Source organism: Microcaecilia unicolor, chromosome 8 (genome assembly GCF_901765095.1).
Source record: "Microcaecilia unicolor chromosome 8, aMicUni1.1, whole genome shotgun sequence".
NCBI classification, from domain to species: Eukaryota; Metazoa; Chordata; class Amphibia; order Gymnophiona; family Siphonopidae; genus Microcaecilia; species Microcaecilia unicolor.
The window spans coordinates 240,907,391-240,961,967 of NC_044038.1; the positions used below are offsets into that span (position 1 = coordinate 240,907,391).

At 44.2% G+C, this 54,577-nt stretch overlaps 1 protein-coding gene across 1 annotated transcript; it reads right to left on the minus strand.

Moving 5' to 3' along the window:
• Nucleotides 1–27,709: 27,709 nt before the first annotated feature.
• On the minus strand, nt 27,710–32,107 carry LOC115476903 (trace amine-associated receptor 13c-like). Its single transcript, XM_030213479.1, has 2 exons — nt 32,034–32,107; nt 27,710–28,769 (listed from the first exon to the last, which is right to left on the minus strand). Exons 1-2 carry the CDS (start codon nt 32,105–32,107, stop codon nt 27,710–27,712), a joined length of 1,134 nt encoding a protein of 377 aa, XP_030069339.1.
• Nucleotides 32,108–54,577: the final 22,470 nt, after the last annotated feature.

Here is a 54,577-nt window from a genome sequence, read left to right on the forward strand (position 1 = left end):
TTCCTGCCTGCAAGCTAGTCATTATCGGGAGACTGACACCCCCTGTAGGAGGACAGAGCTCCCTCGTCTAATCGCTCACCTACAATAGTGTTCAATAGCGTCATTCTTTTAAGTACTGAAAACTGGCCCAATGAAGGCACTTAAATCACCCAGTGACTCAGCAGCTTAAAGACAAACATTGGTGATTTTTTTTCTCACTGTGCTGTATTTGTTCATGGAAAAAATATTTACATGACCTGCTTCTCCGTTGACCCAGGTACAAGTTGAGGGAGCTTGGATTAAAGAGCACTAAAACCTGGGCTTAATGCATTGTAACATAGGATTGTTTATTGTATCGCACACCAAGCCCAAATTTAATACAGCACCTATGGGGGAGTTCCCCCTACTTTTTATTGCAAGTTACAGAATTTTTCTGTTTTGAAAATGGCTCTAGTCTCCACTTGAATTTTGAACGTTCTTTAGTCATCTAAAGTTGAACTTGGATATCATATCGAAAACGCCCCACATTGAATATCAGGTGGAAATAATTCATAGAAGGGGTTATTTTATACAGGTTTTTTTTTTTTTTTGCATCATGTAAAAGTCTATTTTACACACAGAAAAAGGCTTTTTAAAGAATTCTGTGGAAGTCTATGCACTTTATGCCAATTGCACACTGCATTCTGTTTAAGATTCATATTGTCCCCTTAGTGTACCATACAAAACCAGATATGTAGGTTGCAAGCAGTCCACAATGCTGCAGCAAAGAGAAGATCTGACCATGTGACCCCTTCTTTGATTCAGTTGCATTGGCTACCTGTAAGACATAGAATTGAATTTAAAATTTTGACTTTTGTTTTTAAAATCCTCTATGGACTTGGAGTAGCCTAGTGGTCAGTGTGTGCCCATATCCCACTCTGCCTGACTGTCACTCTTGCGGTACAAAGTGTGAGCCCTTCAAAACCCACCGAAAACCTACTGCACTGTAGATTAGATTTGATTACGTTAGATTAGATGATGGCAATTAAAGACCAGAATGGCCCATCCAGTCTGCCCAACAGTCACAAGTTATCAATTCATGATTAAACCAACAATGACTGTATATAAAATACTTGATGCCTTCCGACAGACTTTCATCTAGCGAGGTAATTAAATTTGCTGATGACACAAAGTTATTCAAAGTCGTTAACTCGCGACAGGATTGTGAAAAATTACAAGAAGACCTTACGAGACTGGGAGACTGGGCGGCTAAATGGCAGATGACGTTTAATGTGAGCAAGTGCAAGGTGATGCATGTGGGAAAAAAGAACCCGAATTATAGCTACGTCATGCAAGGTTCCACGTTAGGAGTTACGGACCAAGAAAGGGATCTGGGTGTCGTCATCGATAACACGCTGAAACCTTCTGCTCAGTGTGCTGCTGCGGCTAGGAAAGCGAATAGAATGTTGGGTATTATTAGGAAAGGTATGGAAAACAGGTGTGAGGATGTTATAATGCCGTTGTATCGCTCCATGGTGCGACCGCACCTTGAGTATTGTGTTCAATTCTGCTCGCTGCATCTCAAGAAAGATATAGTAGAATTGGAAAAGGTGCAGCGAAGGGCGACTAAAATGATAGCGGGGATGGGACGACTTACCTATGAAGAAAGACTAAGGAGGCTAGGACTATTCAGCTTGGAGAAGAGACGGCTGAGGGGAGACATGATAGAGGTATATAAAATAATGAGTGGAGTGGAACAGGTGGATGTGAAGCGTCTGTTCACGCTTTCCAAAAATACTAGGACTAGGGGGCATGCGATGAAACTACAGTGTAGTAAATTTAAAATAAATCTGAGAAAATTTTTCTTCACCCAACGTGTAATTAAACTCTGGAATTCATTGCCGGAAAATGTGGTGAAGGCGGTTAGCTTAGCAGAGTTTAAAAGGGGTTGGACGGTTTCCTAAAGGATAAGTCCATAAACCGCTACTAAACGGACTTGGAAAAATCCAAAATTCCAGGAATAACATGTATAGAATGTTTGTACGTTTGGGAAGCTTGCCAGGTGCCCTTGGCCTGGATTGGCCGCTGTCGTGGACAAGATGCTGGGCTCGATGGACCCTTGGTCTTTTCCCAGTATGGCATTACTTATGTACTTATAATAAAAATGGATGGAAACCCCTACTGTTAGAGTGCAAAGTTGCTGCTCCATTACATGAAATGAAACATCAGGAAACTCATTCTACAATCTTTGAACTGTTCAGTATAATTTCTACCCAATTATACCTTACCTCCTTCAAGTCCACTGCTTGTTTAAAAAATATGTGCATCCTTGATTGAGTTTGGATTTTTTTTTTTTTCAGATCTCCCTGCCACTTAGAAGCCAGTGAAGCAGAAACTTTTGTCTTTGTATGAAAGCACAGAAAATTACCTACAGTTTAAGTCAACTTAATCATGCTTAAAGAGGCCCTTTTCAGTTGTGTCATTTTTATACCTTTTTAACAAGTACTCTGCTTTAAATTGTCTTTCAGGAAAGGCCAGATCTAGCTGAGCTTAGGTGTACCAATAAAATACGTATTTTTCTCAGAAATTTGGTACATGGGGGCGTCGCAGCTCTTGAAGATAAATCAGTGTCATCGTCAAAGGGGTCAGCCCGGCAGGATTTAAGAGCTCGGATTGCAGAGTTCTGGAGGAGCCCTGACACACTACATAAAAGTCAGTTGGGAAGGGAAATACATCACTCACAGTGCCAGCTCCAAACCTTGAAGCCGACAGGAGAAAGAGCATGTCCCTCATGCCAGGGGCAGCAGAATGCCTTTTTGGTTGGGATGCCCGTGCAAAACAACCAAAGCTCTTCTTCCATAGTTCCCACTGTCACTCTCATATAGTAGAAACAATTATGAGTGGTGCAATTACTCTAATTAGAGTAATTAGTTCAACGGCTACTCCTAGAGAATGACGTGCTCCCAATATTAGTCTTAGAAGTTCTGATAATTGTCTGACCCAAAGAAAGAAATCGCCCTGGTGGAAATGTATTATAATTTATTGGAGATAAAAAAATAACCCAAAAAAATGGCTGGCAAGCAAGTGTATACAATAAGATGTTTTGGTAGGGGAGCTATGATAGAGGTCTATAAAATAATGAGTGGAGTGGAATGGGTAGATGTGAATCACCTGTTTACTCTTTCCAAAAATACTAGGACTAGGGGGCATACAAGGAAGCTACAAAGTAGTAAATTTCATGCGAATTGGAGAAAATGTTTCTTCACTCAATGTGTAATTAATCTCTGGAATTTGTTGCCAGCGAATGTAGTAAAAGCAGTTAGCTTAGCAGGGCTTAAAAAGGGTTTGGATGGCTTCCTAAAGGAAAAGTCCATAGACCATTATTAAAATGGACTTTGGGAAAATCCACTGCTTATTTCTAGAATAAAAAACAAAAAAACTTAATGGCTTGACTCACTCCTAATGAAATATAGGCTACTAAAATATATATGTGCAGGAGAGAATCATTCAAAATATTCGCAATTGGCAACCAGGTGGAGTCTCATATCTTTTGCACGAATATTCACATCACTCCCTTGGTGACTCTATTACAGTGCATAGGTTTAATCATCGACTGAAACCACCTCCACCCTAATGTTGTAATTTCTTAAACCTAACGTACCAAAAAATACAAACATATGTGAATATATATAAAAATATACAAAAGACACTTAGCTTGCGGAGCAATTAAGCTCCCTTATTCAGACTGGGTGTGTAGAGGCCCCGACAGTGCCTGTTTCGCTATGCTTCTTCTGGGGGAACCCACACTATTTAGCCTGATGAAATAAATCGTAAAATACACAGTGTCAATCTCTTGTTCCCATTGCAAATCTTAACAATATTCAAATTAATATCGTGGACTTACTGAATCGTGTCTTGACACAGTCCCTTGACTATTCACACAAAATGGCGCCTCTGCTCTCTTACAAATCTGTCTGTTACCGGAAATAATTATACGTCAATTCCGTAAGGAAAAACCTTAAGTGTTCACATAAAGCTGCCCCATTGCAGCATAGTGTTGAGACCCTCGGGTTCCACCGTATTTAACCGATGTATCCAGAAGGTCTCACGTTGCAACAATTTCCTATTGAAATCCCCGCCTCTAACAGCTGGATCAACACGTTCAATCACCTTACATTTAAGGTCTTCAAAACTATGATTTGTGGCCACACAATGTTGAACTAAAGGAGCACCAAAATTGCGTGCATTGATCCTAGATTTGTGTTCTATCAGTCGTTAGGTTTAAGAAATTACAACATTAGGATCGAGGTGGTTTCAGTCGATGATTAAACCTATGCACGGTAATAGAGTCACCAAGGGAGTGATGTGAATATTCGTGCAAAAGATATGAGACTCCACCTGGTTGCCAATTGCGAATATTTTGAATGATTCTCTCCTGCACATATATATTTCTAGAATAAGCAGCATAAAATGTATTGTACTGTTTTGGGATCTTGCCGGGTATTTGTGACCTGGATTGGCCACTGTTCGAAACAGGATGCTGGGCTTGATGGACCTTCGGTCTGTCCCAGTATGACAATACTTATGTAACACAGTGCAACCAAAATAATTCCTAAGCGAGTCGGTTCTTACTTTAATTTGCTCTTAGGGGTAAAACTCATTTTTATTCATCTTATAAAATATCTCTCATCTCTCCCTTCACCCCTCTTCAGGGAACTCTGCTTATTAATTAAGGCTCTCTTATCTGTGCCCTTCTCCTCCACTGAAAACTCCAGACTCCGTTCCTTCCATGTGCCTGAACTAGACTTATTGAGTCAATTCGTAATGTTCATCTCTAGCTCTATTCAAATCCAGCCCAGCTTTTTGAGGCTACTTTTAAATCTTAACCCCTTATTTACCTGTTTAATCCCCATGGTGGTTTAATCATTCCCATAATAAATGAAGCTCCCTAATCTCTTATTTGTCTTGAATAAATTGTAAGCTGCGTCTAGCAGGGATTATTTTTTTTAATGTGTTTTTATACAGTGCCGTAGAAATGATTAGTAGTAGTAAAAATCATGAAAGATGGTCTATTAACTTTCTTCTGCTAATGACAGTACATGAATTTTGCATTATGCTGATCTTCAAGTACCATCATACACAGTTTAAAAAGAATCCTTGCTTCAACTGGTAACCAGTGCAGCTGAATTAAAAGAAGGGGAGACTCTCTCCAATTGAGGGGCGGCAAATATTGATTGAGGCGCAACATTCTGTATAGTTTAGCCCAGGCACTCCTAAGACGGAAAGGAAGGTCACAGGTCCCTCCTTGACAAGGGGGTTTTCTACTAATATTTCTAGACACCACCTCATTGGACAGAGTTATAGAATAGTCTGTTCCCAATGCCTCTGAAGCCACAGCTAGTAAGGGGAATTTACTGCCCCTTTGCATGGATACATAGGACACTAGAGCCCTAGGTTCAAGTTATTATTATTATTTGTTGCATTTGTATCCCACATTTTCCCACCTATTTGCAGGCTCAATGTGGCTTACAGTATGCCGTAATGGCGATCGCCATTTCCGGAATGAGAAATACAACGTATTATTAAATTAAAGTTCATAAATGTTGAAATAAATGATAAAGTAAGTTGGATAAACAGTTCATTTCAGGCATGAGAGATAAGGGGTAGAACGTTAATGTTCATTGGTGACAAATTGATTGAAGCAATCAGGTGTAAAGAATTCGGTATTATCTGGTTCTTGTAGAGTTTTGATGTTAGGTCATTTATGATGGCTCAGTATGATATGTCTTCTCGAAGAGGTTGGTCTTTAGTAACTTCCGGAAGGCTGTTAAGTCGTGCATTGTTTTTAAGGCCTTTGGTAGTGCATTCCATAGTTGTGTGCTGATGTAGGAGAAGATAGATGCATATATTGATTTATATTTGAGTCCTTTGCAACTGGGGTAGTGGAGGTTCAAGAATGTGCATGCCGATCTTTTTGTGTTCCTGGTTGGTAAATCTATGAGGTCTGACATGTATGCCGGGGCCTCACCATGAATGATTTTATGAACCAGGGTACAGATTTTGAATGTAATTCGTTCTTTCAGTGGGAGCCAGTGTGGTTTTTCTCTTAGGGGTTTGGTGCTTTCGTATTTCGCTTTTCCAAATATGAGTCTGGCTGCAGTGTTTTGTTGATTTACTAACTCGCTAGTCGGAGGTACCATGTAAGCGGCTTACAATTTCATTAATAATACTGATTGTGAATATAAGACAAATATTGACATTGAGGGGAAAGAGGAAGACCTCCAATATTCAAGAAAAGGAGGGGGTGGGGGATAAACACTAGGAATGCTCTTGAGTAAGTCAGAAAGGATAAAGAGCAGTTATTTGTAGCTATCCAAACACCTAAGTAAATGCACCTTGGAATAAGAATGTTTTACGTTCTTTTTAAAAACAGGTAGAGAGTCTTAATAGCTCAAAGAATTGGGTAAGGAGTTTCAAAGGCGCGAACCTTAAAAGGAAAATATTGAAGCATGAGTATGTTCATGGGATACTTGTTTGTAGGTTGGTATGATGAGTAAATGTTGGTATTGTGAGTGGAGGGAACGGGAGGGCAGATAAGATAGCAGTAGACGATCAAGGTAGAGAGGTTCGTTAGATGCTAAAGTTTTAAAAACCAGTAAGGGTCATTTATATATAATTTGATGGTTAAAAGGAAGCCAGTGGGAGACCTGTAAGAGTGGTGTTATGTGATCAAATGTTTTAGCTTTATGGATTATGCGAATGGCCATGTTCTGTACCATCTGTAATCGACGTAGATCTTTAATTTTAAGACCTTTGTATAATGAATTACAATAATCAATTTGTGATATGATGAGCCCTAGGTATCCGTGGGAATTTATTGATGTTCTGGGTTTACCTACTCACTGAGTTCATCTGCCAATCTGCTGAAATTATATCTGGGAGAGAAAATGTTCCTATCAGGTTTTCTAACCTATTCATCTTGATGGTAATGAAATGTTCCCACAGTAAGAAGTTCCATTACAGTGAGTGTCAAAGGCTGAGGAAAACAAGGTATTGAACACAGCTGAGGTGCATGAGTCGAATAATGATTTCGTATTCTCTTGAGGTTCAGATTTGATGGAAAATGGAATTTTTTAAAGAACTACTTAGCCATGTGTGTTTTGTGATATATTAATGCCAGAAATAAGTAATGGACAGCAATGTGTGCTATCATATAAAAATATGTGTTCACCAAAACTTCAATAAAAAAAAACCATCTACATAAATTACTCCCTAATGTACTTCTGAGTGGTGTTGTAGAGTGAGTACAAATGAGAGGAACCTTCGTAATCCCTTTGGCAATTTTCAAGTATATGATTCAGGAAAGAATATAAATGTCTACTTTTCTAAAAGCAGCCAGACGTTACCCTGTATTTATTTCCTTTAAAAATGAACAAATGCATGTGTTTGAAAGAGCTGGGGTGGGGGGGGGGTTTGTTCTGGATTTTTAACTCTGATGCTTTATTGTTTGGCCCTGAATCACAGTTTTGTACCTCAATCTAGGGCTCTGCAAGGCAAAATGAAATCTCTGTCCTGTCATGTTGTATAGTACTTTTGAATCAAGACCACAACAGCGGAAAATTCACAGTACATCAATCAAATCAAAATTCGACTCCATTTCTAAGTAGAAACAATTTTGCAAAATAAAAAAGTAATACGTTCCAAAAGAATAGTTACAAAAGTTCAAGGAATTATCTGGTAAATTTTCAAAGCCTTAATTGGTAATTATGGGAGGGGTGGAAGCTGAGGGGTCTCATCAGCTCGTAACCTTGGGGTCATCTTCGACTCCTCCCTCTCCTTCTCTGCTCACATTCAGCAGATTGCCAAAACCTGTCGTTTCTTTCTCTATAACATCAGCAAAACCCGTCCCTTCATCTCTGAGCACTCTACCAGAACCCTTATCCACACTCCTATCACCTCTCATCTTGATTATTGTAACCTGCTTCTCACCTGCCTCCCACTTAGCCATCTCTCTCCTCTTCAATCAGTCCAAAACTCTGCTGCGCCGACTCATTTTCTGCAAAAGTCGCTATGCTCACATTAGCCCTCTCCTCAAGTCACTTCACTGGCTCCCTATCCGTTTCCGCATTCAATTCAAACTTCTCTTACTGACCTATAAGTGCATTCACTCTACCGCTCCCCAGTACCTCTCCATTCTTGTCTCTCCCTACGCCCCCCCCCTCGGGTACTCCGTTCTGCAGATAGATCTCTCTTGTCTGTCCCCTTTTCCTCTACTGCTAATTCCAGACTCTGTTCCTTTTATCTCGCTGCACCTCACGCCTGGCTTCCCGAGCTTGTATATCCCCGTCTTTGGCCGTTTTCAAATCCAGGCTAAAAGCCCACCTCTATAACGCTGCTTTTGACTCCTAACCACTACTCACTTGCCCTGTACCCTTTTATCCCCACCTCCTTAATTCCCTTACCTCTTAGTTGTTCTGTCTGTTTGTCTGTCCTATTTAGATTGTGAGCTCTTTGAGCGGGGACTGTCTTTTCATGTATGGTGTATAGCGCTGTGAATGCCTTGTAGCACTATAGAAGTGATAATTAATAGTAGTAGTAATGTAGAAGCCTGCCCTTGCAGATCAGCAATGCGGCCGCGCAGGCTTCTGTTTCTGTGAGTCTGACGTCCTGCGCGGCTGCGTTGCTGATCTGCAAGGGCAGGCTTCTAGATGGAATGTTGCTAGTGGAGGAGTAGCCTAGTGGTTAGTGCAGTGGAACATGGGATATTGTTACTATTTGAGATTCTGGAATGTTGCTATTACTTGAAATTCTACATGGAATGTTGCTACTATTGGAGATTCTGTTGCCACTATTTGAGATTCTACATGGAATGTTACTATTCCACTAGCAACATTCCATATTTAGATTGTGAGCTCTTTGAGCAGGGACTGTCTTTTCATATATGGTGTACAGCGCTGCATATGCCTTGTAGCGCTATAGAAGTGATAAGTAGTAGTAGTAGTAGTAATGTAGAAGCCTGCCCTTGCAGATCAGCAACGCGGCCGCGCAGGACGTCAGACTCACAGAAACAGAAGCCTGCTTGGCTGCGTTGCTGATCTGCAAGGGCAGGCTTCTAGATGGAATGCTGCTAGTGGAGGAGTAGCCTAGTGGTTAGTGCAGTGGAACATGGGATGTTGTTACTATTTGAGATTCTGGAATGTTGCTATTACTTGAGATTCTACATGGAATGTTGCTACTATTGGAGATTCTGTTGCTACTATTTGAGATTCTACATGGAATGTTACTATTCCACTAGCAACATTCTATATTTAGATTGTGAGCTCTTTGAGCAGGGACTGTCTTTTCATGTATGGTGTACAGCGCTGCGTATGCCTTGTAGCGCTATAGAAGTGATAAGTAGTAGTAGTAGGGTTACATGGGTAGAATTGCTGAATACATGTGAGTGGATTTTCATCCAGACAACAGTACACAAGTAGTTTCATATTGCACACACTTTTAGCCACAGCAAGACTCAATCCCACCCCACCCCCCACCCCCGGTACCTTTAAATTCTTTATTTCTTCACCAGTAGTGAGTATCAACTCATTTCCTTTGCTTGAGCTGGCTCTGAGCCTTCCCTCTGATGCAGCTTCAGGGGCCACAGACCAGGATCCTGGTATCAGTGGCATTCCAAGGGGGGGGCAGTCCGCCCCGGGTGCACGCCGCTGGGGGGGTGCCGCGCGCCTGTCAGCTTTTCGTTTTCATGCTCCCTTTGCCCCGGAACAGGTTACTTCCTGTTCCGGGGCAGAGGAAGCATGAAAACAAAGAGCCAGTAGGCGCGCGGCACCCCCCCAACGGCGTGCACCCGAGGGGGGGGTTCTTTGGCCGGGGGGGCATCATGCTGTTCCGGGGGGGGCGTTGCACCCGGGGGGTGGGGCGCATCGGCGATCCGCCCCGGGTGTCAGCCCCCCTAGGAACGCCTCTGCCTGGTATGCATACATCCTAAATCCAAGCAGTAGTATCACTAATCTGCAAATGGCTGAGAGTCCCTCCCAAGGCCTGTAAGAGCTGCCTCTGCAGCCTCAGCCAACCTGAGCAGCATAGGAACATAGCAAATGATGGCAGATAGAGACCTGCATGGTCCATCCAGTCTGCCCAAGAGTCACCTTATTGTCAAACAATCCAATAGTTATTATTAACAACATTTTAGTTGCTATGTTCTACTTTTAAGATGTTTTCCCATCCCTCGCTGAGATAAACAGCACCCACACTCATAGCATATAATATAAATGTGATATAAAATACGCATACTTGATACTGATCTGTCCCTGGCATTTTCAGGGCAGTTGGCCTAGCAACTGGCCTTTCTTTCCCACTGCTGGGTTTCTCGTTGAAGCTCACTCCAGTCCATTCTGATCTGCCATTGCTACACAGTACATTTTTTTTCTAGCAAAAAGGTGCCGGTACTCAAATGCTAGGCCACCCTTTCGGGGTGGGGTGATCACCCACCCCACAATAGCCAGGACCCCTGCAACCAGTCACGACAAGGCAGAATTGTTGTGTAGAGCCTGAGCTCTTTCATTAAAACTTGGGGTCAATGGAAAAGGTGCCGGTACTCAGTACCCCCCAAGTACCCCCTCAAAAAAAAGCCCTGCTGGGACACAGATCATAGAAGTCTGCCCGGCATTGGCCTCACTTCCCCGCTGCTTCAGCTGCCCATGTAAGCACCATTCCTGCCCATCAGAAATGAACTCATAGCTTAAGTTTTGTTTTGATACTTTCCGCTTTCTATTTAGGGATCCTTTGTGTATATCCCATGCACTTTTGAATTCCGTCACTGCATCCGCCACACCCTCTCCCTGAAATAGTATTTCCGGAGCAGAAGTCAGGTCTGGGAACTTAACCCAAACTTTGTGCATCTTAGTACACAGTGCTGCCCCTGAGATGACAGGTCAACACTACAGGGAATTTCTGCCATGCCATCCCACTGCCTCTGCCGTCCTTTCTCCTTTCCAACTGTTTCTTACCAGCTTCCGATCAATCCCTCTCCTTTCTATTTCACTCAACTCTCATTTGGCCCTTTTATCCTCTTTCTCTTCACAGTCTCATTTTCTTCTGCCTCTCTTCTGTCACTTCCCTTCTAAATCTTAATTCTGGGGTCCTTTTACCAAACTGCAAGAAAAGGGCCCTGCGCTACTGACGGGGGCCGTTTTTCCCGCATGTCAGGGCTGTATTTTTTCCACAGCTGGTAAAAGCGATAACTCTTACCGCATGGCCATGCGGCATGGAGCCCACACTGCCACCCACTGAGGTGGTGGTAACCGGGCAGTGCACGGCAATGCCCAATTACCACCGGGGAGGGGTTCTTTTTTTTTCTCTCATAGCACATTTGTCTCCGTACCACCTCTCACTTTTTTTTGTTCCATCTCTCTGTAACCCTTTTTGTTGGTTGGTCCTTCCTTAGATAAAAGAGCCAGACAAACTCACTGCAACCCTAGTGATCTTTCAGATAGGAGGCGAGGAGGTGGGTAGGCTCAAAAGGATCAGATGGCCGTCACTGTACACAGACATCTTGCAAAGCTACAAAATTCTTTGCTGAAGATGTTAAAGTAATTCACTGACATAAATTGCTTCTCTGGAATTACAGTGAAAACAACCTTGAACAAAATAAGTCTACATAGAGGAACAAATAAGGATTCTGAAGGCACCTCTGGCCTCTCTTGTCTCCAAGGCTCAATAAAGACTAGAATGGAGTTTTTGGTTGCTAACAGATTTTCTGTTACCATGGAAACCTGTGCAACATGTGGGATGCGGCAGGGCTCATCAGCATGTGAGGACTTGGCCTTGCAGGCCCTGTTGTGGGTCCAGCACCCCTCTAGAGGACAAGGACAAGCCCCGATGGAGGTATAGTAGTTGGGGTAACGCTCCTGTGCCAATGAAAATTTGGCACTAGAGGCAGCTGCCTGCATTGCCTATACCCAAAATCTGTACCTGGCCCTGTGATGAAAAGGGGAAATGCCCCCATTCTAAGAATCAGCAGAAAACCAAAGGGTTAGATCCACTACATCACTGTGAACAGATGAGTGGCCTCCCCATGGGGGGAACAGGGTATCTTCTTCTGTTTTTAAAAAAATCTCTTCCTTTTTACAACCTAGACCAGTTTCCAACTTCTTCCTCAAGTGCTGTCCCTTTCTAGAATGACATCTACTCAGCCAAAACCTTCCCCCCCACTCCATCCCTCCACATTCCCACAATTCCATTCCACTGCTATCAGTTATTCACCTGATTGAGAATATCTGTTTCAATCAAGGAGGTTTTAGGAAGTCAGCATGAGCTTATCTGACCCATTATCTGGGCTGAAGGCAGTGGGAAGAGCTTGCCACCATATTGAGGGATCCCAAACATTCACAATTGAAAACAATAGCAAACTTGTGAGGTTTCTGTTTTAGTAAAACTCCTTTGTTTTGCATTCTTTCTGTTAGAAGGGGATCAGGAGGGGGGAGGTGTAAGGAGAATTGAGGGGGAGGGTTGGAGAATTTTTGAGGCGTTTGTGAAGGGGGGAGGGTTATATTCAAAATGTATTTGACAGTGCTCCAGAACTTGCTTTGGTATTTGCAATGCTGTATTTTGCTTAAGAACAGTATCACGAATGTGGAAAACGGGCTGACATTATGAAGTACGTTTACTAGTTGGGCAACCAACCTTGAGCAGCCTGCGGCCCGCAGGTTACCGTGAATTTGTGGCGAGAGCGGTGATTATGGCCAAGAAGGTGATACTGTTGAATTGGTTGTCAAAGGGAGCTCCAACTTTGCAACAGTGGAGAATCCATATGATACAGCTAATGCGGATGGAGCAGATGGCAGTGAAATCGGCACCAGCAGCACTGGAGAAAGCGTTTGAGAATAGATGGTCCCCCTTCTGGGCAACCCTGACGCCAACACCAAGAAGCAGACTGTTCAATGTATAGTTCCCTCTGTTGAGTAGGACAACAGACTTGAATACAGATAGGATTCCTTGGACGGTATTCCAAAGAGACAAAGGAGGGGGAGGGGGACAGGAGGGACTGGAGAATGAGGGGGGGGGAGGGAGGGAGAGGGGGAATTTATTAAGGAAAGAATAGGAAGTAGAGTTAATGTTAAAAAAAGAAAAGAAAACATGTTACTTGTTGTGTTGAATTCAAATAACATGCTGAGAATGAACAGATGATGACACATTGTAATGTATAACTTTCTCTCTCACCAATAAAAAAGATTTGATCATAAAAACAATAGTAAATGCTTATGACTGCCTATTTATTTGAAAGCTTCCCGTACATATATATCATGAAATAAAATTTAAAATCACTAAAACAGCATAAAAATTTATTGTCGGTGTTTCAGCTATAAACCGAGCGCCCGGGAGATACCAGCTTCGAATCGGACGAGGTGCCACGCACCAAAATAGAGGTGAGAAGAAGCTGGTAGGGAAGTGCTTAGGTCACAGTAAATGAAGGCAGTGTCTCATCCAAGAAGTTAAAGATGTTTTCTCCTTTTTTTGTACCTATTCTTCACGTGTTGTGGAGTCGGGTATTTGGATTTTTCTTCTCGGTAACTGTTAGCTGATAAATTTGTTTAAAGTAAACCAATATGGCGGCAGCCCTAGGGAGACGGCTTCAGCTATTTGGCGTCATGCTGTCTCTTGTCATCAAACCTCCTTGGTTTCAATAGCCAAGTTTTTAACTCTAATTACACCCCACAGAGCTTCAGATACTTTTACAATTGATTCTACCAGGTGAGGTCTATCATGAAAAACGCTCTCCTCTACATTCTCTCTAGCCTGGGATTATCCAGAACATAAGAACATGAGAGGTTTTTTTTGTTACACTTGTACCCTGTGCTTTCCCACTCATGGCAGGCTCAATGCAGCTTACATGGGGCAACGGAGGCTTAAGCGACTTGCCCAGAGTCACAAGGAGCTGCCTGTGCCTGAAGTGGGAATCCAACTCAGTTCCTCAGGACCAAAGTCCACCACCCTAACCACTAGGCCACTCCTCCAATGTTGCTACTATTTGAGATTCTACATGGAATGTTGCTAGTGGAATAGCAACATTCCATGTAGAATCTCCAATAGTAGCAACAGAATCTCCAATAGTAGCAACATTCCATGTAGAATCTCCAATAGTATCTATTTTATATTTGTTACATTTGTACCCTGTGCTTTCCCACTCATGGCAGGCTCAATGCGGCTTACATGGGGCAATGGAGGGTTAAGTGACTTGCCCTGAGTCACAAGGAGCTGCCTGTGCCTCAAGTGGGAATCGAACTCAGTTCTTCAGGACCAAAGTCCACCACCCTAACCACTAGGCCACTCCTCCACTTGCCATATTGGATCAGATCACGGGTCCATTTAGCCCAGTATCTCGTTTCCAGCTGCAGTCAGTTTATATCACAAGCACCTGGTAGAGTCCCAAAAAGTAGCAAGATTCCATGCTACTTAACTTCGAGGATAAGCGCCTTTTTTAACTCCATCTACATTAACTGCTTTTACCACTGGCTCTGCCAGGGCTTTTGTTGAGTGAAAAAAATTATTTTCTCCTATTTGTTTTAAATGTGCTACTATGTAGCTTCATGGAGGGGTTTCCTAGTCTTTGTGATTTTTGATAGAATAGACAATCAATTACTTCATTATTATTATTATTACATTTGTACTCCGCGCTTTCCCACACAATGCAGGCTCAATGCGGCTTACATAGTAATTTGAAATACAAAGTTAATAGAGTTTTAATAAAACAGTAGTAAAACAATGTAAAGTTGGGCTTAGTAGTGTATGATAAGTTGAGCTAGATAACATATTACTAGGATAAAAGAGGGTAGACAGGATAGGATAGTGTAATTTGGGAGAAAAGGGGTAAGGAGGGATAAAATTAAGGAGAGATGGAAAGAGAAGGATGGGAAGTTGGTATTTAAGTCAGAACAGAATTGGGGGTGGAAATTGACGAGATTAGGTTGGGGCATTCCACTCCATTTAGGATTGTACAGAGTCTCCATGTCCTCTCCATATAACCTCTGTCTTAATGGCATTTAGCTTCAGCCTTCACCGCCAGAGCTTGAGAATCTGAAGGTCCCCCATGTGACCGTCATCTTTTGTGCACATAATACAAATATGAGCCAATAGGCAATATTTACACCCTTCTCAAAACGTCCGAAGTGGTATTTTCAAAACCTGTTTTGCAGACGCTTATCTATGCAATTTATCTGCACTGCATCCAAATCATAAGGGGGCATGTCGGGGGCATTACAGGGGTGGGATTAGGGCAGGCTTAGGGCGTTCCTAACACTTAGACGTTTTATAGCCACAATGGAACAAAACAAAACCATCTAGGACTACAACGTTTTGATCGAGACCTGTTTTTAGAATGATTAATGCACAAAGAGATGCCTTAAATGCTCAGATGACCACTGGTGGGAATTAGAGATGACCCCCTTACTCCCTCAGCGGTCACTGACCTCATCCCACCCCCCAAATATGTGAATAAAAATAGTACTTACCAGCCTCTATGACAGCTTCAGATGTTATGTCCAGTTCTATTACAGCAGCAAGCAGGTCCTTGGAATAGTCTAGTGGTCAGTGCAGTAGACTCTAAGAAGGAGACCCAGGCCCATATCTCATTCCACTTGTTACACTTATGGTGGAAAGTGTGAGCTCTCCAGAACTGACTAAAAACCTACTGTACCCACATATAGGTGCCTCCCTCACCCATAGGGGCTATTGTACAGATGTTGGGGGCGATGGGTTTTGAAGGGCTCAGCTGACAATATAAGGTGGTAAAGGTGAGATGTGTACCTGGGACTTTTTATATGAAGTCCACTGCAGTGCCCCCTAGGGTGTCCCATTGCTCTCCTGGGATGTCTGTGTGGCCAGTTTGCTCCTCTTACATCCAAATGGCTTGATTTTGTGCGTTTTCTTGTGCGTTTTTTTTTTTTCGAAAACAGACCAAAAAGATAAACAGAGTATAAAACCATCTAGAATCAGTGGAGTTCCGTGGTTGGCTGACATCCGGGGCGGATCGCTGCTGCGTACCCCCCCCCCCCTGGGTGCAGGGCAACACGGCACCCCCCCTGGAGTCGGCGCACCCCCCACGGCACCCCCCCAACACAGTCCCCACCTGCCTACCAGCTCCGTCCACCCGGCACTGTGCAGTGTGGCACCTCGCATCTGCAGCGCTGCTGTAAAAGAAGAAAATCGCCTCGTCGTCGGCCCTTCCCGCACTGTGTCCCGCCCTCTGATGTAGCTTCCTATTTCCTTGAGGGCGGGACACAGTGCAGGAAGGGCCGACGACGAGGTAATTTTCTTCTTTTACAGCAGCGCTGCAGATGCGAGGTGCCACACTGCATAGTGCTGGGTGGACGGAGCTGGTAGGCAGGTGGGGACTGTGTCGGGGGGGGGGGTGTGGATGGAGCTGGTAGAGACTCGCCAGCGGACCACCCCCCCCCCACCCGTTGACACCCGGGGTGGACCACCCCCACCGCCCCGCCCTTGCTACGCCACTGTCTAGAATGTGACCGTTTTCGAAAAAAAGAAGGTAGTCATTTTGCTGTTTTGAAATGGCTATATTTCCTATTTGGATTTGGGACGTTTAGCACAAAACGTCCAGTCAGATTTAGATGTCATATCAAAAATGCCCCTCCACATCAACTGGCTCACCATTATCCACTTGTTTGTTTACACTTTCAAAGAAAATCTAATTGGGAAGGCAGGACTCATTCTTACTAATCCATATCTGTCCATATGGTCAGTACTAATTAGTTCTGCAAAACAACCACTAGAGGTTGCTGCGACCATTTTACAACCAGATCCAGCGTGGGAGGAGCAATTGGGTTTCGCTTGTGGCTGGCCTAACCCCAGACCACCAGTGATACTGAGGTAGGTTTGAGGAGGTGGATGATCCTAGAAAGGATTGGGGAAGTGAGTAGAGGGATCGAGGAGATCAGAAAGGAGAGATCTGGACAGGAAAGGAGCAGGTGTTATGTGGAGATCCCCTATGCACGTCCCAGCCAATATTCATCCATGACCTGCACAAAGTGTCCCATGTGGGTCCCTGCTGAATATTGGCCTGGACCTGCACAGGTTCCTGCAGACAGAACATGTCCTTTCATACCTAGACATTCAAAGCCAGTGCCCAGACATGGCCTGGCATTGAATATCCAGGACTAACATAGCTGCCGATGGACTGTGCTTAAAACCGCTGGCTGCCACCAGTATCAGGTCAGTTGGCCTTATGTTGTCTGTTTAGTGGCTGAAAATGTATGGATAGTCAAGGTACGCATTCACCAACTGCTGTTGAACATACAGAGATAGAAATAGTATTTTACAAGAGGCTTTGCCAGATGTAGAGTCTCTTGTAAAATAGGATGTCGGTCCCTCCATGTACAGAGAAAGCAGCGATTTCAGAAAGCTGCACGTGGGGAAAAAACAGCATACAACCCCCCCCCCCCCCCCCCCCCCACTTCACACACACACATAGACATGGGAATAGCTTTTTAAAGTCACTGCTCCCTATGTAAAGGGCCCCAATCCTAGCATCAGTGACCGAATTTTTAGTGCCCCCCTTAATGCCAGCTCTGCTCCCTGATCAAGTCCCCATCACAATGCCAACTGCACCCCCCCCCCCCCATGGGGAAGGCACTCACATGTGGCCAACAGTCCAACATGTGGCAGCTTCACCCTAGTTCTAACCCCCAAGGTGCCACTCAAGCACACCCACCAACATCCCCCAACCCATTCCCTAGGCTTACTGGGAGTCCCTGGTGTCTAGTGGAGTAACAGTGATGCGCAGTCACTCCTGCCTAGTGTCTTGACCCATCAAAACCTCTAGTGGTAATATCGTGATAATACTACTAGAGGTCTTGGTGAGATTTTGGATGAGCTGAAACACAAGGCAGTAGCAAGTGGGCATTGCTCCTGCCTTACTAGACACCAGTGACCCCTAGTGATCCTGAGAGAGTGGATTAGCAGAACGGGGGCTGCTTGAGGGTGGCATGTTTGCTAAGGTAGCACCGGGGGGAGGGGGTGAAACAGGGAGGCCTCCACATATCAGGCTGTTGCCCACACATGGGGGTCTTTGCTGTGTGGAAGGCTTGATGTAGGAAGGTATGCGTGTCTTGAGTCCCCCACTCAAGGCACACATACCTTCCTACATCAAGGTCTATGCCTTGTGGGGATCTGAAAGGGAGGTGGTGTGTTTGCCTTGGTGGGGATGGGGGGAGAGCTGGCATTGAGGGGGGGGCCCAGATTTTGGTATTTATATCTGCCCCTACAGTTAGATATGCCTCAGGGCAGCTGTAAATACCAATGTCTGGGTTTGTCAATATAGACATGGATTCTCAAGGTGAAATCGAGAATCCATGTCTATACTACTCCCTCTCCCCACCCTACCCATGTCCCCTTCCCAACTTACATGTACTGAGCATCCCCACCCATGAGTGGTAGCTGTTTTGAAATGGCATTTAAACATCTGGGCCTCTCCAGTCATTTAAATGCTGCCCTTTACATGTGGGAATGCTTCTTAAATAAGGGCCATAATTTCATTTGAATATTGACACAATAGCTTCTTGTCTTCTCAACTCTGTATATCTTTTACATTCTTTTTATTTCCATTTTCAATACATTTACAAATGTAAATTCTTTAAAAATGCAAAGAAAATAGAAAATACAAAGTTTAATGAGAACAATCTCCCTGTATATAGCTCCATAAAATGTGCTACATACCAGGGGCGTAGCCAGACAGCAGATTTTGGGTGGGCCTAGTCAAGAAGTGGGTGGGCACCAAGTGTTCTCCTCCCCCCCCCCCCCCCAATGCAATGAGGCCAGTATCAGCAGCTTAGGAAGCTTAGACTGCTGAAGTGGAGAGCAGTGTTTTCAGCCCCATCAGGGGGAGGTCTTCAGCTGGTAAACTTGGGATCCCCACTAGCTAGCACTAAATATGTGCTGCTGTTGGGTGGGCCTGAGCCCTAAGTGGATGGGCCCCGGCCCACCCAGGCCCACCTGTGGCTACACCACTGCTACATACAGGGAGATTGTTCTCATTAAACTTTGTATTTTCTATTTTCTTTCCATAGAGAGATGACATGAGTAATAAAAAAAAGAGACAGAGAGAGAAAATTAACAAGCAATATGAGCTCATATATATAGTTAATGCTCAATAATCCCTCCCACTCAACTTCTCAAAAGTTTCAGCCCACCCGTATCCATCCCAATCCATCATCTTTCCCATTCTGCTGTCTAAAAAATACAATTCAAAATGCACAAACGTGGGAGTTTGTTTCACTGATCATACGCGATACTTCCAACGTAAAAGAACAATTATAGACATATTCAAAAAGTAATTCAGAATAAGAAATCAGAAAGTCCTGACTGCGTAAGTCTTGACGCACATTGACTCAGCACTTCTTAGACACCCCTTTTGCAGCACTAATGGCCACGAATCTACCAGCTTTGTACAGAGGGAAGGTGCAGTTTCTGATCAATCCTCTTGGTAGATTGACTCAAGATCTTTCAGGTTGGCCGTGGATCATCTGCAAACTGCAGTCTTTAAGTCTTGCCATGGGTTTTCTTTTGGATTTTATTGCCTGGACCACTTGAGAATATTCACTCCATTGTTGCTTTTGCTTTGTTCTTAATATCATTGTCCTGCGGAAAGGTGAATCTTCTACTCAGTCACAATCTATGGCAGGCTAGAACAGACTTTCTTTGAGGATCTGTTTTTATTTTCCACATTACATTCTTCCCTTGATCTTCACAAGGTTCACTACTGCTGTCACTACAAGGCATCCCTAGAATACAGTGGTGTCAGTACTTCATTGAGGACATGTCTTCATTGAGGAAATGTCATTATGAGAATGATATTCTGTGTTTGTTTTATGCCACACATATTACTTTCATACATGTGGGAGGTGATCTTGTGGTTTGATGTAACTTTTTGGTCTTAATACAGTGTCCCCTAGGTGTTTCTTGACAGACCGTGTTTATGGAATAATCTTGAGACCGTAGAGCAATCAGTGTTCTGCCCCCATATTCATGGAAGCAGATTATATTGTTACATATATTTAATATGAGTATTATTTGTATTCATTTGCATTGTCTGTGTATAGATAACGTGGAGGGGCATAATCGAAAGGGACGCCCAAGTTTTGTTGAGAACATCCTCGCAAAACGTCCCGATAGAGGGGCGGGGAAACCCGTATTATTGAAACAAGATGGACGTCCATCTTTCGTTTTGATAATACGGTCGGGGACGCCCAAATCTTGAAATTTGGTCATTTCTGGTTTTCAGTGATAATGGAAACCAAGGACTCCCATCTCAGAAATGACCAAGTACAAGACCTTTGGTCATGGGAGGAGCCAGCATTTGCAGTGCACTGGTTCCCCTGACATGCCAGGACACCAACCGGGCACCCTAGGGGGCACTGTAGTGGACTTCATAAAATGCTCCCAGGAACATAGCTCCCTTACCTTGTCTGCTGAGCCCCCCCAACCCCCCCTAAAACCCACTACCCACAACTGTACACCACTACCATAGCCCTTATGGGTGAAGGGGGCACCTAGATGTGGGTACAGTGGGTTTCTGGTGGGTTTTGGAGGGCTCGCTATTTTCTCCACAAACATAACAGGTAGGGAGGGGGATGGGCCTGGGTCCGCCTGCCTGAAGTGCACTGCACCCACTAAAACCGCTCCAGGTACTTGCATACTGCTGTGATGGACCTGAGTGTGACATCTGAGGCTGGCAAAAAATATTTTTAAAGATATTTTTCAAGGGTGGGAGGGGGTTAGTGACCACTGGGGGAGTAAGAGGAGGTTATCCCCCATTCTCTCTGGTGGTCATCTGGTCAGTTCGGGCACCTTTTTGTGGCTTGGTTGTAAGAAAAACAGGACCAGGTAAAGTCGTCCAAGTGCTCGTCAGGGACGCCCTTTTTATTCCATTATGGGTCAAGGACGTCCATGTGTTAGGCACGCCCAAGTCCCGCCTTCACTATGCCTCCGATATACCCCTTGAACTTTGGCCGTCCCTGCGACGGAAAGCAGTTGGAGACGCTCAAAATCGGCTTTCGATTATACCGATTTGGATAAATCTGTGAGAAGGATGCCCATCTTCCGATTTGTGTTGAAAGATGGGCGTCCTTCTCTTTCGAAAATGAGCCTGACAGTGTACTAGGGCTGCTATCCCTGTAGTGTCCTGGATTGACTCATTGTGAGCTCTCCCTATTTGCTCTTAGTTTTGCGCTAGGGCCAGCCCTCCCTCTCTGCACCTGGAGGATATGTGAGAGAGTCTCACTTTTCCTTCCATGCCTTTGTAATCAACAGCTGTTCTAGGGGCTGAACCCTCCTTAATATACTGTGATTACATCAAAATTCATCACAATTTTTCCCAAGGCATTTCCCAGGTCATTTTCCCAATATTCCTACACTTTCCCCTTTGAGTATTACAGCTTTTCCTCTCAGCTGGGCTGAGGTTCTGGCTATCTCCTTGCCTCTAAGGTGGCTAGATATAGACCCTATGTGCAGAAGGCAACAATTCTTTTCAAGCAACTGAACTGTAAGTTGATTTTCTTTGTTTGCTATGATTGCTACATTAAAGAAGTGTTGGATTAAGAATTGAGATTCTACTGGTAAAGTTTTTACTTAGGAATGGTTTAGCTGGCTGTTGAAGCTTTGTGACCATCACCTTGCCTAGAGCAGAACAATCAACATTTTCCCTAGTTTCAGCCAGAGACCTCTGTAATTCTTTCAAATTTAACTAGGCCTCACTGTGACTGTCAGCATGGAGACTTCCTAATGATGTACATTAATATTAGGAGAGCTGATGTACAGCATTAGGAAGTCTCCATGCTGATATAATCTCCCTGTTGTTCGGACCCAAACAACAGCTATGCAAAACAGTGGCCGAAATTGGTCCAAAGAAGAAGGAGATCAGCACAAGAAGTTGTGAGCAGTTGCAGACTTACAGATGAGATAGGTACAGCATTTAATGACACTGTTTGTGTATTGAGCAAAATTAAAATTGAACATTGATCTTTAGTAAGACATGTGAAAAGACTAGGAATATTTTGCAGATTTAGAACTATGGGAAGGTTTTTCTGCCGATGATGAAGAGTAGATCCATGTGATCAAATTTAGCTTTATAGACCTTTTGGTCTGAAGCTCTTTGAGGCTTTTTCTTCCTATAGTCTGATATGGTTATTTGAGTTAAGAGTCTCTTTTTTCGTAAGTGGACCACTTTGTTGGGAATATTTTCTTTTTAGAAAGTGTGGTTCCATACTCATGGTTTTGTTGATCTAGAGGATTCTAAACATTAGCGCTTGGCCATTAATGAAACCCCCCCCCCAGAAAATTGGCCATTTTACGGCTGTGGTAAAAATGGCCTTAGCATGTAGAGAATACCCATGAAAGGGTTCGGTAAGGTCAAATTTACCACAGCTAGTAAAAGGACCTCAAGTTAAGAGCAAAATCATTTGAATATCAGACCTGCTACATCAAGGGACTATGCTGAGCCGGTCCACTCCACCACATACAGGATGTAGACCTATTTTTTAATCAGGAAAAAAAATCTGAACTTCTTCTCCCTGCAGAACCAGGCTTGGGTCAGCTTATCTCCCCTTTATCTTACACCAGCAGTTTTGTGCAATTGTTTGCCCTTGCAGAATTAAGCAAAGTTGCATTCTTAGCATTTTGGAAAAAAAAAAGTAAAAACAAGGCTTTTCCCTATAGCTGTGGAGGAGTGGCCTAGTGGCTAGGGTGGTGGACTTTGGTCCTGGGGAACTGAGGAACTGAGTTTGATTCCCACATCAGGCACAGGCAGCTCCTTGTGACTCTGGGCAAGTCACTTAACCCTCCATTGCCCCATGTAAGCCGCATTGAGCCTGCCATGAGTGGGAAAGCGCGGGGTACAAATGTAACAAAAATAAAATAGATACTATTGGAGATTCTACATGGAATGTTGCTATTCCACTAGCAATATTCCATGTAGAAGGCTGCGCAGGCTTCTGTTTCTGTGAGTCTGACGTCCTGCACATACGTGCAGGACGTCAGACTCACAGAAGCAGAAGCCTGCGCGGCCACATTGGTGATCTGCAAGGGCCGACTTCTACATGGAATGTTGCTAGTGGAATAGCAACATTACATGTAGAATCTCAAATAGTAGCAACAGTGGAGGAGTGGCCTAGTGGTTAGGGTGGTGGACTTTGGTCCTGAGGAACTGAGTTCAATTCCCACTTCAGGCACAGACAGCTCCTTGTGACTCTGGGCAAGTCACTTAACCCTCCATTGCCCCATCTAAGCTGCATTGAGCCTGCCATGAGTGGGGAAAGCGCAGGGTACAAATGTAACAAAAAAATAGCTGGTCAGTTTCAGTGGTAACATTTTATAGCTAAAGTTACTGATTCTTTTCTTGGTTAGTATATCCACTCATTTGGATTTTATTTTCTATGATATTATAATATAGTTGATTATTCTACTACCCCAATGTCCACCTTTTTGGATTGAACTCTGGTTCAATGAAGGTGGTATATAAATATGACAGAAGAACCTGTTCACTCCCTTTGTCTCTGCCATGACCCCATGACCCCAATCCAAACACAAATGCAGCACTCTCTCACCTTCTCAAAAGTCACCCCCTCTGAATCCCTCCCTTTCCTGACCTCAGAAGTCACTTTCTTTCTCGATCCCTTCCCTTGTCCCCAAAAAGAAAGTCTCTCTCCCCATGAGGTCCACATGGATGAATGCAGGCTTCCTTCCCGCATTGCTCCTCTGGACTAACAGAAGACAGGGTCTCCTTCCCATTCTGCTCCTAAAGCATGGCCCATGCAACTTCCCACCTTGATGAAACATTCCCTTGGGATCCAATGCCCAGGTTGCTGTGGGCATGCACGCTGAAAGGTCCATGTGCTCACTGACTTGTGGTGATAGCCCACAGGTTCCCTACTGCTATCATGTACTTTACATAAAAGATAATTCTGTGAAGTACTGTCTCTGCCTAAGTACATAAGTATTGCCATACTGGGCAGACCAAAGGTCCATCAAGCCCAGCATTCTGTTTCCAACAGTGGCCAATCCAGGTCACAAATACTGGGCAAGATCCCCAAAAAAGTACAAAACATTTTATGCTGCTTATCCCAGAAATATTTTCCCCAAGTCCAATTTAATAATGGTCTATGGACTTTTCCTTTAGGAAGCCATCCAAACCTTTTTAAAACTCTGCTAAGCTAACCACCTTTACCACATTTTCTGGCAACGAATTCCAGAGTTGAATTACACGTTAAGTAAAGAAAAATTTTCTCCAATTCATTTTAAATGTACTACTTTGTAGCTTCATCGCATGCCCCCTAGTCCTAGTATTTTTGGAAAGCGTAAACAGATGCTTCACATCTACCTGTTCCACTCCACTCATTATTTTATAGACCTCTATCATAGCTCCCCTTACATCTCCTTACAAACTAAAGTGGGCTGCAGTCCCTACAGAACACAAAGGAGTCGGGAAATTATGTTTGCATGAAAAGTAGTTGTCTATTCCATTGATGCCTCAGACTACACAAATCATTTTTGAGGTGACTAAAAATGCACACAATATTCGAGATGTGGTTGCACCATGGACCAGTGCTTCTCAGCCCACTCCTGGAGGCATATCTAGTCTGTCAGGTTTTCAGGATTACCACAATGAGTATGCTTGAGATTGATTTGCTTATAATGGGTCTCCGCAATATGCAATTTTACTTATACATCAACTCTACAAGAAAAAAAGAATAATACAAACCCAAAGGGATGCAACCATGAGGAACATGGAGGAATTACATCCACACCTTGTGAACCAACTTAAAGAGGACCTACATAACATCCAAGGAGAAAAAACAATACATTGCTATCCGCAAAAAGGAAATAAAGCTATATTCTCTTCTTCAAAATCAAAGAGAGAGAAACTGCTTATCCTTGAATAGCTATAACTCTGCAGAACCAACATCCCCAGACACCTTGGAGACACTTGGATACACATCTGAGGCATGTGAAAATCAGAGCCCAAACAAACCAGGGAATACTGATCACACCTTTACAGATGCAAACCAAATGGGGATAATAAACCTCTCGAACCATCAATTATCACAGCATGAGGTCTCGGTGCTATCAAAAGGGCTCTCATTCTGCCCGTCCAGGGAACTAGATGTAATCCAACTATACTCAGACCTAAAGGAATTCTTTAGAAAAATGTGCCTTAAAACACATTTCTATAATAAAGGGACACCAAACAGACCGGAATACAGTCTTAAACAAAAGAACACTTATTTCACCCCACAGGAGGGACAAAACTACAAGCTGGATAATTACATAGAAAGTTTCAGACATAGGGTGAAATCCCAACTTTCCAACAAACAAAAGAGAATCCTGTACAATCTTACCCCACCAGAAAGAGCGGCCATAAGAACCCTACAAACTAACGAACGCATTATCATCAAACTCGCAGACAAAGGAGGCGCAGTGGTAATTATGGACATACAAAAATACATTGAAGAGGGGCACAGACAGCTCTCAGACAATCATATTTTCAAAGCACTTTGGGAGGCTAAGTTCCATAGGTTTCTATGGAACTTTGGGAGGCTAAGTGCTTTGAAAATGAGCCTGAATAAATACTACAGGAAACTAACTGAGGACCCCACACAGGATTACACAAAACAGCTGAAAGACCTTATCAAAACATTTCCTACACAAGCGCAACCTCACCTGAAGAAACTCATACCAAATCAACCTTCCGTGGGCACATTCTACATGCTACCCAAGATCCACAAACCGGGAAACCCTGGCAGACCAATCATATCAGGTATTGGCACACTCACGGAAGAAATATCTGGATTCATAGAGGGAATTCTGAAACCTCTCGTACACAAAACTAACAGCTTCATACAAGACACCACAGACTTTCTGAATAAATTGAAAAATATCAAGCAACTACCACCTAACACCCTTCTGGTCACGATGGATGTAGAATCACTATACAGCAACATTCCACATGCGGATGGCATAGCTGCATGTGGAAGACTCCTAAAAAAATCCACACTGGACCATCAATACTCACCAGAAACTATTACAAAATTAATCAAATTCATTTTAACTCACAACTACTTCCACTTTAACAATGATATCTATCTGCAAATAATGGGCACTGCGATGGGCACCAGGACAGCACCCCAATATGCCAACCTTTTTATGGCTGAGCTGGAAGAGACATTTCTGAATACACACCAGACCAAACCTCTAAAATACTACTGGTACATCGATGACATTTTTATGATTTGGACGGAGGGTGAAGAAACTCTGAAACAATTTTATTCTGCCTTCAATACATACCATCCTACAATCAGATTCAAAATTGACTACACCCCAGAAAAAGTCAATTTTTTGGACACCATGGTCTCAATCAGTGATGGCTGTATACAAACATCTATATACAAGAAACCCACAGACAGATGCAGCTACCTCCACAACTCCAGCTTCCATCCTTCACATACAAAAAGATCCATCATTTACAGCCAAGCCACAAGATACCACCGTATCTGCTCTGACCCAGGGGACAGAGACAGACACCTTAAAAGCCTGACTGAATCTTTCAAACAGAAGGGCTACAACCCCAAAATAATCTCCAAGAATATTGCCTCCTCCCTCAAAACACCCAGGGAGAATCTGCTACAGTACAAAAAGAAAAAATCCACAGACAGAATCCCGCTTGTAGTGACATACAATCCAAAGCTGGAAAAACTGAGGAAAATCATAAGAGATCTACAACCTATACTCCAGGAGGATGAATTACTGAAAGAGATATTCCCATCCCCACCAGTACTGGCCTTCCGACAGCCACCCAATTTAAAACACAAGCTAATCAGAAGTAAACTTCCATCACAGACTGAAAAGGAACAGAAGGGCACACTTCCCTGTAATTTATCCAGTTGCAAACTATGCCAAAATATTTCACAGGACCCCAAAGTCATCCACAAAAGAAAGATATTCAACATAAAGGGATCTTTCACTTGCTCATCTTCCAATGTGGTATATATCATTCAGTGTAAAAAATGTAACGAAGGATGCTATATTGGAGAAACAGGCCAGATGCTTAAGACAAGATTCAATTTACATAGACATCATATGAACAATACTGGTGCCAGCAGGGTTCCCACGCCTGTTGGTCAACATTTTACAGGATCAGGACACTGTACCAGTGACTTCACAGTGAGAATCCTGAAAGGTAACTTTAAAACCATACAAGAAGTCAGAATGATTGAATATTTTAACACCCAACAGAAAGGACTTAACAAGGATCTGGGGTTCCTAGCCCATTATAAACCATAAAGCTGTATGTCTCTGTTGATCACCCTCCCCTCACCTACCCACACCCATCCTGTTAGAATATCAATGATATGCTTTGATGTCCCCATGCATACTTCCTACCCACCCCCCTCCTCCCACCCTGTCAGACTGTCATAGTAATGCTTGAATGTCTTCACTTATATACACTGTCAGCTAGCACATTTGCTTATTTCTGATCTGACGAAGAAGGGCAACCTTTGAAAGCTAATCAAGAAATGTATTAAGTTATGTCCAATAAAAAAGGTATCATCTTATTTTCTTTTCCATGTTTTATTTTGTTTGATTTCTATTGATAACACTGAGATTATGAAAGTAGGACAATTAATAAACATAAAATATATCTTTTTTTTTTAACATTGAAGACTCGGTTGTCTTGCATTTCAAACGAATTTCAAGTAGATTCAGGACGAAAGATTTCTTTAAGGACCGCCACACAAGGAGGGGAACTGCTGTCAGTTTTAAGGGCGCGAGTGGGTCGCTGGCTGGGAGATTTCAGCACCTCGCTGGTGAACAGCTCCCGGACTCCCTGCCGGAACTTCTGATCCCTGACGCTGTAGATCACCACATTCCAGCAGCTGTTCAAGGTCAATATCCAGAAAGCATAGAAGGAAAATTCGCACCACTCATACCCAAGGACATTTCCCACCACAAAAACAGCAATCGGGATGAAGGAAGCTGAAAAGGCAAAGGTCAAGATGCCAATGGTCCTGGCTGCCGTGATATCTGAGAAGGAAAGCTTCCTAGCAGTGTTCTGGGCATCTAAACTCATCTGTTTCCTGACTTTACAGTACTGCCGTATGGCTGCAAAGGTGACGAAGTTAATTGCAAAGGTGCCGCTTAAGAGCGAGAAGTCAAAAGTTGGAAATAGGAGCATGACATTCCAGTCGGTTTCATTCAGACTTGGAGCGTTGAGGACATAGTTGCACATCTTGCTGCAACAGCTGTACTCGAGGGTGATCTGTTCATTGAAAATCATCGGCACAACTGCTAAAGACAGGCTCAAGATCCACGAAAAGGCTATTAAGTACGCCGTCCTTTTTTTAGTGATGACGGCTTTCTTGTGAAGTGGCTTGAACACCGCCACGCTTCTCTCCACCGAGAGCAGAAAGATGGTTGTAATGGAAACAAACGTGCACCAAGCGTAAAGAGGTCCCAGGATAAAGCAGGGCAGTGAGGTGTAGAGGCTGCCGCTGGGTCCAGGCTCATCCTGTTCCTCCACACCATATGCAAGTCTGTTCACCTCCCTGTAGACAGAATATGGAACAACCACCATTCCAACAGCCAAGTCAGCAAGCGCTAGCGATGTTTTCAGATAACCTTGACAGGTTTTAAACTGCCTGGCTCTGAGGAACACTAGAAGGCTCACCGTGTTGCCCAGAGTAATGGCCACAATCAACAAGGCCATAACGGATACCTTCAGGATATCCGGAAGGAAAACTTGATTGTAGATGCTGCAGTTAGAGGAAGACGTGTTTTCTGAACATTGAAGTACAATGGGGGGGGGGGGCGAGGGGTCTCCTTCAGGTAGAATATCAATTCAAAAGATTCTTCAGGCTTACTTCTAGCTAAGAACCCATTCTTGGAGCAGTCAATCTAGTTGAATGTTCATTTGTATGGCTCTCCCAATCCCAAAACTGCATCTTAAAAAGACCAAATAAATTGAGTTGTAGGTAAGAAGTAACTTATAAGGCAAAGCAGGCATTTGCAACAGTGGTAAAATACATTTAAATATGCAGAGAAGAATGTGTGGTTTGTAAAAATAAAATCTAAAGCAATCTTTAGGCTATGAAAAAATATGTTCTACAATATCATCGCCACAAGGTCGCCCTCACAGAGGTTGCATTTGCCACTATTATTTGACCAATGACCATTTCGGAGTGGAGGCGTAGCCTAGTGGTTAGTGCAGCTGGCTTTGATCCTGGGGAACTGGGTCTTATTCCCACTGCAGCTCCTTGTGACTCTGGGCAAGTCACTTAACCCTCCATTGCCCCTGGTACAAAATAAGTACCTGAATATATGTAAACTGCTTTGAATGTAGTTGCAAAAACCTCAGAAAGGCAGTATATCAAGTCCCAGTTCCCTTCCCCCCCCCCCCCCCACTTTCCCTTATGACATCACAATATCAGAAGTGAGCCAAGTATTGGGCAATCAAGCCATTGTGACATCACTGATGAGGTTGGCTCTTATTGGTGGAATGAGTGGAGAAGTAGCCTAGTGGTTAGTGCAGTGGACTTTGATCCTGGGGAGCTGAGTTCCATTCCCACTGCAGCTCCTTGTGACTCTGGGCAAGTCACTTAACCCTCCATTGCCCCTGGTACAAAATAAGTACTGAATATATGTAAACCACTTTGAATACAGTTGCAAAAACCTCAGAACAGCGGTATATCAAGTCCTATTTCCCCTTCCCCATATACGGAGCATTTGTTGAATACGAATCACACTAAGCATCAGCTGTAACGTACTTACCAGGACTCATTTAAAACAAGCACAACGACGTTAGATCAATCTAGTGCCAATTCAAGCCAGCATAATTCGAATTACATTGTAAGCTTTTCCAAATGTTCCCAAACTTTCAGCTCAGTGTGGGAATCCAGTGCCTCTAAAATCCGCAACTAGTTGCCCAGAATAAATGAAAGATGCGTTCAATTTGAAGCTCAGATCTCTTGCTCTTCTGTACGTCGACTTGCTGCTTTGCCAATAAGCTGGCTGTTTATATGAGAAGAGCATTCAGCACTGAAGCTGGGAGGCGCTGGTCAAAAAAAAAAAAAAAAAAGATATCCAACAAAATGGGATGCAGGGACTGAAGCAATCTGAAGCCAGAGAGACAGGACCCTGACTGGGACTGGGACACGAGGCGTTGCATGTGGAACGTGAGCTGAGCAACTGAAGACACAACATCCCTGGTAAGGCACAGATTGGGCATTTCCTAGCGATCTCAGATGGCAAAGGGAAACTTATTCCTTCTTCATATTTGCTTAGTAATATCGCACAGGCTAGCCAGATAAGCAATTCACTGAATCATGTAAATATTTTCGTTATACAATGATTAACTTGAAGGATAAAGTAGCCCAGCTTTTAATTTATTGGCTGGTAATACCTGACAACAGTTGAACAGTATTTATCCATTATACTAAAGTGCCCAACCGGTGAAATAAGAGTTTTATGAATAGATTATATTTTCTTCATGAATTTCGTAGCCTATTTACCATGTGCACTAGCCAATAAAAGGTTTATTGTTAGCATCCTCTATTGAATAGCAAAACTAAACCTACATGCCATGTACCTAGCAAACTCAATTTCGAATGAAAATCAAGGCAGAGAACCCATTTATATTCAACTTGAGGAACTGGACTGTCAGTGCAGCCTAATTGTTAACTTCCAGCCCCCAGGAGAGTGGTTTGTATGTCATCAATGCTACTTTGGAAAAGTCATTCTTCCTTAGCTTAAAATATTGATTGCAAGAAGCTATGGACAAAGGTCTTTTACCGGTTATGCAAACATTTAAGCATGAGAGCAGATGGGGGACCCTTGGAGTCTGAACCCCCCCCCCCCCCCAAGATCTAATGAATGGAGAAGAAACTGAGGAGTGGTTTCCCTCCTACCAGAAGGTCTAAGGGGCAACTGGGCAAGGAGGAAAGAAGGTGTTCACAAGTTTACTTCTGGCCAAACCAATACCACTTTTATGAGGAGTGGCCTAGTGGTTAGGGTGGTGGACTGTGGTCCTGAGGAACTGAGTTCAATTCCCACTTCAGGCACAGGCAGCTGCTTGTGACTCTGGGCAAGTCACTTAACCCTCCATTGCCCCATGTAAGCTGCATTGAGCCTGCCATGAGTGGGAAAGCGCAGGGTACAAATGTAACAAAAATAAAATAGATACTATTGGAGATTCTACATGGAATGTTGCTACTATTGGACATTCTATCTACATGGAATGTTGCTACTACTGGAGATTCTACATGGAATGTTGCTATTCCACTAGCAACATTCCATGTAGAATCTCAAATAGTAGCAACAGTGGAGGAGTGGCCTAGTGGTTAGGGTGGTGGACTTTGGTCCTGGGGAACTGAGGAACTGAGTTGGATTCCCACTTCAGGCACAGGCAGCTCTTTATGACTCTGGGCAAGTCACTTAACCCTCCATTGCCACATTGAGCCTGCCATGAGTGGAAAAGCATAGGGTACAAATGTAACTAAAATAAAAAATTGATATGCTCTCACCCCCACAGACAGCAGTGCTAAGACCAGCTTTTCAGGCAGATATTCACACATTTTACCCCCAGCTTATGTGTAGCCAGTTCTCTCCCCTCTAACCAGAATCTCTCTTTTCTTTTCCCAGCATCACCCTCTCACTCAACCCTTACCCTCCTCTTTCTATCTTCTAGCCTAGCAGCATTCTTCCTGTTTTGTTGCTCTGCCCTTACCTTCAGCCCTGCAGCATCCATTCCCTCCTGCTCTTTGCACTGGGCATCCCACCTCTCTCTGCCCGCTCCAGCAGTAACCCCCTCACTCCATCCTCACACCACCCCATGACCCCTTTCTAGATCCTCCACTTCTCCCTAGGTTCATCTCCCATTCCTTGGCTCATTCCTGGGTCCTGTTGCCACTTTAGTTGGCTGATCTAGGGTTCTGTGTTACTGAAGATCCTTAGTTTGCAGTGGCAACAACAGTAAGACAAGAGAAAACCTGCATGGGCCCTGTGAATTTATGCATTCTCACACAACCAGCAATGGCTTCACCCCTTGCATGGGTTTCCTAGGCCCCGTGATGATCTTCTCTTGTCTTGGTACCATTGATGATACCCAGGAGAAGTGCCCTGTTCACTTTGGAATGGGTAAGCCAATGTCAACTTGCAGGCCATAGTTTGACCATGTCTGACCTTGTAACAATGAGCCAGAGGTATGAAAGGATTTTTTTTTTTACAGTTTGAGAAAATAGTTTTATACATTTAGTCCTGTGTGAGTTGGTAGCACACACGGGGCTATAGTCTGTAAATAGGCAATGAAATGATGCCTAACACCTTCCTTCTCTCTTCCCCTACTTAATCTTTGTACATTACCAATTGTACCTGGCATCCAGGATTAACTGTTTTACAAAACTCTGTAAGCCACATTGAGCCTGCAAATAGGTGGGAAAATGTGGGATACAAATGCAATAAATAATAATAATGTACATTAGGCTAGTAATCTGAAGAGTGCTCAGCATGGAATGACCTTTACAGAATACTAGCTTTGCCCACATTTCATGCCTAACTTTGGGCATAAAGTATTTACACTTGCCAAAGGCTAGTATAAATGTTTACATCCAACCATTGGAAGTTGGGTGTGTAGGGAGTGGAGGAGTGGCCTAGTGGTTAGAGCACCGGTCTTACAATCCAAAGGTGGCCGGTTCAATTCCCACTGCTGCTCCTTGTGATCTTGGGCAAGTCACTTAACCCTCCATTGCCTCAGGTATGAACTTAGATTGTGAGCCCTCCTGGGACAGAGAAATATCCAGAGTACCTGAATGTAACTCACCTTGAGCTACTAATGAAAAAGGTGTGAGCAAAATCTAAATAAATAGATGGAATGTTGCTACTATTGAAGATTCTACAAGGAATGTTGGCACTATCTGAGATTCTGTTGCTACTATTTGAGATTCTACACAGCCTGTTGCTAGTGGAGGAGTGGCCTAGTGGTTAGAGCACCGGTCTTACAATCCAGAGGTGGCCAGTTGAAATCCTGTGCTGCTCCTTGTGATCTTGGGCAAGTCACCTAACCCTCCATTGCCTCAGGTACAAACTTAGATTGTGAGCCCTCCTGGGACAGAGAAATATCCAGAGTACCTGAATGTAACTCACCTTGAGCTACTACTGAAAAAGGTGTGAGCAAAATCTAAATAAAATGTGGCATTTTATGTTTAAATCTTTTTTTATTAAATGTTCAAGCATACAATATTCAACATCGGAACACATATAAACATACTACACGTGGTCTGTTACAATTCAATGTAAACCTGTTCAAAGCTCTAAGTTCCCTTGTTCTTATACTGAAACCTTTATTTCTGTCTTAGTCTGTTTTGTCTTTCGCTACGGGATCATGTGTCCTACCATCAGTTACATTCGCTTTTTCAGGAAAGTATACAGTAGGTTAGGATCTAAATCATATGCTGAACCCATATATGTCTTTTACCTTGTCCCTGCCATCAGTTCTACCTAATTTTATTCAACTTATTAATATCAATATAACCAGCTTAACCGTAAATAGCATTTCCTTTTATTAATATGTGCACGACCTTTAAGATCTGCTTCATCTATAAGTATGAACATCTATCGTTTGTTTTTCTATTCCACCCCCCTCCCTTCCCCCCTTTCCCTTCCCCCCTCTCCCTTGTCACCCCTTCTCTCCCCTCTTCTTAATCTATGAAATTCACTTAATCCTTAACCCAAGAGTTCCCCAAGTTCCCCTCTCTTCTCCTCCCGACTTTGCCTGTTCATGCTCCCTGTTCCACCTTCTTCTGAAACCTCCCCATTTAGAAATTTAACAGATAACTGCAGGCTGCTTGCGGGAGCGTATTCCAAAGGGGACTCCAACACACTTCAAATTTCTTCCCTTCTGTTGATTCCCAATTCTTTACGCCCATCCGTTCTACCCGCATCAACATCAACATTTGAGTTCTCCACTATAAAATGTGGCATTTTATAACATTGCATATAATTCCTGGGAAAGCCTCTGATCCACCCATGCCCATCCCATGACCAAATCATGGGAGGGGCATGTTACTATAAAATTTAGGTGTGTATGTTATAGAACAGGGCAAAGAGGAGATCCACACATAACTCTTAATTACTGCCAATTTTGATTGTTTATGCCTAATTAGCTAAATAGTTTATAGGCAGATCTGCGATCCATACCCAACTTTAGGCAACCTATGCATAATCCAGTGCGCATGTTGAACTCTGTACTCACATGGTTTATTATAATGCTGTAAAGATGTCTAAAGTTCCTTTACGAGTGAAGCATGTGCCTCTCCTTGAGCAGGAGGTCATCGGAGTTATTAATGTTAGTCAGACACAGTCCAGTGTGTGGCACATGAAGGTTATGGAAAATGAATACAACAAAGAGAGCAGGTTCAAGGCTCGAGCATGGGCTTTGGGACTCAGAAAGGATATGATGCTTGCTGCAGCTGTGAGAGGCTCCAGGCTGGAACCTGTGTGAGATTCAATACTACTGACTGTAGGAGAATTCTCTCACCAGGCTATCTGAAATGTGGAGAGACATTCAGGAGAAGGACAAGCTCCATTGCTTGGGTATCTGCAGCTGAAGAGAGTGGCAGTAAGAATGTATTACCGGAAATCTCAGTGGAGAACCACACGAGAATGATCTCGGTTTGGTTCAGGTTACACCTGTCTTAAAGGAATTGTAAGAAGGGATAATTAACAAGTCTAATCTAGCTGCCAACAAGCTAGACCCTAAATGTAAGGGGTTCCTTGAGAGTAGTTTAAAAGGAGCATTTGGAGTAATGTGCTTGCCTGTGAACTGTTTGTGTGAATTTGGGGATTATTTTATGAATGTATCTCACAGAAAACGTTATACATTGATTATCATTCCACAAGTATCTCAGAAAAAACCTTCTATTTTCAGAACAACCCAAACAGTCGTGAATATGTCTTTGTTTTAGAGGGGAAATGCACCGTATGGCAAAGGATACCTTTTGCAAACCGAGGAGGTAATGTTACCTCTTCCAATAAGAAGGATGAAAAAGAGGAGTCCACTGAACAACCAACAAGATCAGAGGTGGTCCAAGGTCCGGCAATCAGCAGCATACGCTCAACTTCTCTGAATGTGAGTAAGGAATGATTATTGCTGCGTGATTATTTATTTACTGGCTTTTGAGAACCTGATGCAGGCTGTAGCTGAAACTTAGCCAAGTTGGGTCTCTTTTCAATAAACTTGAGTGTGTGACTACTTTGGCTGCTTCTCCTTCCTTGGTCCACCTCTGCTCTTGTTGGTTGTACTTCTTCCAGTAAGCCATTATGACTGTTAAATCTATTGGAAAAACTTGATTTCAACAATCTAGATTAGCTTCATTAGACCCCTATAATTCAAAGGGGGGGGGGGGTAAGTGTTAGTGAAGATTACATTTTTTTCAACAATAACCAAATAAGAAAATATGGCACCGTTTCTCACATATTGAAAAGCTCTACTGCTGTTTTGCGTCCAGGAAAGTCTTTAGCTGATCAGGAATAAAAAAAACCACATATTTTGTTTGATTTAACCTTATAACACATTTACAGGGATATGCAAGGAGGAAGGTACCCCCTAATTCTAATGTTTTAGGCCTCATAGAAAGAAACAGTTTCCTCTTTTCCTTAGTTACATCAGGATAAAGCCAAATTTTTTGGCCTCCAAACATGCGGTTAGTTGATTTAAAGTAAAGTCGCATTATTGAATTTAAGTCCTGCTGAAAAACAAATGACACTATCAACGTCCCTCTTTCAGAAACGTCTTCCAGTGATTGTTCCAAGATGGCTGTAATATTTTGTAAATCTGTAGATTTTTCTCCTTCTGATTTTTTCATTGTGCTTGGTATATAATAGATCTTATTCAATGGAGGAATAATTTCTTGAGGAAACTTTAGATTTTCTTTCAAAATCTTTATAAACCTAGATCAGAGTTTCTCAAACCAGTTCTTGGGGAACCCCAAGCCAGTCTGGTTTTCAAGATATGCACAATGAATATGCATGAGATATATTTGCATACAATGGAAGCAGATATGTATGTGGAAAACAATATTTAATGGATACAAGTCAATAAAAATTAGCAAGCCCGACACAGGCCGTGTTTCGCCCCACTGAGAACTACCTACATTGGAAGCAGTGCATACAAGTTTATCACATGGATATTCATTGTGGATATCTTGAAAATCAGACTGGCTTGGGGTTCCCCAAGACCTCGGTTGAGAAACCCTGGCTTAGATGGTATTGAGCCCAAATAGCAAGTTGTCATTTCATTACAGATAGAGTCCTCTCCACCTCTACAGAGGATGCAGTGATGCTCAGCAAGTGATCTTAAATACTAAATAATAACATTATACACGATCCATACAAAACCGAACTTTTATCGCATGACTGCTTAATCTCTTTGCTATTAATGATCAAGCACTACCACTTTAAACCTTATGACGAATAGGGTCTCTCTATAGTCGATGACCTAATGTCTGTTACGATCCAATTTATTACTCAGGAACCTTCTTGCAATACCATAATGTTTTCGTCTTTACCATGTATGTATGCACCTTAACACAATACCATTTGTAATTCTGCTACCCGGAAATGGCAACCGCCATTACGGCAAATGAAAGCCACATTGAGCCTGCAAATTGGTGGGAAAATGTGGGATACAAATGCTACAAATAAATAAAATAAATAAATAAACTGATCAGCTGTTGTAAACCTCAGTCCCTGAGTGAGGTTATTAAATTCCCCAGAGGGAAGATCGTGTGATGGTAGCTTGTCCATGTATAGTTACGTTTATTTTTTCCCTGTATGCACCATTTTACACTTGTCCAGGTTAAATTTCACATGCCTATTTGATGCCCAGGTTCGCCTGCAGTTCCTTTGCCTTGAGCTACCATTTAAAAGTGTAAGCTAACTGGATGCAGGAGGAATCGCCCTCTTTTTGGTATTGGAGGAATAAATTTCATGAGCTGATGTTATGGGAGGCCAGGGAAGCTCAGGATTCTCCAAAGAAAAGAAAGCGGTTTGTTTTTATTTGGAATAAATATTTGCAAAGTATTTCCCATAAAGCGAGAAGTGCAGTGTTAAATAAATGTTCTACACATTAAGAAGGAGAAGGAAGAGTCATGAGGGAGAGGGAGTCTCAGGGTATCCTTGGGGGGGGGGGGGGGGGGTGAGTCTGGACAGGGAATACAATAGACAGAGAGGATAATGGTATATAGAGCTTTAAGAAGCACCAGTAAGGCAGTGAACCTTTACCAACACATTAAATATAGGAAAATGAAGAGGTTGGCTAGGACTAGACCATGAACGGATTACGAATGAGCATGGAGTTTTTTTAAAAAAGACAGGGGGGGAGGGGATGAGTTTTCTATTTCTGTTGATGGCTCTCTCATTCTCCCTGTCTCCTCAGCTCGAAACCTTGGGGTCATCTTTGACTCTTCTCTCTCCTTCTCTGCTCATATCCAGCAGATTGCCAAGACCTGTCGTTTCTTTCTTTACAACATCCGTAAAATCCGCCCCTTTCTTTCCGAGCACTCTACCAAAACCCTCATCCACACCCTTGTCACCTCTCATTTAGACTACTGCAATCTGCTTCTTGCTGGCCTCCCACTTAGTCACCTCTCCCCTCTCCAGTCGGTTCAAAACTCTGCTGCCCGTCTCATCGTCCGCCAGGGTCGCTTTACTCATACTACCCCTCTCCTCAAGACCCTTCACTGGCTCCCTATCCGTTTTCGCATCCTGTTCAAACTTCTTCTACTAACCTATAAATGTACTCACTCTGCTGCTCCCCAGTATCTCTCCACACTCGTCCTTCCCTACACCCCTTCCCGTGCACTCCACTCCATGGATAAATCCTTCTTATCTGTTCCCTTCTCCACTACTGCCAACTCCAGACTTCGTGCTTTCTGTCTCGCTGCACCCTACGCCTGGAATAAACTTCCTGAGCCCCTACGTCTTGCCCCATCCTTGGCCACCTTTAAATCTAGACTGAAAGCCCACCTCTTGAACATTGCTTTTGACTCGTAACCACTTGTAACCACTCGCCTCCACCTACCCTCCTCTCTTCCTTCCCGTTCACATTAATTGATTTGATTTGCTTACTTTATTTTTTGTCTATTAGATTGTAAGCTCTTTGAGCAGGGACTGTCTTTCTTCTATGTTTGTGCAGCGCTGCGTATGCCTTGTAGCGCTATAGAAATGCTAAATAGTAGTAGTAGTAGTAGTAGTAATAAGGGGTTCAATCACGGAATAATGTAAGGTGTTACTATTGGAATTATGGTTTGAGTTTAATGTAACATGCTGACTATTATTTCTTTCAGTGTATAGGGCAAAAGTGAAGGTAGTAAGGGGGTGGGGGATAAGACAGTGTACTGTTATAAAAACCAAAACTGATGATAGCAACTTAAGATTAATGTACATAAGAACGACAGTTTTACAACTTGTTATGTATCTACTCTAATGGATGTGTTACCAGGTGGAATCATCAATAAAAATGTTGACACATAAAAGTGTAAGCTAAATCCTAATAATAATAATATTTTAGAGTGATCTACAAATTTAATTAGCTCACTCATTGCTCTATTTCCCAGATCTTTAATCAATATGTTAAAGAACAGTGGTCCCAACATAGATCCCTAGAGCACCCCACTGCTTTCCCTTTTCCATCGGAAAGTGAATCTGGATTAAGTTGCCTGTCTAGATCTTTTTCAGATATTGAGCAAAATCCATAGGGAATGATTGTATGTCTGGCCGCTGAATGGTCAGTGACAGGGAAAGGTCCCCTGTCTCTCTCTCTCTTTCCTCACATCCATCAAACAAATCAGTGAGAAGATTTGTAGCAAAAGTCACAGATGTATAGGAATCTTATGAAGGCCGCAAGGTAAATGCTTCAGCTACAGCCCCTGGAATGCCTTATGTTATGTTATATATGCAACTTATATCCCACCTTACCCCTACAAAGACTCGATGTGGGTAACAAAGCAGAAACCAAGGCTTAGCTTCAAGAAATTACAGTTAAAATAACAGTCACAAGTGTAAAAAATTCAGCCCAAAATCAAAAACAAAATAAGACCATTGTTTAGATCTCTAGCTAAGCTGCCCTCAGGCTGGACTGATCCTGGAGAACACCATGATTTCCCCCACAGCAGTCAAAGGTAATGCAGGGGCCTTTACTAGAATGCTGCTCCAGGCATGCCACTGCTCAGACGACTCCTTACAGTCCAGCTGGAAAGATGAAAATTTCAGGATCTATGAACATCCGAATTTCTAGGCATCCCTATTCCTGGTAGCTCACTTAACTCTCCAGACTAAACCTCTGTTTTTTTTTGTACAATTGTACACAAAATCATACACAGAGACGCTTACATGCTGGACCTCATAGACCTGCCCCCCAGAAATGCCAAAAGATCATCTCGCAAATTTCTTAATCTACACTTCCCCAGCTGTAAGGGACTAAAATACAAGCTAACACATGAGCACGCAACTGTGGAATGCACTACCAACGGACCTGAAAACAATCAACGAAACATTGAACTTCCGTAAATCTCTGAAGACGTATCTCTTCAACAAGGCCTACAAAGAGAACCCTTAGCTTAACTTTACCACTTCGCCAAACTACCCAGCTCTGATAGTCATCTTTCTATAACTATCTGCTTAGATCTCTTTTCCTATCTATAGTCTTTTTGCATTACCAATTGTATTTGACATCCTGGAATTGGCGAATGCTTTTTACGGTACTATGTAAGCCACATTGAGCCTGCAAATAGGTGGGATAATGTGGGATACAAATGCAATAAATAAATAAAATAAATGGAAACATCTACCACACTTTAGTTAAAAGTCCCCTTAGTGAATCAGATTCTAAATGTCATTTTATCCTCTGTCTTAAAAATTGTCATTTCCACGTAGGTCCCTCCTAGATTACTTGTGTCAGGTTCCTACATATCATCACAACAAGCCTAAGGAGTAAGAGCCTTGGTCAACGAATCTGTCCCAGATCTCTCCCTCTCCAGTGAAGAAAGCTAATCGATAGCCAGGCTGGGCATCACAAAGGATCCAGGGCTGTGCTTTAGAAAGTTGTATGTAGTTCAGCGTTGTGCTAGATCAGACAGTGACAGCAGAGAGTTTCATTGAAGACGTTTCTGCCTTGACAATGCTACATTTTCAACACAGAAGTGGAAAAAAAATGTACAGATATGTTTTCTGTTGCTAGGTGAGTTTTGCATTCATGTGTGGGAGGCTGTACAATGCCCTAGCAAAGTGCCCCTGAGAGCCAGTGGAAAAGGAGAATGAGATATTAGAATAAAAACAGTTTAGTAAGCAGGCCTGGCTTGCTCTCCTCAGCACTCAAGCCTTTTGTCCCTTGTTTTGTATTTTGATTTTTGCATTTTGAGTATGTAAACCATTCAGCATGCTAAGATTCTGGAGTAGAGGGGAGGGAAAGTGTACCAGCCGTTTCACCTCACACTTGAGAGTTATCACAATTCACAATCAGTTTTGATTGTCAACCAGACTTAACTCTGACAGGTTCAGAAGGTCCCCTGCAAGTGAGTCATGAGCAGCATGTGCTGTGCAGACCCAGGGGGAATAAAACTTGGTAACAAAGGCAATCAGGAGTAATTTCAAAAACCTATAATTCAAGTGTGGGAACCTGTGAATCATTCTTGTCAAGCTATAAAGTACTTGGAGTGTACTATTTTAGTTAACTTGTCTCACCCTGAAAGAAAGTTACATGCTGGCTGTAACAGTGTGACAGTTCAGAAGTGTATCAGTGCTGACTGCTCAGGTCCAGGGGATAGACTAACTGGAGCCTAAGTAAATCGATAGATATAACCCCTCTTCTGGGTACCCAGGGTATACCAGGGGCTCCCTGCAAAATTCCGACATGGATTCTCCACTTTTTTCCAAGTTTACTCAGTATCACCCATTGCGAATTCACTGAGCTGTTTACAGTATTAATAATTAATATAAACACAAACAGAAATTTTATAATACAAAAAAAAGGAAAGAAATGTAAGCCCCCCCCCCCCCCCCCAGGAACAGACTCTGTCTTACATGTACCTGAATAAGATTTGAGGGGCCCTTTTACTAAGCTGCGATAAAAAGGACCCTGTTCTAATGGTGGGGGCCATTTTCACCACAGCAGGTAAAAAGACTGAAAACAAAATGGCCATGAGGTAAGATTTAGTTTACCGTGTGGCCATGCAGGGGGGAGCGCTTACTGACACCCACTGAGGTGGCGGTAAGGACTCCCTCGCTAACCCAATGGTAACCGGGTAGCGCATGGTGCTGCCCGATTACCGCTGGGTTAGCGCCTGTGTAAATATATTTTTTTTAATTTCCACTAGTGCCAGAAAAGCCATGTGCTAAGGTAGAACCTACTGTCAGTCCCCAGGTAGCTCCAGATTGGTGAGCAGTAAGCCCACTGTGGGTTCACCACCACTTTGTAAAAGGGCCCCTGAACGCATCACTCGTGGCCTAACAACCAGTAGCATAGCTACATGGGGCCACGGGGGTCTGCTCCCCCCCCCCCCAAAATAACCTCTGGGCCCTTGGTTTTTCTGGCAGGGGTCCCCAACCTCCACCGGCTGCCGCGTTGCCTGCCCTACTCTGTCTTCCCCTCATGTCCAGCACGCTCCTTGTAGTGAAACTGAGCACGCGGCAGACCAAACTGTGCTCCCTCACCTCGGGCTCTGGCCCCCTCCCACCATGAGGTCTGGCTACGCCCCTGCTAGCAACATTACCTCACACAGAGTATTAATTTAAAGACAAGAGGAAAAGCTTCATTAACACATTAACCAGGTCTCAAGTTCCCTAAAAAATCTTGACAGGAAAAATAAGTAAAATTACTCTGTAAGAGAAAAGATGTTACAGCCAATATAAATATTTGTAAGGATTTCAGGTATAGGATAATGAAAAGATGACCAATGAGGGTTTAAGAGAATATGTTTATTCTACTTGAAATGGTTTACTTATTTATACTAATTAAACTACAAAAGGTTCCATTGAATCTTGGTTAACAGAGATGCACAGCAAGAAAAATATATACACCTCAATTAATAAACGCATATATAAATTCAACTGAATTTTACAACTCAAATGATTCTTCCCTCCTCACAACAGTAAACTACATGGAAACTTCTTTTACGCTCAGAACACATCTGTGCTTACAGCAATCACAACCAAAATGTTCCGGCTACTGTATCAGATAAGTGAATTCTGCAGAAAATTATGTATTTTACTTTCTCGAACAGTCAAATCTTTCTCCTAGAAATATATATTATTGAGGAGTTCATTCATGTCCCTATCTTGGTTTTCTTTGCACAGGTAACCCTTTCCCAGGTCTATGAATCAACCAAGTAGTTTTTCCCTATTACCTTTGGAGTCTCTTTAAATCTCATCGATCTTGCCAGGTATTTGTGTCCTGGATTGGCCACTGTTGGAATCAGGATGCTGGGCTTGATGGACCTTTGGTCTTTCCCAGTATGGCAACACTTATGTACTTGGGATTCTGAGTGGAATCTTGCTACACTTCGGGGTTCTACATGGAATGTTGCTACACTTTGAAGTTCTAAATGGAATCTTGTCACTCTTTTTGGGGTTCTACATGGAATGTTGCTACTCTTTGGGTTTCTGCCAGGTATTTGTGTCCTGGATTGGCCACTGTTGGAATCAGGATGCTGGGCTTGATGGACCTTTGGTCTTTCCCAGTATGGCAATACTTATGTACTTGGGATTCTGAGTGGAATCTTGCTACACTTCAGGGTTCTACATGGAATGTTGCTACACTTTGAAGTTCTAAATGGAATCTTGTCACTCTTTTTGGGGTTCTACATGGAATGTTGCTACTCTTTGGGTTTCTGCCAGGTATTTGTGTCCTGGATTGGCCACTGTTGGAATCAGGATGCTGGGCTTGATGGACCTTTGGTCTTTCCCAGTATGGCAATACTTATGTGCTTATGTAATGTAGACCGAAATTAATTCTAATTTCTGGGTGTTATAGGTACAGTTGCTGAAGGCTTGTCTGATGATTTTCATGCTTTCTTGGATCTTCTATCTTCCTCTTGCGTGGAAACAGTAGGGCCCTGCTTCTATCTTTTTCCTCCTCCTGCGTAGGATGATGAACAACAGCTACAATGGAACCCACTGCCTACTACTAAAACCAAAACAAAATGGAGAGAAAACTATCTCCTTATTATTTATTTATTATATTTGTATCCCGCACTTTCCCACTAAAAGCAGGCTCAACGCGGGTTACATAGTAATAGGTAACACAGAATTTTGTTATGTAAAGTAGGAAATTAAGTTTAAAAGAGGCCCCTTAGATTCAAAACTATATAAAGAGGAAAGGTCCCACTGAACTTTCTTTCTGAGAAGTTCCGAGAGAAGAGGACATTTCTCTGGTAAGTGAACGCTATTTTGCTTTGTGCTTTGGGAACTTAAAGATTGGGGTTTAAAGGAGGAATAGTAGGTTACTGATAGGCAAAATAAAAATATAAAAAGCTAATTTTGTCAACTAATCTCCATAGTCTTTTCCACTTAGTTATCAAGAGTTGTAGCATGATATGATGCATTTCGGAGTTATATTGATTTAGCTGAGCCCAGAGTTGGTTACATGGACAAGGTTAAATATTCCAGTTGAGTGTTTGCTCTTATCAAAATGTTTAATATGTGGTGAAGGCGGTTAGCTTAGCAGAGTTTAAAAAGGGGTTGGACGGTTTCCTAAAGGACAAGTCCATAAACCGCTACTAAACGGACTTGGAAAAATCCAAAATCCCAGGAATAACATGTATAGAATGTTTGTACGTTTGGGAAGCTTGCCAGGTGCCCTTGGCCTGGATTGGCCGCTGTCGTGGACAGGATACTGGGCTCGATGGACCCTTGGTCTTTTCCCAGTGTGGCATTACTTATGTACCTATGTCCTCTACATGGCTCACTTTTATTACATAGAGCAGTGATTTAACCTATTGTGATGTCATAGTGGCTCATTCCACCAATAAGAGCCAACCTCATTAGTGATGTCACAATGGCTTGATTGTATAGAATGTTTGTACGTTTGGGAAGCTCGCCAGGTGCCCTTGGCCTGGATTGGCCGCTGTCGTGGACAGGATGCTGGGCTCGATGGACCCTTGGTCTTTTCCCAGTATGGCATTACTTATGTACTTATGTACTTATACCCCAACAATGTAGGAAATACTGCCTGTACTACCATCTCTCCTTGGCATTTGAATGATCTACTTTCCATTAGTAAAACAATGTTTCAGGGGTTAAACAAAGGTGATGGTGGCCATTTATATCACTCTACAACCTCTGCATGTTTTACAACATAGCTATCAACTCTTTAACAATGAACTCCTTTAAATTAAAAGATTTCAGTTGTGCATTGAAATCTCAGTAGATGGATTTTACACTGAAGAAACAGATGAACGGTCCTTTTTTTAGAAATATCATTCAGTATATTAACCCCACCACTGGAGTGATTGAGTTTATTTGGAAGTGGACATGAAATTCAAAGGCACGGCAGACATTAAAAAAATCATCTCTAGAGATTGGAATTTGAGAGATATCTCTTCCCCCTGCTCTTCAGAACCCAAACCACAAACACAACATTCCCTTCTGTAAGCCTCAGAGCTGTACCAAATCCCAGGCCCTCCAAGGGACCCATTGCAACCCTAAAACATCTTTTCATTCATATTGGAGTGGAGGAGTGGCCTAGTGTTTAGGGTGGTGGACTTTGCTCCTGGGGAACTGAGGAACTGAGTTGGATTCCCACTTCAGGCACAGGCAGCTCCTTGTGACTCTGGGCAAGTCACTTAACCCTCCATTGCCCCATGTAAGCCGCATTGAGCCTGTCATGAGTGGGAAAGCGCAGGGTACAAATGTAACAAAAATAAAATAGATACTATTGGAGATTCTACATGGAATGTTGCTACTATTGGAGATTCTACATGGAATGTTGCTACTACTGGAGATTCCACATGGAATGTTGCTATTCCACTAGCAACATTCCATGTAGAAGGCTGTGCAGGCTTCTGTTTCTGTGAGTCTGACGTCCTGCACAGGCTTCTGTTTCTGTGAGTCTGACGTCCTGCACGTACGTGCAGGACGTCAGACTCACAGAAGCAGAAGCCTGTGCAGCCACATTGGTGAACTGCAAGGGCCGACTTCTACATGGAATGTTGCTAGTGGAATAGCAACATTCCATGTAGAATCTCAAATAGTAGCAACAGTGGCCTAGTGGTTAGGGTGGTGGACTTTGGTCCTGAGGAACTGAGTTCCATTCCCACTTCAGGCACAGGCAGCTCCTTGTGACTCTGAGCAAGTCACTTAACCCTCCATTGCCCCATGTAAGCCGCATTGAGCCTGCCATGAGTGGGAAAGCGCAGGGTACAAATGTAACAAAAATAAAATAGATACTATTGGAGATTCTACATGGAATGTTGCTACTATTGGAGATTCTACATGGAATGTTGCTATTCCACTAGCAACATTCCATGTAGAAGGCTGCGCAGGCTTCTGTTTCTGTGAGTCTGACGTCCTGCACGGTGCAGGACGTCAGACTCACAGAAGCAGAAGCCTGCGCGGCCACATTGGTGATCTGCAAGGGCTGACTTCTACATGGAATGTTGCTAGTGGAATAGCAACATTCCATGTAGAATCTCAAATAGTAGCAACAGTGGCCTAGTGGTTAGGGTGGTGGACTTTGGTCCTGGGGAACTGAGGAACTGAGTTAAATTCCCACTTCAGGCACAGGCAGCTCCTTGTGACTCTGGGCAAGTCACTTAACCCTCCATTGCCCCATGTAAGCCGCATTGAGCCTGCCATGAGTGGGAAAGCGCGGGGTACAAATGTAACAAAAATAAAATATTGGATATTCCAGCTCAGAACTCAGAACTCAGCATTCAGAACTAACAGCTTCATGATTTCATGCCCCAGCATGCTACCTCTAAACAAAGGAGATTTTTGTCAGTATCTGCCTTTTAATCAGAGATTTTAGAGCCAATATTTGATTCACTTAACATAAAAGAAAGTGCATCTAAGCGCCTAAGTACATACACCGCCATGGAGTAATTTCTCCTGCGGTAATACAATAGCCTTGTTTGATTATGGCCTTCATAAAAGCAGTACAGGCATGTAACTCTTGACCTCCTCGGTAGACTCAGCTATTACATTTTCTTAACAAGGCTCCATAATGTAAAATCTCCATTTTTTTTTTTCTGTTCCAATCATACCATTATAGTTTCAGAAACTTTTTCTCTGTAAAGAATAGGTGCTTCTTTTATCCAAAGCATCATCTTTTTACAAATGGGTGCACAGATATCATTATGGCATGAGATTTCACTTCAAGGGAAGAAATATTTTTTCACTAATTACCACAAAATGACTCAGAAGTTAAATTACAGGATGAAACTTTGTAATTATGGGATGCAGGGGAATGCGTTCTGCTTGTTTTCCAGTTCCTACCAGAGATTTTAGATGTTAAGCGATGATTTTTTTTTCTCTTTTCCTGCAAGTGTCAAGAATTTTACAGATGAAAATCTGAACACATTTATATGCTTTCTTAAAAAATCTTTCAGGAAGGATAGCAGAGCACATACATTTAAAATAAGAGTAGACCCACTTAGCCAGATTTAAGGGAAGGGCACATGAGTACCAAAACATTGTAAATAATGGCAGAGAAAGACCAGCAGATCCATTCAACCTGTTCAGTTATTCCTGTACATTCTGCTAAAGACGTACCTCAGCTGCCAGCCGTGCAAAATGACCATTTGCCTCCCTCCATTGTTCTCCACCCTCCTGGGTAGCAGAATGTGTAAGATCAGGGCTAGCCTTAAACAGGGGCAGCTGCACAGGGCCCCCGCACTCCTAGAGACCCTGCGCTTATCTGAGTCAGTTTTGGAGGCTGACCAAAAGTTAAAGCTTCATCTCCCATCTCTATTCCCCTCCCCCATCGCCTTCAATCTCTCTCCCACTCCTCCTGAGAACTGATGTCTTGGGTGAACCTCTTCATAAAGGCAGTTATTAAATCCCAGTAAATAAATAATGGTCTATACTCCTCCCATCACTCTACCAGCCAGCCCTTACATCTCCTCCCCCTCACTCCCCCTTTGGTTTCATACTTCTCAGAGAGATAGTAGCACCATTTATTTCCTTTTTGGTAATGAAAGAATTCTGTTTAAATAAATAAATAAATCCCTGACACCTCATCTTACGTCCTGGGTGGGGGGTAGGGGGGGCCACCAACCCCAAAATTGCTAAGGCTGGTCCTGTGTAAGATCCCCTATTTAGTTCACCCTCTGTACCCCTCCCTACACTATAGCCAACATGAAGGTTCCATATTTATTTTTACTGCTGTAATTGTCTATTGCTTATGTTTGATCTATTCTTACTATACACCGCCTTGAGTGAATTCTTTCAAAAAGGCAGTAAATAAATCCAAATAAATAAAAGAAAGTACAATACCAAAATGAAGTTAGCCAAAGGAAGAATGTTCAACCATAGATGATGGGAGAACATCCCTATTCATGGCCGTCTCCTCCTGGCCCATCTGATTATAAGTCAAAGTTGATCATCTGGGATTGTCCCAGACACCTGATAACAAGCTATTGCCCAACCTATCCTTAATAAACCTAGCCTTGATTCTACTGTCTCAGAAAACTATAGACCAGGGTTTAACTTGGCCTATCTGTCTAGAATTACTGAAAAAAAAAAAAAAATCTCTCAGCTTCTTCAACACAAGTTCTTCAACCACATCGATTGAGGTTTTGCTCAGGCCACAACACAGATGCTATCCTTTACTGCTGTGGTAAGTGAATTGTGTAATGTTCTTGAGGTAGAATGGTATTGCTAGTATCATTGTGAAACAGGGTGGGAATCAGGAGACGAAAGGCAAACTTTGGTTCCAAACAAGGCAACTTTATTGCTAGCAAGTGAACAGCACCGAGTAGTCTCGGGACACTGTGTGTCATAAATCATCTGACACTTACATTTATACTTCCCTACTGGGCCTGCGCATTTGGCCCCTTACACATCACAACTGGCATGCGCAGTAAACATTTGTAGTTCTTACAGTACAAAATTGTAGTCCCAGTACATACTCACGTCATAACACTGAAATGATACTGGCAAGAAAAACGAAACTTAGCAGCTTATTCTTCACACACACACAATGCTCCTTTCTAGCACAGGAGATAAGGTTCGGCTCAGGAATGCAGGGGGTGTCAGCACCCTCCAAGGTCGCGTTGCTACATGCAAGCTGGTCTTGTATAGGCCTTGCAAACTACTGTTACAAGCTATATGTCTAATAGTCCTGCATTCTGTCCTTACATTAGTAAACAACAACCTTCTTTCGTTAGTAAACAGTAAAACTGGATAAGGCACAAATGTCCAGTGCAGTAATAAGGTGTGGCTAAACAGCCAAAAGCAGAGGTAGAGTGCATAAGTATACGTCCATCAGTAGGCACAAAACATGAGGTTGTCCTGTTGTTCAGCAGTATTCGGGTAGTATTCGGCGTTCCACTCCTTCATTCCCCCCTTTTGATACTTGAACATCCATTCTGGTGGAGAGTATCACCTCCATGAACCCTGAAAAGGAAAGAAAGGACAAGGATAGTCAGCGAGGGAGGCAACAAGCGAGCCCTAAGCCCTTGCGCAGCCGTTGGTTGCTTCGCCGGGGTTGAGACGGAGGGTCCCTAGAGGAATCCCCCCCCCTTTGTAGCCGGTCTTTTGCTGGCACAAGGGTAATGGCCCATTAAGTGACTCAGGGGGTTCAAAGTGCACATCAGCCACAAGGTGCTTCATCGTCAGCTTCATCAGACTGGGGAAGGGGAGAGTACATCTGGAGAGCCATAAGTTGGGCAGCAGCACGGCGGTCAGCGATGCTTTCCATGGTGGAGCGGAGACACCTGAAAACTAAGGGAAGAGATAAAGGAATTAGTAAACAGGACAACAAAAACAGGCCACCCATGACAAGGAGGCCTTGCAGGCTCCCGGAGGTTGGCAACCAGCTGGTTAGGGAGGAAGTCCAGTCCCACGCGCTGTTCCAGGTCTGGACGGGGACGTGGGCTAATTTGACCATCCGGTCAGTTATCTCTTTGATGACATGGCTCTGGTCATCAATCTGTAAGCAGCAATTACTGAGGTTAAACTTGCCACACACCCCGCCCTCCTGGGCTAGGAGGTAGTCAAGAGCCAAGCGATTTTGGTAAACTGCGGTAATGAGCTTAGTGTTTTGTCGGGCTAGGATATTGAGGGCAAAGGCCGAATCGTTAGTAAGGATTTCGAGCACGGCCTGTAAGCGAATAATGCGATTCAGCATATAGATAGGGGTTCGGTACCCGTATGTACCATCTTCAGCCCATGTGGCCGGTCCATAGTAATGAATGATGCGTTCTGGCGGCCACTCGTTGTCTTTCCAGTCTCCAATTTGGACTTTGGGCTTGGTGTTTAGAAAGGACCGTTTACGTCTGGCAGGGTTATCTGGCCCCTTTTCCACGTATAGGGGGATACCCAAAGTTTCGCCAACTCGCAGGGGCAGAAGGAAAAAGCTAGGTCGAACAGTGCCCAAGAGACAGGTACCGTACCAGCGGGCCGGGAGCTGTTCGTAGGCCCTGCGCCCGCAGATATAGTAGTAGCCCTCCGGGGCTACCCACTTGAGGGAGGCGTTTCCTCCGTATGTCCATGTCGTGTTCAAGGTGGGTTCTGTCCAAATAGGCTCCGGGGCGGGCAGGTTATCCGTTTGCCACCAGGTCGTCCGGCTTCCATTATACTGAAGGACCCCCGTGCAAGCAGAATCTCCCACTGGTACAGAGTACCGCTTCGATGGCGCTCGACTAGCGCAGAGGGTACCTATGATATTTGTTCTTAGGGCCCATTCGTACGGCTTCGGCTGTTGGGGAAAGGTAATGTTAGTGGTGTTGAGTGCATCCCATGTTTGCTGTCGGATCTCTCTCGCTTCCCAGGGCCATTGTTCACCCATGTCGGTGCCTCCACAGACGAAACAGTTGGCAATTCCCAGGGAGAGGGCAATGTTTTCGGCCAAGTTGAGGAACATATTCCGGGCTTCTGGGGAAATGGGGAATTTGGTCTCGGTCTGTTCAGCACGAGCGATTTCATCGAATACCTCTTGGTAGCCGACGACAGTAGTCTGGTAGTGCGTAGGAGGCTTTGTTTCGAGGCTCTGGTATATGGTAATATATGTCAACGGATCCATTCCTCCTCCGTCAATGCCAAGGCCCCACGTCCCTCTCCATGGCATATCGTGTCCTCGAATGGGCCAGTCTAGGGACACATAGTTACCAGAACCTCGACGAAACTCGCCTAGGCCGGTGCAGCCGGCATATCCTCCACCCGTATAAGCACATACTCGGTCCCAGCCCGAGGCTCGAGTGTCACCGGCACATGGGAGCCAAACCCACGGAGAGCAGCATCTCACGTCTGGACTGAAGGGGCAGACATACTTGTGGTCATTCACATATGCCTTACGCCAACTCTGGCTGCCACATTTGCGAGACCAAGGGTGTTTGTCCATGGCGACACAAACGTCGAAGGTTAGGGTTGCTACCGTTTGGATGCCACCGACAAGGATGCGAGTGGAATTTATATAATACAGAATGCCATCTCCCTCGACTCCCGGAGGCCCGGCCACATACGCAGGGAGTCCTACACTGAGGGTGACTTTGAGGCATATTTTCAAAGCACTTAGCCTCCCAAAGTTCCATACGTTTCTATGGAACTTTGGGAGGCTAAGTGCTTTGAAAATAAGCCCCATTGTAGTATCTTGGCTTGGTAGGGCTATGGCAGATAGTGAGATTGCCTTGGAGGCATCTGTGGAACTGTTGGAGGCCATTCGGGGTTATGAGGGCACAAGTCGGGAGAAGCCGGCAATCGCCTTCCGGGGGCTGCGTCTGGTGAATGAGGGTAGTAACCAAGTGATATCCTCCCTCTATACGATGGCGCACCAGGCGCAAACATTCAGTGCAGTTCAGGCTCAGGGTGGCAGGATAGCTCGGGACTGCACACAGGAGAAGGAAGATGCTCAGCATTATAGATTTGGTGGGAGGTATCCGAGCTTTTGCAGCAAGAAGATAATGAGGCCCACGATGAAGGCTGCGATAAACAGGGAGCCAAAAACGCAGTGGGTCCAGAAGCTGAGTTCCTGTTGCTGGGCAGGCATGAATCTGGTGGTTCACGTCTTTCTTAAGGTCAGCCGTAATGGAGCGTCTGGATGGTGATGAGCAGTCCAACGCTTCGGGGTGCTGTTAGTGGGAGCGGCAGGTTTCAGTCGGGTCCAATGTATCCACACCGAGCTTCCTGCAATTTTAACAGCGGTTGGGGTCGTTAGGAGAACAAGGGAGGGCCCCTTCCATTTGGGCTTTAGACAGTCAGATTCATCCCACTCTTTTACCCAGACCTCATCTCCTACCCTGAACCGATGTGTGGGATTGGTGAGAACCAAGGGAGCTACTCTTTCAGTGTATTGCTGGATGTCTTGCACTACCTCGTGTAATGCTTTCATCTGTCTCACTAAGGAACTCTCGCCCTGTATCTGCAAGGAGTCGGGAAAAGAGGGTAGTGGTGGTGGCCTAGCATACATCATCTCGTAAGGAGTAAGGCCGGTAGCCTTGGGGGTACACCTAAGATGTAGCAAGGCCAGTGGAAGCAGATCGGGCCATTTGGCTTTGGCTTCTTGGCATAGCTTGGCTAGCTGGTTCTTCAGGGAACGGTTAGCTCTCTCCACTATTCCACTGCTTTGGGGTCTCCAGGCACAATGTAACTTCCAATCGAGGCCCAGTCTCGTACTGAGCTGTTGAGTTACTTCACTGGCAAAGGCAGGACCGTTGTCGGAGTTTATCTGCTTGGGGAGACCGTATCTGGGTAAGATTTGATGAAGCAGTAAGGAGGTGACTTCTTTAGCCATTTCCGTTCTAGTGGGCTGGGCTTCAATCCATCCGGTGTAGGTACACACGGCGACGAGGATAGCTTTGTAGCCCCGGGCCGGGGGCATGTGTGTAAAGTCAATCTGGCAGACTTGGAAAGGGCTAGTGCCTCGGAGAACATGTCCTGGCATAGGACCGGGCCCCGTTCGAGGGTTGTTCCGGGCACAAGTTGCGCATCGGCTGGAAGCATTTTTGGTCCACAGGGACAGTTTGTTGATGTAGTAAGTTTTCTCGAGTAGGCGCCCCAGGGCGTCCCTGCCCAGGTGGGTGCGGTCGTGAGCCTCCTTGGCTACCGTCCAGGCCAGGGCTTCGGGTATCCATATGCGCCCATCCTGTAGTACCCACCAGCCATTGCGTGACTCCAGGCCCTCTTGCCGGGCCCACTCAGCCTCTTGTGGGGCATAGATAGGGGTCTCTGTGGGGAGGTGAACGACGAGTACAGGGTCAGAAGAGTGAGAGCAAGGGAGCAGACTTGCCCTTTTTGCGGCATCATCCGCTCGTTGGTTACCGCGGGCAATAGGGTCCGTCCGGCCGGTGTGGGCCCTACAATGCATTACAGCTACCTTCTTTGGCTTCCACACCGACTCGAGTAGTTGGCAAATCTCAGTGGCATTTGCGAGTCCTTTTCCCTCAGCCGTCAGAAATCCCCTCTCCTTGTACAAGGCTCCATGCACCTGGAGGGTGAGGAAGGCGTATTTGGAGTCAGTGTAAATGTTAACAACTTTTCCTTCAGCCCACAGGAGGGCTTTGGTGAGGGCGATCAGCTCCGCTTTCTGGGCTGACGTTCCGGGCGGCAGGGCCATAGCCTCGATCACGTGGTCCTCAGATACAACAGCATAGCCAGCTCTTCGACTTCCCTCTATTACTTGGCTACTTCCATCGGTGAACAGGGTGATGCCCCCTTGCCAGGGTTGGTCCTTGAGGTCAGGTCTGCTAGAATGCACTGTGGCCATTACCTCCTCACAGTCGTGTAATGGCGGGTCAGGGGCCGGGAGGAGGGTGGCAGGATTGAGGTTGGTCGTGTCCAGGATCCGCACCTCCGGATTTTCGCACAGGAGGGCTTGGTATTTAACCAATCGGGAGTTGGTCATCCATCTAGGTCCGTGGCTCTCGAATAGGCCGCGGATGGTGTGGGGTGTGGTCACAAAAAGTGTTTGGCCAAACGTGAGTTTATTGGCCTCATGTATCAGCAGACAGGCCGCTGCAATGCTTCGGAGACAGCCCGGCCATCCTCGTGCCACGTTGTCCATGCTCTTGGAGAGGTATGCTACAGGGCGTTGCCAGGTGCCGATCAGTTGGGTGAGGACTCCAAGTGCCAGTCCCTTCTTTTCGTCGACGAACAAGTGGAACGGCTTAGTCACATCTGGCAGTCCGAGCGCTGGTGGGCCCACAAGGGCCTCCTTGAGGTCCTGAAGGGCTTTCAGTTCGTTTTTCTCCCACTGGAGGTTTTGGCCCTCGAGTTCAGGTCCTTTTAGCTTGGCGTACAGATCATGGGTCAGAACAGCGAAGTTGATGATCCATATCCGGCAGTATCCAGCGGCTCCGAGGAGTGCTCGCAATTCCTTCTTATTCACAGGGGTGGGTTGGTTGCGGATAGCTTGGGTTCGGGGGGTACCGAGCCTTCGGGTTCCTTCTCGGAGGCGAAACCCCAGATACTCGACTTCGATCTCGCATATCTGGGCCTTTTTGCGACTGGCCCGGTACCCCTGGGCTTCCAGGGTTTTCAAGAGGTAAAAAGTAGCTTCTGCACAGTCCGTGTACGTTTCCCGGGCCACCAACAAATCATCCACGTATTGGACGACCGGCCCGTACTCATCTTGGTACATTTTCAGGTCCTGGGCGAGCTGGTCACCAAAGAGGGTAGGGGAGTTCTTGAATCCCTGGGGGAGTCGGGTCCAGGTAAACTGCTGCTTATTACCAGTCTGTAAGTCTTCCCACGTGAAGGCAAACAACGTTTGGCTATCGGCAGCAAGAGGGATGGAGAAGAAGGCGTCCTTCAAATCAATGACACTGTACCACTTGGTCTGGGATGGCACTTGGGCTAGGATGGAGTAGGGATTCGGTACGAGGGCAACTATGTCGGCCACCTGGTTGTTAACTTTCCTTAGGTCCTGGACGGGTCTGTATTCGGATGTTCCTGGCTTCTTAACGGGCAACAATGGGGTATTCCACGCGGATCTGATCGGTTTAAGGACCCCTTGTTGGAGGAGTTTCTGTAGATGAGTTTGCATACTATGCCGGGCTGCATAGGGGATGTGGTATTGTCCTTGGTTGACAACTTGAGCATTTGGTTTGAGTTCAATCCAGATGGGGATAGCGTTAACGGCCAGTCCTCCGGGGTTCACTTCTGCCCATACACCAGGCACTTCATCCATTATGGCTCGCCTCTGCTGGGCAAAAGGGGTATTCTGGTCGTAACGGCAGCTGCCAGGCCCTACGGTTGGGGGAGCGTGTAGTCTCCATTCTTCCCTTACCGGGCAGATAAGTGTCACTGGCCGATCTTCGAAGCGAGCTTCCACTTCACCCGTGGTCTTGAACTTCAAGGTGGCCTGGAGCTTACAGAGTAGGTCTCGACCAATCAAGGGGACTGGACATCCAGGGATGTG

Excerpts from the sequence above, each read along its gene's own strand:
- LOC115476903 (XM_030213479.1), bottom strand. The coding sequence starts at position 32,107 with ATGGTACCAAGACAAGAGAAGATCATCACGGGGCCTAGGAAACCCATG. Across the intron at positions 28,770-32,033 it reads GTGAAGCCATTGCTGGTTGT|CATCTACAATCAAGTTTTCC; the intron begins GTGAGAATGCAT and ends CTCTAACTGCAG.